General features: G+C 42.2%; 2 protein-coding genes across 2 annotated transcripts; one reads left to right on the plus strand and one right to left on the minus strand.

The window, feature by feature from the left end:
• Window positions 1–14687: 14687 nt before the first annotated feature.
• CNMD (chondromodulin) lies at window positions 14688–29423 on the plus strand (the record flags this gene model as incomplete). The annotated part of the gene is made up of 7 exons (XM_082052156.1): window positions 14688–14759; window positions 15095–15226; window positions 17658–17798; window positions 20373–20486; window positions 22978–23131; window positions 24225–24427; window positions 27303–29423. 7 exons carry the CDS (start codon window positions 14688–14690, stop codon window positions 27516–27518), a joined length of 1032 nt encoding a protein of 343 aa, XP_081908282.1. The 3' UTR covers window positions 27519–29423.
• Window positions 29424–33722: 4299 nt separating this feature from the next.
• SUGT1 (SGT1 homolog, MIS12 kinetochore complex assembly cochaperone) lies at window positions 33723–60439 on the minus strand. The gene is made up of 13 exons (XM_082059977.1): window positions 60328–60439; window positions 60185–60230; window positions 56395–56485; window positions 55641–55710; window positions 55218–55288; window positions 50481–50534; window positions 48614–48630; window positions 47550–47584; window positions 46868–46964; window positions 46076–46183; window positions 35896–35986; window positions 34900–35081; window positions 33723–34265 (listed from the first exon to the last, which is right to left on the minus strand). Exons 1-13 carry the CDS (start codon window positions 60357–60359, stop codon window positions 34164–34166), a joined length of 996 nt encoding a protein of 331 aa, XP_081916103.1. The 5' UTR covers window positions 60360–60439; the 3' UTR covers window positions 33723–34163.
• Window positions 60440–60948: the final 509 nt, after the last annotated feature.

Below are 60948 nucleotides of genomic sequence, written 5' to 3' on the forward strand. Positions count from 1 at the left end.
AGCATACAACCTGGCATGAAGGATGAATCTAGGACAAGACCAGCTGGATGCACCAGAGACTGGTGGCATAAGAAGGCAGAAAAATTGCTCCAAATCACTTCACCTGAAAGGGAAAGAGCATCTTGCCTCCGTCCTCTATCACCCACACCATCAGCAAACTGTAGTTGTCCAAATTGCCTTTGTAAAGGTTCCTGTGGTCCCTCACTCCCTTGTCACACGATGACAAAGATGTCTGGTTTGCAGCTTCCAAATTCATGGCTGCTTTGGGCCTTGGGATGGCCAGAGTCCTGCTTTATTGTACCACCCTGACATGACCTGGCTTTTCTTAGCAGTTATTTATTTTTATTTATTTAACTGCGTAAACTGATTATCCATATAACAACTTCAATCAATTATCTGTGGCAAAGAACTTCTCTGCAACTTAATTAGCAAAGTTCTTCCCTGACCTAGCAATATCTGATTGCATCATATAAGAGCTTAACTTTGAAATGGCAACATAGTTCATTAAAAATAACTAATAGCTGCAGGGTTTAAAGATGTAAATGTTCATTTTCTTAATGAGAAAAAAAAGGGCATGCAGACTCTACCTGTCTATATTCATTATACTGTGTCCACATGGGATGACTCACATTTGCAAAACTCAAGTTTAATTAACATGCTTATTTTTACAATGATATTTCTCATTATAATAAATTAAATGTTTAAACAGCCAGTGCAAACATTTTGATCCAAGACAAAAATGCTTGCACAGTGCTAGTTTAAGCATTTAATTTATTATAATCCTTTCCATAACAAATGCCTTAGAAGTTGATTTTTTCGCTGTGAAAGGCTATTAGTATTATTTCCTCTGGTAATGTTTAATCCAAGACAATCAAAAATGTAAGGCGTGAACAAAATTGGACTGGAAGCAATGATGATAAATGAGATACTGAAGGAATCTGCCTCCACTGGTAGCTGCGCTGGCACCTGCAGCTGGTGCCAGCTCTGCGGCGAAGATACACCCGGGCAGGCCAGGGTGTCACTAGGAGTTCACACACAAATTAATCAAAGTGCATCAACTAATCTAAAGTGCCTTTGGTCCCCAAGAGCATTCACCCCAACCCCATCCACCACCCTGTGCTGGTTTGACTGAAAACTACTTAATTTTCTTCATGCAGTTAGAAACCTTTCTTTTTCGTAGCTAGTCGTTGCTCAGATTTGGTTTGAGAACAAGATAACACCCCGGGACAGAGTTAATGTTTTTAATTGCTCTGGTCTGAGAGATGTGAGGCATCAAGGAAGAGGGGCATAGATAGGACAGACTTTGACTGACATCCAGACTGATCAATAAGAATATTCCATGCCATTAGCCTCATGTCGGGATCTTCCAGCTATGTTCAGGTTTTCTCAGAGCTGGGACAGAGACCTGCGCAGGGGAGTTCTGTTTGGGATTTCCTTTAGTTTGGCCTTTTGCCATCCTGCCATTTGCAGAGGCCTTTGGGCCTTTCTGTCGTTTTGTCTCTTCTCTCTCCAGGATCAGCTGCGTGGGACCAGGTGCTGCTGCTGGGAAAGGCTGTTCAGTGTGGATGGAGTTCATAAGGAATTGCACTGAGTTTCTCTAATTTTTTATTCTATTTTCCATTTTATATGTTTTAGTAGTAGTAGTATATTAGTGTTATTTTGTTAAACTGTATTTATCTCAATCCACAAGTTCCTCCCTTCCCTTTTCAATTATCTCCCCTCTTCAGTGGGAGGAGGGGGGAGTAAGCGAGCGGCTATCCTGGTCGTATTTTTCACCCGTGGTTATATTTTTCGCTCGTTCAGGCTCCGTCGTACCAAGAGTGAGGGGGGGGTTCTTTCTGAAGAGCTCCTTCCGCTCGCAATTTGCTTTCTTGTAAACCAACTCACCCGCATTTCGCGGCGGGGGAGTGGGGGTGGATGCGGTCGCTGCCCTGCTGCCGGCGGAACCCCCGCATCCCCGGCCGCTGCAGCCGGGGCTGCCGCTAGATGGAGGTGCGGGTCCGGCAGCCCTTGTGCTGCCTGCACGGCCAGGGCAGGGCCCCCACCCGGGGCTGGAGGGACTGGATTTGGGAAATATGAGCAGCAAGTGGAAGCAGCGGATCCAGGAGACTCCAGCATCCTCCACCGTGAAAGTGGAGCTGGAGAGGGTTAGGCTAAAAGCATGATGTCTTGCGAGGCAGGAACTGGAGCATCTTTCTGATGAGGAGAGACTGAGGGACCTGGGTGTGTTCAGCCTGGAGAAGAGAAGGCTGAGAGGGGATCTCATCAATAGTTATAAATATCTCAAGGGTGGGTGTCGAGAAGATGGGACCAGACTGTTTTCGGTGGTGCGCAGCGACAGGATGAGGGGCAATGGTCACAGACTGAAGCACAGGAGGTTCCATCTGAGTACAAGGAGAAACTTCTTTACTTGGAGGGTGCCAGAGCACTGGAACAGGCTGCCCAGAGAGGCTGTGGAGTCTCCTTCTCTGGAGACACTCAAAACCTGCCTGGACACATTCCTGTGTGATCTGCTCTGGTGAACCTGCTTTAGCAGGTGGGTTGGACTGGATGATCTCCAGAGGTCCCTTCCAACCCCAGCCATTCTGTGATTCTGTGATTTAGGTGCTCTCTGGTGAATGTAGCTCCTTATTTTCACAGGGTTTCCAGCATGACCTTTGGTATGGGACTAGGAGGTTCAGCCATAAAATCAGCAGCCACTTTACACCCTCTACAACAAGGTTCAGCTGCTAATTTCTGAATAGCTTCTGTCCCAATTCCTGCATGGCTGGGATCCCGGGGGCAAGCTGGGGCAGGAAGGGTGTCTTTCCCTCCTTGGTGTAAATTCACCAAAAGTGATATTATTCCCCAAAGGGATGCCCACTGAGTGGGGTCCATCAGCTCCCACACAGGACCAGGATGTGTATGTGAGGGCCTGTGTGAGGTGGGGACAGCAGGGCATGGTAGGGCAGGTCAGGGGCTCCCCAGGGTCACAGGGAGAGAGGAAGGGATGCTCAGCCAGGCTGGAAGTTGGGAGCCAGCTTTCATCCAACTTTCCTTGGGTTTGTGCTCCCAGGAGACATCTCCTCCACCTCCTCAGGGGAAACATCCACCTTTGAGCTGAAGTGTCTGCAGAAAGAAATGGTCTGGGGGGCAAATTCCTCTCCAAGTCATCTGAGAGGGGAAGCCTTGCAAGGGATAAATCCAAGGCAGGGTCATGCAAACAGGTAAAAAAATCTCATCTGTTCAAATTCCCCTGAGCAGCTAGAAAAAGACAAGGCAATGAGCACTGTGGGTCCCCAATGGAAAGCCCCCAGAATCTCCTACCACCATCTCACCCTTGTATCCCAGAAAGCTCCCACCTTGACTCAGTGGCCTGTCAAATAGCCATAGCTGGGCAGGACATTTCAGTGACCATGAAAAGTTAGTCTGTGAGTCACTCCAGCTTAGTATGTAATTCAAAAGTATATAATTTGAATTAATAAATAAAGCCATTTAGAGGATTTCATTATGCTGTGAAGAGCATTAGCAAAACACAAGTTGTCAATCAGTTTAGCCAGCTGACAAGCTAGAAACCAGATGATGGTCCAGGCTGAGCCAAATCAGCAAAGAATAAGAAAAATCTCTCCTGGATTTTCCTAGAACAAATGACTGTGACAGTGATTTTCTGAAGAAGCGGGCACTAAAACATTTATGGACAAATTCCAAAGGCTCCCCAAACCTCTGAATTAAATTTGAGGGTTGCTCACCATCTGACAAACATCCTGCGAGAAGATGCCCATCTATTTTTCGTTGCTTGCTGCCTGATGTATTGCTGCATTCACAAAAACTCAGTGGATTAATAAACTGATTCCACTGCTTAACTAATTGTGAAAAGCCAAAAAGTGATTTGAGTAGTACGATGGTCATTACAAAAATATTTACTGACTTTGGAAAATTGAGGGCACAACATTTTTTACCTCGGAGGGCAGCTTTATGTAGGCCACAAAGTGCCTTGGGTATTTCTGAGAGTCCTCAAGCTTATTCATGTATTATTTCCTCGGATATTCAGTATATTTTTCCAGCAGGCAAGAAACTGGGGCTTCTGTGTACGAGTTTCATCTGCTCAAAATGTGAAAAAATATAGATCCCCTTAGCACATTCTGCTATGGTAGAAGCAAAGTGTAAAAGAAAAATTCCAAATATGTAGATTTAAACATAAAAACACAGAACTCTTTCCCCCCTAAAAGGGATTTGAGGCAAAAAATAACTGGGCTACAGATAGGTCTAGACTTTAATTGCAGAGTTGCCTGAGAAGAATTGTTGGCCTGAGGTCATTTTAATCAGGTTGCATGTCAGCTTGCAAAATCTCCAAATTAGCTTACAGCTCCGGGAGAGAAAGATGTTTTTCTTTCCTGAAGAACGCAAACAGATTGTTGTGACATGTTCTCAGTCATCATGACAGATCAGATCCCTGCTTTGCACTGCGAGCTGGGGAAGAAGTCAGCCTCTCCTTCGGAGATTTGGGCATCTCCCAATTTGTCGGCGATGGGGATGGAGTTTATAGAAAGCCTTCTGAAAGTGAGGTTTATATGCAAAGACTCTGATAAAAGAGATTGACCTTAATTGGGAAGCAAGTTTCTTTCACATTTTTTAACAACCTCCAGGCCTTCCTAGCAGTCTGATGAAAGGGAAGTTGTGAAAAGAAACAATCTGTATTTATGCAGCAGGAACTATCATATCCTGAGCTGTGTGAGAATGACAAGAAACCAACTCATCCTTTTTTAAAAAAGGATTAATTTGCCATTTTCTTCCCAAGTTTGTAAAAAGTAAGGCTGTGGGTGGATTTCAAAGCAGGCTGAGTACTTTAGTTAGATTTACGGCAGGCTCTAAGCCTGAGTGAGACTTTGCACGTTGCCGTGGAGCTGCTGACCTGGGATGGTGTCCCTCACAGGGTGTCCTCAGCCTGTGTGGCCACTTTGGTCCCTTGGCTCTAACACATCTGGATGCTTCTTTTTTTTAAAAAAAACAGCTCCATGTTCAGTTTTTCATCTGCATCAGCAAATGACTCCAGCAGAATCACAGGGGGAAGAGGAAGCGAGGGACGGGAGCTGGGGTGCTGACTTGGTTTCACACTGATGGCCTACCAGAAGGAGAGGCAAGTGCAAATTCATGACAACGGTCTGGTAGTGGGATGCATATTACCATCTGGTGACCCCCAAAGTTCTTCATCTGAACTAGTAACTAGCAGTAATGAAGGAAAGAAATAGAGGTCTCCAAATGGCAATTGCTCTGACCTCTGGCTGCTGACTCTTTCTATTGACTAGTTTAGGCATCTTATTTAGGGAAAATGAATCTATCCATCCCAGGTAGTGGCCAAGGGCCCAGTATTGCCTGCAGCCAGGAAAGGACACAGGTAGAAGCAGGAACACCCCTGAGAACCTGGCACACCACAAACGTAGATACACACTGGCCAGAGATGGACCTGGGACTGCTTTGCCAAAGAGGAGAGGACACAGTGTGCAGGAGGTGCTCATGCATTCACCATGAAGGAGCCGTCCTGAGTAGCTGACATAAGACCCCCAGGCCTTTAAAACTGGACAGGACGAGACAGTGCAGGATATCTCTGTCAGGACAACCCCTGGCATCAGGAGAAGAGACTATTCCCCTTTCTCTTCTTTTTCCTTCTCTGATTCTGCAAGCCAAGAGAAGTCACTACTGTATGTCTCCGGGTAGAAGCTGCCAGTTTCTTTCTCCCAGAAGTCTCCCTGTTGACAGTAGAAAAATCTTTATCTTCCCTGTTGTAGGAGTTTGAGGAGGTTTTTTTTGTTCCCTGGCTCCCTGCCATCAGCCCTGGTGGGATCCAGGGCAAGGCGGCAGTGCCATGCAACCCAGATGTCAGCAAACTGTTAATCCCAAGGGACAGACCCCTGGGGTTGAGATTCCCGCTGCAACTTCTCCAATTAGAGGGCTTACCTCCTGCTTCGCCTCTGCTTTAGCCATTTTGGACCTAACATATTTTATTGTTCAGCCTCCTAGTTAAAAGGCTAGGAAGCTATGGAGGTAAGCATGCAGAGATTACTGGTTCAATAATAGAGTTGGGCACATTGGCTTTACTCGGTTTTGCTAATAAAGCTGCAAAATAAAGCTGTTGACTCTTCTTTCATCAGCATCAGCCCCATGAGGCTCTCCCACATCTCGCCTGGTGATTAGAGCGGAGAGCTGGGAACACGGGTCTGGAGTTCAGCCCTTAATGAGCCGCCCATTCAGCGCGTTTCACTCGGGGCTCTTGACCTCTTTGCACCTCAGCCAACTCAGCTGTAAAACTGGCTGAAGGGTAGACCTCGTGGAAACCAGCCACTATGCCCCAGTTGAGCCTCGAGTCCAGGTTTCATAGGTAAACAGAAAGTAAAAAATCAACAATTTGAATCTGCAGTGACCCAGCTCAGATGCCACGAGGACATCAGTGTAAACAGTGCCAGTCTCTGGGGTCCCCCGTTACAATGTCAGAGCAAATCTAAGTAGTGTCCCTATAATTTGTGCTGCAGTGGAAAAAAAAAAAAAATAAATAAATAAAATAAACACAAAAAAAAAGTGCTGCAGACACCAGCTCAGATAAGGAAACGTGGTGCCAGCTCTGGTACTTGGGTACATCAGCAGCACCGAGCAGTGCTGCAAAAACCTGGGTGGCATGTGCCCGTCCAGGTGGGGATATGGTGCCCTGGCTGGGGAGGTGCAAGATCCCTGTTACTCTCTAAATTTCTGAGTTGCAAGACAACTCACAGTCCATCCCTCTTCAGGAAGGCTCCTCATGGAGAAACCGCTATGAACCGTGCCAAGGACAGGAAAGCTCCGGTGTTCTCTCTCACACCAAGTCCAAAACATTTCCAACCAGTCGCACAGGCAGGATGGCTGCAGCCGCTGGCACCTCTGTTAGCACTCAATGCTCAATGTGGCAGAAGGAATGAAAGGAGGAGCTCATGTCTAGTACGGCGTGTTTGCTGTGTAACACCTTCTAGGCACGATGGGGGTGCAGAAGAGAAGTCCTTACTCAGCAATCTGCCCCTGCCCAACACACACGTGTCTACTCACATGAAACACAGTGTTTTCTCTCAAAGTTAAGAACAATCAAGAGCTTTCTCCCTTTTAAATGGGAGTTTGCAGGTCAGACTTGGAGGTGGCATAAAGGAGCCAGAGCTAGCACTTAATGGGAAAAAGGGAGAGGAACTGTCTCTTGGGATTTCAGCAGTGTGGGGTCAGCCTTGTACAAGCTGTTTGTCACAGCAGCCTTTGTAAAAAGGAACAAGAAACTGTTTTCAGGCATAGCAAAAGCACTTTGGATCCAGCCTATCCAGTCTTGTGGCAGGGCCATTTGCTCCCACACCTTCTCTGCATCTCCTCATGCAGTCCTCCAATGTAGAGCCATGCGGAGACGAGCCTCCTGAACCAGAAAACTCTTCCTTGGGCATCAACAAGAGTCCCAGATGTGCTTCTCCAAATATTTCAACATTATCCTGCCTTGTACCATGGAGACACACCCAGCCAACAAGAGGCTTGGAAAGGGCTGAGTTTGAGGACTGTCTTATGAACCCTTCTCTGAACCAGGTACCTACCACTTACAACTCCAGTTGCCCCTATAAAGTGCCCTTTAGTGACAAGTGACTTGCAGGTGTGAAGAAGAGGCTGACATGAGGCACCTTCTTGGACTTGGTAAGGTGCATATTTGCCTAGTGTTTCCAGTACAATGTGCTGGGATTGGTGCAGGTGGCTGGGTGTGACCCCAGACCTTCAGAGTATAATGGAGATCTCTGTTCTTGTGTAAGGATCCTTTCACTGAGGATTTTCCATCCCTTGAGGAAAATATGCTAACAGGCTTTAAATAATTAAACAAAACACATCACACGCAAGCCCAAGTTGATCTTTAAAATGCATTATCCTCAGAAGGCAAGAGAAAAGCTCAGTTCTTTATGCCTTTCTCCGGCCTCTTCACACCTTAACTAATTCATCGCATGAGGGACCACCCAGCTGAGTCTTGACCACGAAGCAAAGGCTACACCAGTCACCTCCGCCTTTAAAACCAGTATTGCCACAGCTGGGAGCCAGGTTTCTTCACCACCAACAAGCACAGGCAGTGGGGGAACAAAGCTCTTTTCATCAGGCCAAACCTGCAAGGAGGATGTCGTTCCAACAGAGCCGCTTGCTGGTCTCGGCCGGGAAGGACAGGACAGGCTTCTCTTGTGGCAATGAGATGTTCTGGGGCAGCTGCAGTCACCTCCTTGCAGGAGCAGGGAGTCATCTGTGGTCATGACAGAGGACAAGTTTGGCTTTCCATGGGCAGAGGCAAGGAAATCAGCTACCTTGAGCATCTCTTCTGGGTCACTGAGGCCGTGGATAGTGCAGACCTTCAAAGAGAAGGAGGCAGAGCAGCTGCAGCGTAGTTCTTTACACCTAGTATAATACTGCAGATCATTTATCTAACACTCTGCAGGCTAAATCTTCTTATTTCCCAAAAACTGCCCAGAGACAAGTCCTTACTGTCTCTGCCAGACCATGTAAGGACAGACAAGCAGCTTGAAGCAGCAAAGTTGCACAGTTTGTCAGCAAGGAGAAAGCCTTGCCAGCAAGGAGCAGGGGAAGTCCAAGCCCATCCTCAACCCTCCTTGATGTCCATCCAGCCCAGTGGTGGGGCTAAGCTTCATCTCTGTGCTCACAGGGCCCCATGGAGGACGAACTGGTGGATGGAGGCCACCACCCACCCCCTCTCTAATTAGTCCGGTATCACGTGGTGGCCTTTTCCATTTCCTCAGCTCTTGCCCATGCTGTGCACAGCCCAGAGCAGATGGGCTATAACATGTGGAGCCTAAATTATTTGACAGGTTCCCCTTTCAGGATTAGGGAGAACCATAGAAATGTCTGCTCATGGCACCATGGAGAAAGCCCTGGGAAATAGGTCTGTGATGGTGGGTCCCTGGGGCAGCCATGGTTGGGAGTTGGACTCAGTGATCCTTGTGGGTCCCTTCCAACTCAGGACAGTCTATGATTCTATGATTCTATGGTTGTGAGCTCCATGGCAGCCAGCTTTTCCTGGAAGCTCACCATCCCTTCTCTCACCTCACCTGGCCTCCAGGTTCACGGGCTGTCATTACTTCCTTCATCCCTCGCTCTTCCAGGCTGTCCAAGGAGAAAGGTCTCTGGCCTTTTTCATGTTGTTTCTCAAGCATCTGCTCCCCTCAGCAGTCCACACTGCATATTTATGAGGACCCCACTGCTCCAGACTTGTCAAGTCACATCTTCAGGAAAGGAGATTTGGCTCCAGCCAGGCAAAAATTATTGTTGTTAATAGAGCTTGATTTTGTAAGGAAAGCCAGGACATGAAGTTCCCAGAAATGATGATTGGTTTCTTTCTACCCTGTCTTCTGTCTCTTGGCTAAATATTTATCCAAGTGGTTCATGGCTTCAGTTGACCCATGGCACCGTCTGCTGAATTTTCCAGTGAGAACTCACCCATTTTCTCCATTGTGTCCCACCCTAAGCAGAAATCCTCAGAGGGAATGCACCTCCCACAACCTTCAGTGGGCAACAGAGGGGTCCTGGACCACCTTGATGGACATGGCGTAATCTCCGTGAACATTTCTGAGGACCAGAAATCTGAACAGAAGGGATGTAAAGCGACCAAAAAGAAGTAAACAGAGCACTACAATTTAGCAGAAGACAAGATTGCACCAGGTGGTTTGTTGGTTCTCTCACCCTCCTGGATTTAGTTTCTTAAATCTAATGTGAGGGAGGGGTTTTTGGAAGAAACTTTTTTTTTTAAGTAGGGATTTGAATTCAAAGGAAGAAGTATTATAGATTGGATCAAAAAAGCCTGATGTAAGAGGCTAAATGAAAGAACAGAGCGTAGGTGAATAAGGATTAAACTCACTGGAATCAGCAGTCTCACAAAGGTAATGAAAGCACAGAAAAAGTGTTTAAAGCATTGTCAGAAGGGTGAGTAAAATATATGTTTCAAGAGATTGCATTTGTGAAAAACATTCTGGCTTTGCAGGTAGCTTCGGGACAATCTCATTGGAAATACTCTCTAAAGTTGGGTCACAAAATTATTAGAAGAACAGTGCATAGATCGAAAAAGAGAAATATACTTTATTCATGGATGCTCTTGGATGAGTGGGAAAAAAAATAAAGCCAGGCTCGGCCTTTGCTACAAAGCAGAAAGAAACTTAGCAGATTTCTCATCAAAGTGTAAAGCCTCTGGGAAAGAAACAGATTGATGCTACTGAGTTGTTTAAGCTAATAACTATCTCGAAAGCACAAAGCTGTGGTTGGAGGTTAAGAAAGAAAGTAGCCTATGAGCAATTTACACAGAATAGCTACTAAGAGACCACATTGTTAGAGGTAGGAATGAAAGCATGTAATGACAGCTAGTTATTTTATTTTATTTCTTTAATTCAAGGAAAACAGAAGGCACAGCCACTAGCTAAATTAAGAAGAATAAGATGAAGACATATGGATAAATGGGATTCAGCTCTGGGGAAAAACAACTCAGCCTTTGGCGTCCTGGGGTGAGGAAGAGCAAACTGTGATGGGCCATATGTCTTCACCCGACCACAGGAGAGAAGAAGAAGGATTTGGGATGAGCGAGGTCCTGCACTGAGCACGTTCCAGGACATCCTTTCAAGAGGGACCAGCTCAGCTGTACCCTGCCATGGATGCAGCCCAAGCAGAGCAAACAAAGATGCCTGTCCCCTCCAGGGAGGAGCATCAAAGCAAAGGACATTGCAGGGCTTCTCTGGGAGAATCTCACAGCCCACCAGGAAAAGCAATGGTTTTGTTGTTTGAAATTTCATGTGTCACTGGTCAAAGAAGGGAGGACGGCATTGGCGTGCCATGCACGAGGCCAAGGGAGAGGGGAAGAAACATGAGCATCCCAGGGGCACCGCAACATCCAGGACCACCGCAAAGACGTGAGCTGTGGCCATGACATACGTTTCTGTTTTTTCATCCTTTGGCTTCACTGTCAGCAAGTATCCTGAGGGTTTCTCAAAATCCTCAGGCTGTTAACGGGTTAAATACCAAATCCAAGATTTTCCTTTTCTGTAGGATTTTTTTGCCCAAAGGACTTCAGTTATTTCGAAGAGACATCAAGTAAGCAGGACTTGAATCACCACTACTTACTGTGGAGTAAACCCATGGAAAAGCTGAGCAGTGAATCAGGTGCCCAGTCTCAGTAGCCCTCATGAATTTCTGTTCAGGCCATCGTGGAGTTTAAACAGCTATTTAGGACACTTAGAAAATGGAGATAAAATGCATAAAGCACCACAAGAGACTTACAGAAAGGCTCACAGCATCACCAAATCCTTCTCATTTTTAGTATTTCCATTTCTCCTTCTAAACTTTTTCTTTAAACTGAAAAATAATGAGAAAATGTGCTTCCTTGAGAAAAGCCAGTACTATCAGCTAAGCAACCTCACATTCATCGTAGCACTCCAAGTACTCTGGAATGCTTTTCAGCCCAGAGGATAATAGTATTAGACGACCAGAAAGGCTGTCCTGTAAAATGCTGTTATTATGATTTCCAGTCTCAGAAGTTGGCTTAATCCAGCTGAGCACACACATGTTATTTAGAGAGGAGCCTGAGCTCAGACACTAGTATCATGGTCATCTTCATTGCAAATGAAGAATTCAGCTGGTGAAAGGCAAGTCACGTTTTTTTTTGTCCTAAGCCCTGCAAACACTGGCTGTTGCACTTGTCTTTGCACTCCACAGTGAGCGTCTGGAGCTGCTGAATGCTGGGTTGTTTGTACAGATTTGCATCTGTCTAAAAAATCTCGTTTTCTCTCTTGTCACCTAATCAATCAAATGGCAAAAGATGTGTTCCCCGCACCCTCCAAGGAAAACAGATATATGCCCACACAAAAGGCAAAGCATGAACATAGGGGTTAACTAGAGGTGGTAAGCTGCGAATCATCTGACAGGAATGTCTTTTTTTTTTTTCCTCTTCTGTCTGCTTGAAATTTCATGCTGATCTTCTTCTGCCTGTGGAACAAAAGAAGAAGAGGCAGCGATGCTCTGAGTTGAGAAAAAGAAAAATAAAATCTGGGATTGTTCCCTGCATGAGAAAAATATGTTTGAAGGATTACTCGGGGGATTTGCACCTTGACGTGAGGAGGAGACGCTGTACAGCTTCTCTCCCAGGGTTTGAGCAAAGCAGCTCCCTCCTGAAGGTCCAGTCCCCCACCCACACCTCCCCATATGAGCAGGACCCATCTCACACCCCACCCTGCTGAGGACAGACCATAAGGATCCATTCATTGCTTGGGATGGCAGGAATCTGCCCAAGCCAAACCTGCCAGGGCCACCGCTGCCCCACCAGGAGGGCGGGCACAAGCTCTCTGATTCCATCCTTCACCTTCCCAGGGGAGATGTCGCACTTCACCACATGCTGCCCTTGCTGCTCCTGGAGTGAATGGGCCTCCATGAATACCCAGTACAGATGTATTAATTACAATTATTTATTGCACTGTGTCTTTGCTAATGCTCTACCTCAACACCATGCCCTCAGCCACCCTTTTGCCAGCTGAAATGATGCAGTTTCCCCCCACTCTTTCATTCGCATCACCGGGGAAGGAGACATGAGGCACTCAGATGGGTACCAGGATGGGGGGACAGCTGCTCCCCCCCACCTCAGTCACAGGGATGTGGCTCAAATGAGCCAAACCCCAGCGAGAAGCAGCTCTTCCTGGGTGAGAGCTCTGTCCCTGGCACGTTTTCCCATTGGAGATGAGCACAGGGGCCTTAAAATAAATCTGTCTTTTTAAAGCAGTGATGCTAAATGGGGGTTTGAGATCAAAGGCTGGGATTCTCACATTTTGCCAAGACAGACATATCCATTCATGAGATTTTGGTGTAACAAAATACTTGCTAATGAAGAGGATCATAATCTTATTATTAGCCCCAACCTACAACAGTATGTCATTCAAGACTGGGCTAGAATATGCCCTAGTTTAGGAAGTTGCACAGTAGGCTTCACTTTTGATTTAATGAGCTGTGATTGTGTTTATTTTTGGTGGTAACTATGCCCGTTAATTTTTTGTTTAAGGTCTGATTGTTAACGACAGTAATTGACAGGATGGATGAATTTGGGTTGAAGGGAAGGAAAATGGGGATTGTGTCTCTGGGTTTTGGTCCTCAAGCACGTAGACACAAGGTGTTCCGTGGGGCCTGAGTTTTCTCTGCTTTTGCATTGTTCGCATCAGCGAGGGGATTTAGAGACTTGCAAAACAGCAAAGATTTTTGCAGTTACGGCACTAGGCACAAGTGTAGGAGATCAACTGCAGGGGCCAAACCTGCCTCTTCAGGCACACAGAGCTGGGATGAGCTGCGGTGAGACAGGGTCACGGCCCGGCCTCTGCTGTCAAGGTCCCAGAAGGTTCAAGATAGGGGACATGTCAGTAGTGTGCAACAACTGGGCAAGGAGAAATAAACCTGCCTGAGAAGCAAAATGGAGAGGCAAAGATGAATGCAAAGAAAGATGCATACTTTGAAAAAAAATTGCTGTTGCAGAGCTGGTTACCATGGGCACTGCTCCAGAGTGAGATGGAGTCCCATGTGCCAAGGTCTCCCCAGTTTAACAGAACCTCTTTCTAGTGCTGTTGCCTGTCTGGAAAGCCAGAGCTGAGCCACCAAGCAAGCAGAGCAAGGCAGGGCACAACCCAAAGTCCCTCCTTCATGATCTTTTTGAAGTTAATATTTTATTTTTCACTGCTTCCAGCCTTACAAGGGATACTCTGTGACAATGACAACCCCAAAGCGGTCCAGCACTGTTTATTTTTCGGAGGGCACACATGGCCATAACCATGCACATGTAGGTACAGGCAGGATGTCCATGTGGTGCATGAAGGGCACACAGACATGGAGAAACACACGGACAGATGCACATAGCCAACTGTAGCCTTGTGTTTAAGCCTCCCATGGACAATAATAGTAAGAGCAAAGAGATGCAGCTGAACATCCATTCCAACCCAAATTCCTCTATGATCATACTGTACTTTAGATGCTAAAAAAAAAAAAATCATCTGAACATCATGAGTGACAGGAAACGTAAGAAAACCCAGGGATAACTTCACTTTAGAGGTCAAGCCATTAGGTGACTATCACATTTTTAAATTAAAACATGGAATTTCCCCCCATGATTTGCCCCCACTGAGCCTGTGCCAGGCCTGGGCTCGCTGCTCCATTTGCAGGCTGTGCCCAGCCTTGGCAGGGGGCTCAGCTGGAGCCAGCGCTGTTTGCTTGTGCCTCACATCGAGGTGTTTTGCCGAGCAGCCACCGAACAGCAGCTTGTCAGCTTCAGCGCCTGTGAATTCCTGTGGCAAGTGTAAAAAAGCAGTTTAAATTCTGTTCTATTTTAAAACCTGCTTTTTATAGCAGTTGTCACCTCTCCGCAATGGCATGCGAGGGTGGGGGGTTCTATCCCCGACACAATCCCTGACTTCCCCATCTCTAAAACTGGAGACTAACCCTCGGGAGTGAGGGGGCAGCGGGGCTGTTATGAGGGTCACAGCCTCGCGTTGCTCCGACGGCTGCTGGGCAGCTCAAAGGACTCATTGTGCGTCGGGAGGGGGGCGGTCCAGCCTTCCCCGTCGGGGCCGGGGCGGGCCGGGGCGGTGCTGCCCCCGTCGGGGCCGGGGCCGGGAGCGGAGCCCGGGGCAGCTCTCCCTTTCGCGGCAGCCATGGCAGAGGGCTCCGAGAAAGTGCCCATCGCCCGTGCTGGGCCCGAGGATGTGGAGCAGTGCCTGCCCCCCGTGAGTGCTGCCGGGCGGCACCGGGCGCGACGGGACGGGACAGGAGGGAAAGGGATGGGCCGACTGGTAGGGACGGGATGGGATGGATTGGATCGGGGCAAAACGGGTCGGGTCAAAGCGGATCAGGATGGGTCGGGAGCCAACTGGTCGAATCCGATCAGGATGGGGATGCGGTGGAACTGGGGATCAGGATGGGACGCTGCGGTCGGCACGGCCGGGACGGGGACTGGTCGGGGCCGAACGGGCGTCCCAGGGCGGGGTCCCTGGGGAGGGGGCAGAGGCTGTGCCGGCGGATGGGGCTCCGTGCCCCGCACTCAGCACCGCGCTCTCCACAGGCGTACGCGGCGGCGGCCCCCGGGCCGGGGCGGCTGCTGAAGGCGGGGGCCGCGGTGCTGATCGCCGGAGCCCTCCTGCTCCTGGCCGGGGCCATCGGAGCCTTCTACTTCTGGAAAGCCACGGAGCGGCAGGTGAGCACATCCTCACATCGAGGTGGGGGGGGGGGCAGATTGAGCTGGTGGCATGTAAGGAGGAGCACGGGCTAGAAACTGTTTTTGCGGAGTCGATAAAGAAGTCTTTAAGCAGACTTTTTTTTTTTTTTTTTCCTCCCATGCTTTAAAAACAAAACAAAACAAAACAAAAAACCCTGAAAAACAAACCTACAATCATTATCTTCGCTGCCTGCTTGGATGGAGCCTCCTGGAAGCACATTTATTAATGAACATGAAACGTATCTTTGAGAGCACAGACACTACATTGATTTCTGCTTGCAAATCCTCAGCAAACTCAAATCCCAACAAGTCTCCAGGGATTCATATCCTGGGCAAACTCCAGCTCTCAGGACAAAAAAAGCATTGAAATGTGTACATTCCTTTTTCACATCATCTGCATTCTTGGTCCAGATCCTACCTGGACCCTCAAACACGTACTGCTATATTTAACCCATTGATAGGCACCGTTATTTCACTCCAGTGGTTTGTATGGCTGTGCATACACATAGGCATTTTTGGTCAGCAGCTGTGGAGCAATTTTTAAAGTGATGCTGAGTTTTATCATCTACATTTTTCTGGGGTCCATAAAAAACCCTGTATGCAAAGAACAGAAATGAGAAGCTGAACCCAACTTCAGAACATTAGAACAAGTTTATATATTAACTTTCCTTTCTATTTATATAGGTTTTTGGTTTAAGACATTTGAAAAATGATGGTGCACTTGTGAACGTAACTTGCTCCGTGAATGCTTTTAGTATCTTTGAATTTACTTTGGAAGAAGGTTTGTAGCGCCTCCAGCCCCACACTGGTCCCTGTCAAGGAGAGCCTTGTGCAAATCCCAGCAGCCAGAGCCAAGTTCCCCCTGTGTGATGCACCCGTGCACAGAGGGATAATTCAGATAATCAGAAAGTACAAGGTTTTACACCAAAAAGACAGGACATGTTGCTGACCTCCAGGATGTGCTGTAAGAACCATCTGCTTCTCTGGACTTCTGAAAAAGGAAAGGGACACAAATGGATAGGTGGGCAGGGAGGGGGCACGGTGTGTTCAGCTCTGACAGGTGAGTGCACTGGCAGACCACAGGACAAATTTCCCCTTTTTTATTGCTCCTGTCATCTAAATTCTGCTTTGCAAAATGTGTCACATTCCAAGTTGTCATTAAGTTTCTAAGTTGATCTCCAGGTGAAGACCCTGGGAAAGCCTGGAGTTATTTTTCCCAGCTGTCTTCAAACTCAGAAAGCTACACTTGGCTTGCAAATGTTTGTGCATTCTCCCTCTGTAAAAAATTATATTTGGGGTCATTCGTCACAAAATTGAAGGCAACTTTTTAATTGTTATTATTTTAAATCTTTAATTTTTTCCACAACTGACAGGGCTAACAAAGTCCCAACTCTAGTTCAGCCTGCAGCAGGGGAGACCATGTACATTGGTCTGATTTTATGGACCACGTTCAGCAGGAGTCCTAGACAGCTGAGAATATGAGACTGAATCTGTAGAACTGAGGAACCATAAATCTTTACCACCTTAGACTTTCTTGAGCAAAGGTGAGAGAAGAAGAAATTTGTCTCTAAGCTGTCGGTGTAAATTTTCCATTAAAATGCTGTAAGGCTCTTTTAAGACCAAAAGTAAACTGCTTGTGCAGCACTTTTAGCAGAGCCGCATGAGAGAATCACAAAACCCCTCCACAGATTGTGGTCCTCCAGCAAATACAAATCACGCTGCAGCTTTCCTCATTGAAAACAGGATAAGAGCAAATACGCTGACAAGGAAAATACAAGTCTATACAACTTCACATCCAATTTAAATGAAGTTCACATCCACTGCAAGGTAGGAAGCATGTTCATACTCAAGACGAACCCATTTTCCTGTGCCTCCGCAGAACATCCTGAAAGGTAAATAGGGGTTGGCCTCCTCCAGGGTAGGATGCTCACTCCTGCTTTCCTTTGGAAATCATACCAGTAAAAGCAGCAATTCCTAAAATATGACACAGAAGAAGGTTTTGAAGTTGGAGTGAGCCTGGATGTGGACATGATGCTTTTGAAGAAAAACTGTCCGTACTAATAGATGCGTGTGTGGCCCCTGAGCTCCCCAGAGGAGGGACCTCAGGAGGTTTCTAGCCCTATTTGCTGCTGGGGGGTCAGAACAGGTTGCTCAGGGCTTCAACAAGCTTGGCCTTGAAAACCTACAAGGATGGAGAACGCACAACTGCTCTGGGCAACCTGTTCCACTGCCAGCCTGTCCCAACTGTGAAGTGTTGCAGTGGGGTGGCCTTGGTTGTTGGAGAGTTATCTAATGCCTACAGAAATAAAAGTTAGGAGCTGAATAGGGACATGAGTCAGATCGATCCATCCCCTGGTGTAGGAGGAAGGCAATAAGCAATTACTGAAGTGTGCTCTTCTATCAATTCCAGGTGTACAACGTTCACTATACTATGAGCATTAATGGAAAGGTACAAGACGGATCGATGGAAATAGATGCTGGAAACAACTTAGAGACATTCAAAACAGGAAGCGGGAGTGAAGAGGCTGTTGAAGTTCATGATTTTCAGATTGTAAGTACCTCCACCCTTGTCTTTCATGTAACACGCTCCAGTGCTGGACTTCCTAGGGATACCCTGCTCTGCCTTGACTTCTCTGGCCCAGTGGGTCTCGGGTTCCAGCCCCCAAACATCCACACAAGCATCAACGATCTCCCAGCTTGCTTTCACAGCAAGCCGGGCAGTTTCCTACAAAACCAAGTCTAGAGTAAGTGCCTTTTGGGGACCAGTCACGCCAGGTCCCTCTCCAGGAAGCAGTATGGATTAGGCTGCATCAGATTTGGCTCCACATAACACTTGGCATTTTCAAACCGTTGAACAGAGCTACAACATGTTCTGACAGGCTTGTGACACAGCCCCTGCCTGATTTCAGATGATTTTAACCGGAAAACACACCTCCCCAGAACATCACCATTTTAGGAGCACAGGATCAACACAGTAAGCCAAGTAGGCACCAAGTAGGAACCAAGGAGACACAACGCTAGACCTGGGCAGCGTGCTCTGTCCTGAGATGAAGGATGGGAGCTGCTCTCCATAGCTTGGCCTGGGTTCATCCCCAGGGGACAGGATGGAGGCACCTAGCATAGCTTATGCATCCATGCACCGAACCCAGGGTGCTGGGCCACTTGGGCTGACAGCAAACACACGCGGCTACCCCAGCAACTTGCCTGTGGCTGCTCAGCACAGAGCCTGGATTAACAGATGCTGAATCCCAGCAGAGCTCAATAGCTCAGGTGGAGTGATTCGCTGAGCTGTACCACCTCTGAGCGACGAATGATACATCCAGGTGATGTTGCAGAAACCTATTTACAGGGCCCAGATCCTGCAATTTATGTTCTCAGGTGTGAAACACTCAACTTCAGAGTTAAGCACTCTGCAAGTCAAAGCAGCATCTAAAATAAAAGCTCTGCTGCCACAAAGACTTGCCCAGGGCTTCTGGAGCAGTCACTTTCCACCTGCTGAATCTAGGAAGGCAAGGAAATTCAGCTCCTTGGCTTCTCAGCAAGTGCAAACAAATCCATGCCAGGAAACCCAGGACCCCAACTTGCATGACAGCTGCAGTTCAGCCTTCATGAAACTCTTGTTAACATCACCATAGCAACATTATTAGCAGCTGAATAAGTGCACCCACAACGAGCTCTTCTGCCATTGCTGTTTCACATCTGCACAAAAGCACCAGCCCGCTGGAGAGATGTTCGAATTCACATTTCTTCCACGTGTGCTGCTGATGAGCTACTGCCTGTCGCAGCCGGGTCAGAAATCAGCTCCCAGCACCAACCAGCTAAAGGCACCTCCCAGGGACAGTGCCCGCTCGTAATGACAGAGGGACAGGGGCAGGCTCAGCGAGAGCAAAGGGATGCTGCCAGTTGAGTTTTGAGCCAAGAAAGCACATAAAGGAGAAATAAATTGAAGAGACGTGCTTCCAACAGCCAAGGACTTACATTAGCAGCTTTGGATTCACTGGCACTGCTCGAATGATTACACGGTCAGTGAAGATTTGGATTTGGCAATATTAGGATGCTCCTACCACACTTGATGCACCACAAAGCCTCGTTCCCTTGTTCACTCATCCCTGCATAGCCATCCCCTGTCTCTCTGCTTCAGAATTAGTCATTTCGTGTTGAAGGGTGTCTGTCCAACTGTACAGGACTTGCAGGCACACAGGATGCAACTCAGGTCCCTCGGTACCATCCATCCCAAACTGCACTAGATGCCTACAGCACCCATGATGTCCGTGCCCCCTGCCATGGCAGCCAGAGGCCAGGCAGAAAACCAGTACATCTCCAATAATATTTGTATTTAGGTGGTCGAAGGAAGCTCTCAACCTGATGCAAATTTTGCCATCTACAATGAGGTATCTAAATCCATTAAAAAAGAGAGAGCTCTTTTTTAGGTATCTGAAAATCTACAGCAGAAATAGAAAAACTACAGGCAAGGTTCCCCTGCCCAAATGTTGATGCCCAAGGTGCTGGCACAGAGCTGGCAGAAATGACCCCAGACTTGCAGGAGAGCTGGAGCCATCTGGAGTTGTTGGGATACCCTTCTCTTACAATTGGACATCCATGGTTTGGGCAACTGCACTTCTCCCTCATAGGCCAGATGAAGGCAGTCCCACACACAGATTTCTGCACCAAGTTCCCTGTCACAAGCTTCCCCTTGCTGTCATCGTCATTTATGTGTTTAAATCGGACCAGGCTGCCCCCATATTTTTGTAAGTCTGTGTTGTAAGGGCACCGCACCACCAGCTAACACAATTTCAAGGGTGTCTACGTTAGGTGCTAAGTTGTGGTTCAAATCGTGTCGACTAATTCCTTAACACAGCGAATCCAAGTAGCCTGCAGCGGGTACAGAAGCACTTACATAAAACACCCCCATCTTTCAGAAATCAAGCGAAAATTTCTAGACCCATTTGACCCAAGCTGTAATGCTAAAATGATGAGGGAGGAGTGGTTTATTGCATCTGTTTTTGAATAAGATTCAAGCTTCAGACTGAAAATTTAACAGCACTTTTAACAGAGCTCGAGCGCTTTCTTGGGGGCGGTGGGGAGCTGGGGGGCTGTGCGCAACCCCCGCCTTCTGCTTTTGCAGGGCATCACTGGAATCCGTTTTGCTGAAGGAGAAAAGTGTTACATCAAAGCTCAGCCAAAAGCTCACGTCCCCGAAGTTGATGCTATGACTAAAGCGAGCCTCACATCTGAGCTGGTAAGGGGTGACTTTTTTATTTTTTAAACCCAAATCTTTATATAGAGAGGGTCTTAAAGCGGTGTTTAAATGCAAATAAAAATGACATTTAAAAAACCCTGTGGACAGTGGTGGGGTAGGATAGCTGAGGGTTCATTGACTGATTGCAAGGGGTCCCTAAAGGGAAAGAAAAGCAAAACTGGTGTCTGAGGTGTCACTGTGTCCAGGGGCTTTGTGAGAGGCTGCAGACTGGGGAGAGGGGGAAGATGTGGGCCAAAGTCCAGCAGATCCACAGGAGACCTTAGTGACAAGAGCATCTGCCTGAGATCAGGAGATTCCTATCAACGCTCTTGAGCAGAGCCATGGACTTCATCATTTAAGTCCTCTGAAGTAATCAAAAAGAGGAGAATTGTGGAAAGTATTATTGGTTAAACGGGTTTTATAAAAATGGTTTAAAAAAGTTAAGAATTTGTCTTCTTAAATGGCACCAGACTTCATTTTAGGACTTTGTGCTAACTAGATTTCATGGAATGTGCATCACAACCACCACAGAAGCTGCAATTCTCACCCAGATACCATCAAAATCTCCCCCTAGCTCACCTTTGTAAAAAAAAAAAAAAAAAAAACCCTATTGCTTTAGGTGTGCAAAGTTTCCCAGAGCTCAGATCCCCAAACCCATCGGTCCCACAGGAGCAGCTCTGGTGACCTGAGCAGGGGCTCAGCCACCAACAGGGCAGCACAGGAGATCCACATCCCTTTTCCCTGGATTTGCTCCACTCCCAAAAAAATAAAAGCAGATACAATTAGCTGGGAGAGAGGAACCACTAAGGCTGCACCCACCTGTAATGGTGCTTTGATTACTGAGCATCTACTTTCTCTAAATGCAAACAGGAAGGTAACAGTGATGTTGCAGACTCAGCTGAAGTTGGTGGGATTTCCCCCCATGATGGGGAAGAGATCTTGCCCAAATTCCAGCCAAAGCCCTAGATCTTTCCTGCCTTGCCTAAGGTCAAGGTTTCAATTTTTCATCCATTATCCTAAATAAGTCAAAAAGTTATTTCTCATTTTCTGCTTGGCCACAGTAACCCTCTTTCCTTGTCCTGTTTTCTGTGCATCTTCTCCAAAGATGCATCACCTACACAAACACTGCAATAAATTGTACGCACTGAGGCCACCAAAACAAGGAGCGGATTTAGTGCTGCCATTGGGATATTGACCTTTCTCTGTTGCTCAACTTTCCATGTTAGATGTATGATGGGGATGGCAAAGTAGTATTTACTTTTCTAGAACAAGTTCCCTCTCTAATACACATGTATTTAGGAGAAAGTATGCATATGCCATTATCTTACTATACTTATCATAACCGACACTGCCTATAAAAATGGGTGATTAAAATAAGCTTTTATAGATGCTCAAACTCTGCCTGCTTACAAGTCAGTATCATCTCAAACAGAAACAAAAGACATTTTTATTTCTGAAAACTAGATTCAGATATTTCTAATGCTGATAAAAGCTTAAGTGGGAGAAGAAAGAGCACTTCTCACTAGACAGTTTGGATAGCAAACTTAAATGACTTGAGACCTACAAAAGAAATCAATAAACACATTAAAGGAACAGTAACTCAACAGAATAAATTGATCTAGTCAGTTATATAACAAGTTTTGATGACTTTTATGGAAGCAATTTAGAATTTTAACTTTGAAATCATACTGGTTTTCACGATTCACAAGTCGGTTTTCTTTTAATATTTCACTGTTGCTATAAAATACTTACACATTTTATGTAAAATAATACTTTGAACTAACAACTTTAAAGAATCAATCACTGGCATTTTCCTACATTACTTTGAAGATATGAACCAAAAACCTGCAGGGTACACTTCAAAAAGGCAGGCTCCTTTAACTCGCACTTCCAGCTTTTGGTCAATTGAATTGCTTTCACCAAACGAGACCTTTAATCAGACGGATCACATTGACTTGAAACTGGAAGCTGGAGCAGTTCTCAAGCTATAATCTTCTCCAAAACTTCTGAATAAGGTGTTTATTTGATTTTTTTTTTTTCTCTATTGTAAATATAGTTATCTCTTGGGAGTACATCAAATGAGAACAGGGCATGATAAAAAAGATTAGAGTCTTGTTTTCAGCTGACGTATTTCATCGCTGCTCTGCTGAAGGTGTTAAATATTCAGTTGCTATCACCTGAAAAATCTGGTGGTTTGGGCTAAAAGACCTTCAACACCTAGTCCTTGTACGAGGGGCAAAAGCCGTCCAAGAGAGAGACAGGTGAAATCTAAGTCCCAGCAAAGCTGACAGCAGTTTTGCCATTCATTTCCATGGTGGCAACCTTTACTCAGGCTTTGGCTCAGTACAGTCAGTTCACGTTCACGAAATACAAGGATGCTCGGTATTAGCTGCAGCGGATGATTATACAGCTTGATGCTCAAGAATTAACAGCGAGCAGGCACATGACTGTTCACTGAGCTAGCAAAGGATTTATGCTCTTCTGTTTGCAGGAAGATGAAATCATGCCTGTGAGATTTGACGAAAACTCCCTTATCTGGGTGGCTGCAGACGAGCCCATCAAGCATAACAGTTTCCTAAGCCCCAAAATTTTAGAGCTTTGCGGGGATCTTCCAATTTTCTGGCTGCGACCGACATATCCCAAAGGTAACACTTCTTGTATTTGAAAAGTTTGCTATCCCTCTCTTCGCCTAAACAGCTTCCCCAGATCAGGTATGCCATACCAAGACTTGCACATCTGGGAAACCACACTTACCCAGATGTTTGGTGTTCTCTAACTGCCTTTCCTCAAGACAATTTACATAACCCATAAGGGTGACTTACTGTGAGACGAAGCATTGCCAGAGAGGTCAGCCTTCTACAGAAGGACAAGACAATAGCTTAAACTAGTCCCAAAATGTTTTGGCAGCTCACACCAGATAACAGGAACACCACACCTGGCCAAGAGTTAGGGAACCAGCAAGCTCCTGATCTGGGACCATAGCCTGTCATCTTTCCCACCCTGCTTCTCCAGAGGATGTCACTGGAGTGGTGGGACAAGATACTTTAGGTAGGCAACTGACAGGTGAAGTTCATGAGGTGTTGGAGGCTGTCTCAGGACTGATGTACTCCCATCACCCACAGCCAAGCTTTGCAAAGGTGTTCAGGATTCACAAGGGAGATGGCAACTTCTCCAGATAACTTCCAGGCCTGGGAGGAGAGGAGAAGGCTTGAAAACATTTACTCCTCCTTGGTCTGTTGATTCCAAACTGCCGGTATTTTCCACTCTTATTATGAGCTTTTGTATCCCACTGGACAACAAAAGAGCAGTATCAAAGCTGTCCAGAAGCTGTTTCCATCACATTCTCTCGCTGCCCTCGAGAGCAGGGCACCGGCCTGTCACAAAAGCACTTTAATAAAATGAGATGCATATGACCGGTCTTGCTAGCGCTGGCAACTGCTGCCAAGGTAACACCAGTGACCATGCGGAAAGTCAAATACAACCCCAAACTCCTCACACCCATTTTGCCTCAAGGAGAAAGCGAGGGGGTAAAAAAGGGAATCTCACAGCCCTTTGGACTGACATTTGCTGCAGTTACAGCACAGGAGGCAAGCAGCTCCCATGGCGATGTTTATCAGGTTTGCCACCACACGGTTTCATCTTTCCCTCTGCCCCCTTCCCTTTTTTAAATCACTGAAACCAGTGTGTGGATAAAACAAGGAAATATTGAAGATTATCCTCTTGTGATTATTTCATCAGCTAACCAAAGGAGAGAAATGAAGAGAAACAGACGCCAGACAGAATCGAACTTTGATGCAGAAGACTTGGAAGCTGCTGCTGAAGAAGTAAACACCAGGTCACCCACCACACAGCTGACTCAAGAACTTGATCTCCAACCTAATGAAACCAGGCCAATGGGGCAAGAAACCGATCAAACGCTTAATCCAGACAACCCATATAATGTACGTATTTGCTCTATAATCTCCTTTCTACGTATTTCTCTATAATCTCCTCTCTACGTATTTGCTCTATAATCTCCTTTCAAAGCCCAGGACTGCTGTAGGCAGGTAGTACTGGTGACAGGGGGTTTGTCTTTTTTTTTCCTCTTAATTTACACAGTCTTTGCCTGTTCAGTTTTTCTCTGGAAGAGGCTTGTAAAACACCTACTGAGTTCAAAACAAGTCTACTCCTGGTTTTCATCAACTTCTGTCTGAAACAAGCACAAGTGTTTGCAGTGGCAAGTTTATGGCAAATTGACCCCCAAGTTGCTTTTCAGGGTTCAGGTCCATAAGCAGCACTAGAGAGATCCGACAGGGACAGCACATTCTGAAAACAAACCAAAGCTCGTCTTGATCAGACAGCTGAACCCCATAACGTACTGACAACGTAAAGAGAGAGTCCAGTACCTAGAAATGTACTTTGCCCCCAAATAGAAATTAACATCAGAAGTGACTCATTAATGTGACTTCATTCATGTTTATAAATATATAAAGGGTGAGTGTCAGGAGGATGGAGCCAGGCTCTTCTCAGTGACAACCAATGATAGGACAAGGGGCAATGGGTACAAACTGGAACAGAAGAGGTTCCATTTAAATCTGAGAAGCAACTTCTTCTCAGTGAGGGTGCCAGAGCACTGGAACAGGCTGCCCAGGGAGGTTGTGGAGTCTCCTTCTCTGCAGACATTCAAAACCCACCTGGACGCCTTCCTGTGTAACCTCATCTGGGTGTTCCTGCTCCGGCAGGGGGATTGGACTGAATGATCTTTCGAGGTCCCTTCCAATCCCTGACATTCTGTGATTCTCTGATTCTGTGACTACTGTCGAGGAAAGCAGTGTCAGGTTGCAATGAGATTAAGGTTAGGCCAAATAAATCTGTTTTCTCAGCCTCTCCTCTATGATGGTAAACGGCTGTGGTCTAGCAAATGATTCACAGAGGAGAACCTGTTCATAGACGGCAACAGTGGGCGGAGGATGAGTCTCACAAAACTTGTTCTCGCTCTCTCAAGATGAAGCAGCCCCCAGAAAGCACAGAGATGCCGCCCCGCTGTGTCCCCACACCTTTGCCGCGCTGCAGCAAAAGCGGCTGCACAGTAGCACCTTCCAGTCTGCTGCACCCGCGCCAGACAATTTGCACCCACCATTTGGTGCAGCAGGAGTAAGTCATTTTAATACAACACTGTCAAAGGATAAATGCCTCCTGCTTTGGAAATAAGTCCCAGCTTTGACTTGACATTTATGCAACAGCGGGAGATCATTATACTGTGACAGCGTTCTGCCGAGTTGACATCCCTTAATTAAACTTAAATTAATCACTCCAAATAAAGTGGATCCAAATCGACTCTCTCACGAGGTCAGTAAAACAGCAGCGGCACTGGAATGTAATTTCTCACAGCTACTAAGTGACCGTGTGCATGGGGTCCAAGCTGCCATGTCCCTGCAGGGCAGTGGCAAAACAACTGCTGCAGGTCCCCTCTTCCAGCCAGAGGGACCCTGGGCCAAATGGAGAACATTCCCATCAGATATGGCCACCAGATGTTTCCTGTGCAACCTGCTCTGGTGAACCTGCTTATTGGGGGGTTGGACTAGATGATCTCCAGAGGTCCCTTCCAGCCCCAACTGCTCTGTGATCCTGTGACTTCCCTCAGCCTGCAGGGCAGGATTCACCTTTACCTGGTTGTTGCGTAGATGCCTCCATCCAAGCTTTCTTTAGAGGCAGATTCAGTCAATTCAAAGGACCGTAATTATACTGTGGGTCTTTCCTGTAGGATGAAATGACTCCTCCCTAGAACTATTTCTCTTCACCTACTGTGAGTGGAGTCTGGATGATGAGCTCAGGTGTAGAAGGTCACATTGCAGATACCCAAATTCAAGGATGATGAATCCTGTCCAAGGGAACAACATTCTCCCTGCTCTCAGGGCTGGGGGCCCAAATGACACCAAGCTGTCACTGGTGTTCTGTACAAGCCCAGACAAGAGACGGCACCGTCCTGTGCCTCACCTTTTCAGTCTGCTGCTGGTTTTCTGAATGAAAAATGCTCAGGTGAAAAAAATAAGCGTTACTTTGGCATTTGCTCTTTGCTGCTGCTTTTTTTGAAATAACACCAACAGGAGAAAAACAAATGAGTTTCAAAAAGCAGAATATCCAGGTTACTTATCTTCCCCAGAAAGGAGGAAAGGAATTTGGAAGGGTGAAGGTAAGAGCCTGCTTTTACATATTTTATGTGTGCCTTGCTTCATGTAACTCCTTACTGTCAGATACAGAACAGGCACAATTCTCACTGTCCACAATGCACCTAAGTGTGGCAAAGGGGATAAAAAAGCAGACTGAAAGATAAAAGAGAAATATTCAGAGAACTGCAGAGTAATGGAAACTGAATAGTTTCCTGGAATGGTGTAAAAAAGCATTAAAATACAAAAATTAAAACCAAACATTAAAGACACAGCATACACTTCAGACATTGTAATCTACATAAAAGATCCAGATAACTTTCTTGAAATCTTTTCCATTGCAAATATTTAAAATTTTGGAGTTTACTGCTGTTGGATCTTTTGCAAGGACTGTAGAAGAAATATAATGAAGTTAGAGCTCCCTGTTGTTTCTTTCCATTTTACACGGGTGACTGCACCAATTCCACACTTCTAAAAAAAAAAAAAGAGCAAGACAAAAGAAAGAAAAAATAAAGCAAGATGCACAGGGTCAGTTAGTGGGAGTTCTGTTAACTTCGACAGGACTGAGACTTCAGTTTTTACCTTTTGTAGGGTTAACAGGAGCATCAGTACATTCTGCACTCTCTGGGAATGAGGGCACCGGGATGACATTTAATATTTTACATTTCAGCAGCTGGAAGGTGAAGGGATGGCTTTTGACCCCATGCTGGATCACCTGGGCGTGTGCTGCATTGAATGCAGACGAAGTTACACACAGTGCCAGAGGATTTGCGAGCCTCTCCTGGGCTACTACCCCTGGCCTTACAACTACCAGGGCTGCCGTACCGCCTGCCGAATCATCATGCCCTGCAGCTGGTGGGTCGCTCGTATCATGGGCGTTGTGTGAGAAAAAGCAACCAGAGCCTTGACAAAATAAGCAGGGATGCAACGAAGACAAACTGGTAAAAGACAACAACCAAAGCCGCAGTACCAATTCTGGCCTTTAAATCAAAGCGGGTGTTACTGCACCAAAAGCAAGGTAAAGGTATTAGAAACTGTAAATAAACAAACAAACAAAAAAATCTTAAATTAAAATTCCATTAGCTTCACAAATGACAAGGGTATGGTAGCACTTACTGAATTAAAAAACTAAGCCATCCCCAAAAAAGACAATATTAAACTTTGCCCAGAAAGTGGTTTAGCAGTCCAGAAGCTTGCTCATAAATCCAAATTCAGCCTTCATAACAAAACCCTCTCTCTGAGCTAGATGTGAAAATTTACGTCCAATTAGGCAACTAGCTCAACTTGTACATCTGGGAGTACCTTTCATCCATGTAGCTTACTTAAATAAATCACAAGTTAAGTTGCTCCCCGTTGCTATTCATACCAAGTTGCCAGGTCATTATGAATGGTTATAAACCAATTACAGCATACCTTTCCCACAAAGCTGCTCCGGGGGACACGGGAAAGTGCACATTGTGCTAAATCGGAAACAAGCGGCAGGAAAAGGGGCCGCAGAATCAAAACCCTTCGCACATCCCAACATCAAAGAAGCCCCAGCATCAAGAATCTTGTATCCACGATACCGCTGTAGTGTCTAACAAGTATCTGCTACCCAGCTACTATGGCTAAAGTATTTACATGCAGTTGCAAACCAAAGAGGCTCAAGGCCCTTCAGAATCTACAACAGCCACTGTATTTATAAGTCCTTGAACCAGACACTTCTGACACAGAATTACAACCCTTTTTTATTCCACATGGAGAGCGGGCACTGATGGTAGTGCCTTTAGCTTCACTGAAGCTAACCTCCATTCCCTGCAAGAGAAAACGCTCAAGAGGAAGGAGAAAAACAGGGGGGAAAAAAACAAAAAAGGAGGGGGGGAGTTTCTAACCTCACCCTTGTTGCTTAAGCAAACTGCAATTATTTGGATTGATCCTATTAGGTATTAAATCTCTAAGGAAGGTACTAAGCTCAAACACTAAGCTGGAACGACTTAGTATTTCTAGCCTTGGAAAACAAGGATAGAGGTGCCTGAATCCATACTATACCTCTCAAACCCTACCATTGGGTTTCTGGAGCCATCTACATGGGTTTTATAAACAGAACAGTCCAATTATTGCTTGAAGTTCACTTTCTGGAGCATTCGTTTTTGTGACTAAACAGTTCTCGAGATGTTGCAAGCCTGGTAATGTTATTAACACTGCATGACACAGAGAAAAAAAGGAATTAATTTGACATAATCGTGGCTTAAAGAAAATAAAGACAACCTCATGTGGAATGCTAAACTGCGTATCTAAAAAGCAAAGTGTTAAATGAGAATGAGATGAGAATAGAATTCAGTATTTTGTTCTATTTTAGCTTTTTTTAATATAAGCTTCACCTTCCCTTAATCTGAAGAACAGACTCGCTTTGAAATATTTAAATTAAAAACTTCTTAAAGTGGGATTTCAAGGCCTGTTAAATTTGAGTTTCTGCTTTTTTAAATGAAAATGACCTTGATCATTATGTTGTTTTAGAAGTACGTCATTCATATGCTTAGAAAAGTTGGTATTCCTTTTTTTTTTTTTTTAACTGCAGATTAAACAAATACATTAAAAAATGGCAATTGCTTTCTGTGGGGTTTTTTGATGTAGAAAGAGTAAACAGTACATTTATGTACATGTTCATGAACCGTCTGGAGAGGAAAACAAGGGGATCGGCGAGAGAAAGACTAAAGACAAAGAGAAGGAAGTGAGACTGTATATGAACTAGACTGCTGCTGTCTTTCGCATCTAAGGCCATCCTGAAGCAACCCATAACCTGCTTCTCCATCTTCCCCCTCTAGTATAAAAACACCAAACTTTACAAGATGCTAAAAATGATCACATCTGTGGTTTGCACGTCTACACATTCTTAACAACGTTAACTCTTCCTAGCTTGTACCAGACTTGTGGGCAGGTTAAAGCACCACAGGCGGCACGTTCACCTTGAGAACTCTTCTGTAGGCACCGGGCCGAGAAAGCCCCAGCCATCACAAGAGAAGCAGATACGCTTACACAGCCTGGGACTAGTAAAATTGCCAGAGCTACGATATCGTCCAAGTATAACACAGAGGGCACAATTCACTCATTTCCAAAAGATACGCAGCAGAACACCTTACCCAACTCATGCCTCAAGTAAGCAAATTTTTATTTTCCTATACGTTGTATTCAAAGAAAGAAAAGAACTCTTGCTGTGGCAAGGTTGAAAAATCTTATTTAAGTGTAACATCTAATTTTGAAGGAAACGTTCTGAGGCAACGTAGTGATGACAATAAAACCAATGATCCAACGGTATGAAAAGACGCAACAATATTCCCCACAGTGCTGGCTCAGACTACAGTTCTAACTATCCACAGCAATCCTGTTCACTGTTATACAGCATTTACTAACAATCTACTATGTCCCCCACGAACGTAATGCCTTGTACACTAAAGATGTTACAAAATGTCTGGATCTGTAGGGTGTTGAAGGGGGGATGTTCCTTGAATCTGACCCTGCAGTAGCAGAAACCAGTTGAAAACCTTCCCTTGGCCAAAGTTGAGGTGGGGAGGAAAGAAAGAGGGATGAGCTTGTCACCAATCGTGTTTCCCACCACGGGTGAGTGGATGTCAGAGCACTGTAAATCTACTGTCCTTAAAACTTAATTACCCATGTGATTGTGTACTAGGAGGATGGCAGGGCAGATTAGAACAGAAAAAGGGGATAAATTCAGGCTGGTGGAAAAGAGAACAGGCCACAAAGCCACAGGGTTAAAAATCCAGTTGCAGGCAGGAGTCATCTATTTCCTGTATCTAAACCCCCTTTCTCCCCACTTAGAAGGAATGAACCCGAGTATCTCCTTTTGTCCTTTTTGATATGGAAATCATCCTCCACTTGTATCTACACTGAGGTAGTAACAATAAACTGGGAGGCATGGAAGTGGGGGGGATCTGCCTCCCATGTAACACTTCACCCCTACTGTAGCACAAATAAATTTCAAGAAAGTTTCAGTGAAGAACAGATTAATCACTTGCTCCATACAGTGCAAAAAAATAAAAGTAGAGAAGAAAAAAACTACAGTTTGCAAAGGACAGATTGCTGATTGGCACATCAGGGTGGACAGATACTCAGAAAGGGCAAGAGTTAGACTGAACCAGGAGCATCACCATCTTCTGCTTCTGAGGGGCACAACCGATCTTTCACAAGCACCACACGTATATCAAAGATGAGGAAGGCAGCCTTACACTACAAGAGACTGATGATTTCCTATGACCCCCAGAACAGTAGCAGAGAGTAATCCCATCTGTAGTATTAAACAAGAAAGCTGCTGTTCTCTCTTGCTGTCCTGTTCCTGTCTTTGCAAGTCAGAGCACCGAGGTGAAACTGCCCAGGTCTTCTACACAGTACTATCCACAGATGACCAAAAGGTTTGGAAAGAAAACATTAAGACAAGTTTGAAGACAATTAAAACATAATCCACTCTGTCCTTACAGGCGGTTCTCTGCCTCCAGCCAACTCATTGCCAGCGCTGCAACAAATTCTGCTCACCCTCTCTGGTCCAGAAGGAAATTCCCTGCATCACTGGTGCCCTTCAGAGCCTCTACTCAACCTCTGAGCTCCCTGCCATCTCTCTCTTGACCTAGGGCTTCTGGAACCATTCTGTGCCTGTGTTTTGTCAACAACAAAACATATACAGCTCACGAAGCACCTTCCCCTCACCTTTGAGGAAATTTTACCTACTGCATTAATCCAATCCCATCCCACCAGAAAAATCCCAGTTCCCTGCCCCTAGGCAACAAGAGCTGCTGTTATTGGTTCATCTGCATTCTAAATTGGAACACACATAGATTATCTGCCTGTGCTCAAAAACATGCTAGAACTATGTTTAGACCTGCAAACTTGGCTTACAGGATTGAGATGGACAGGGAGGTCTACCGCTTGATTGCTACAAGTTTTAGCCTGAAGCTAAAGCATTATATTTGCATTACATATGCCTCAAGAGTACATAAGTAGCAATGCACTTTATTTTACTTTTTGCCTTAAGCTAAGTGAATTGAATCCCAAAGCAATGAAACAGTACCCACTTAATAAAAGAATACATTGTGCTTATCTGAGGAAATGTTCCCATGGTCTTTCTGTAAGTGAAAGTAGACAGAGGAACCCCTACTGTGTTCTCTTCAGTAAGTAAGAACAACCTGATTGGCAGAAAACATCCTCAAGTTACTTTCTCGTTTCTGTTTAAGAGATTTTTATCTAGGCTTTTCCCACAGCAAGTCTTGGCTAAGCGCTGTTAAGTGCTCTGAGTGACATTTATAAAGCAAGGCTGGCCAGCAGACAAGAACCTGATTTTGTGACAAAGTGGAGCGCTCAGACCTTTGTCTTCATTCTACACTGGAAAGGAAGAAACGCTTTTAAGAGCATAAATAAAAAGCAGCAAAGCACTTACGCAGGAAAACAGAGTTAAAGTCCCTGTTCCAAATCAAGTCAACTTCAATGTTAGCACCCCATACGGATGGCAAATGCTCTGGATATTGAGCAACTAGCTACTTGGAATTCTCTGAAGGGCAAGAAATTCCCCACTGAAGCTAACAAATCTTTACTGAAATATGCCATGAGTATACCCTTTCAAAAACTCATCCAAGAAGCAGAAATTGCTCAAGTCAAGACACACACAAAAAACTTTAAGTTCAATCTGTCTTCCTTCATCGTATTCAAAGATCATGACAACACTTCGTTCCAAACGTCATCAAATTGGAGCTCTGGAAAACATGAGTCCATTTTGAAGCTAAAAGTGATTCAAAAAGAAACCACTGCCCAGCTTTGCCCTATAGGACAATGATGATGTAAGCACGTCAAGAAATTGCAGTTACATCAAGACCCTAGTCATAGTCTACATAGTCTTTATAGCTACGGCATACATACAAAAACAATCTCTTTTTAAGAAGTGTGAGACTTTAAAATCTTGGTATCTATCCACTGCACAGGTGTAGTAACAATACTAGGAAAAAAAAACACTGCACTTTCCCACCATCACTGTAAAACCTGGATACCTAGTCCTCAGGATGAACAGCATACATCCTTTCTTCCTCCTCCTTAGTTTTCTTTTACATACATTCATTACTGGAACAGCTGCAGACTTCACTTGTCCTATTAAAACACCTGTTCTAACAGCCTTTATATTTTACCAAGCTCATCCAATTCTCAGTGTAGTAAAAGAACATCTCAAATACAAGGAAAAGAGACAGCATAACAAACAATCTGGAAAAGCCTATATAATTAGGACTGCAAGGAAAAGCAGCCAACTTAAAGCAGCATCCAACGGTCAGCGAGGAATGAAGCGGCTTTCAGGGGCCTGCCAATATTTGCAATTCATGGAGTTTTCTAGAATCTTAGAATATTCAGGTGTCTCTGAATTCCCAAGACAGCAGCATGTAGATGAGGCAGGTTTACCACAACTGTTTAAGTTCATATCCCTTTCAAAGAACCACAGAGTTGGAAGGGACCTCTTGTCCAACCCCCCCCTGCTCAAGCAGGGCCACCTGGAGCCAGGTGCCCAGGACCATGTGCAGACAGCTGCTGAGCATCTATAGGCCCTTGCAGACTTGCCTCCAAGCATAGGCAGTATTTCTTACATTTCTGAGTTCTTCTTCTGTAAATACTGTTATTTAAAATTTAATAATGATGGGAGAACTGATGGAAACAATGAAGGACCCATGGGCTGTTCTCTAAAATATAAACAGTTTCCAGCATTCTGAAATAAGAGAACTTAAGGCAACTGCTAGCTATCTTTGATTTCAGGCAATTGCAATACATCTTTCTTTTTGAATACAGAACACAGAGAACCCAGTTCTCTGTAGAAATTTCCAGCCGCAACTGTCTCCCATCACACATGACTACAATTCAACCCAGCATCCAGGCGGAAGGACTCCGCAAGCAGAAATCTTGTGTGTGCATGAAGAAGAGCAATCTCTTCCTCTTCATTGAATGCCAGTTTTGCTCCTACACACACCAGCTTTTTTTAAGCAGTGTATTCACATCTTTACCTATATGCTTTAAGTGATTGCCCTCATGAAAAAACAAGATTACTAAAAATGAAATGAAGCGGCTTCCGTATAGAAAAAGTTATATTTACAGTTTTATTTAGCAGAGTTAAGGAGCAAACAATTTTAACAATTGTTGAAAAGTGTTTTTACCCAAAGTTGCCAAGATCTAATAAGTTATTGAACAGAAATATCAGGCATAAGGCAATAATACTGACCAGCCCATTAGAGATCACCCCATCCCCAAAGAGCAGAGCTGACGAAGGCGGTAGAAAATTTAGATTGCGATTGACTCAATTTCCAAAAATCAGAGATGATGAAAACAGGGTTCCATTCTTGAGTGTATCTTTAACATCTGCAGATGAAGGAACTTCTAAAGCACGCAAAATGCAAAGACAATTCCTGCTTCCAAGGGAACATTCAGTGCTTTGAATCCAAAAATGCTATGTCCAGACACAGTGGTCAGTACATGACTATGGCAACACATAGATGGTAAAAGATTAAAAACAGGATTAGAATTTTTTCCATTCCATGTCATCAGGAGGATTTACTTCTACCTTCCTTTTACCAACATCAGACCAGTTGGTGCTCAGAACTGTGCCTCCAGACTCCATCTGCAATGTGAGAGAAAGCTTGTTTAGTTTGCTAGAAGAATTCTAGTGAAAAAAGCCCACATTTCTCACAGCAGATAACAAATTCTGAAGAAAGGTGAAGAACTTAGCTTCATGTAGAAGTGAGTTACACAGGAGTTCTGTGTATCTATAGAATAAAATTTGATAACGCCATCATTCCATAATCTTCAGCCCAACAATACTTTTTATCAGTACTGGATACACTGAGATGTTACTTCATTAACAAGAACCTTTTAAAAGGTCGTCTTGCATACGGGGGTCACAACTAAAAGGAACTGGATATAAACAACTAAAAGGAATTTGATCCTTTTACTCACTGCAACTCTACAAGCTCCAGATGAGCCAAAAACTGTGCTTCCTTTGATAACACTTAAACAGAGACAGGTGACAAAGCACAAACTTCACTGAGGCACAATGACTTACAGAGTCAAATCAGTGTACAACATCACAGTTTTTAATGAGTCTTGTTATACCAGTATCTCCAACAGAACCACTGCCATTCATTACAGGCCCAAGGGTTTGGTAGCTACATGCTTCCCAGCTCACACAAAGCTTAGTAAATTGTGTCAGTATGCAAAAGTTACACATTTCTTCAAAGAAAAGAGTGAAGACTTACAAAGGATTTGTTCATGGCACGTTTCACTTCATCTGTACCATCTGAATAAATTTGCTGGAAGAGTTTATTTAAAGCTGCATCTCCTTCTAACTTCTCATTCTTCTCCTCTTCTTTGATTTCAACTACCAGTTTGTCCCAGTTCCTTGTGTAGTGAGAGGATGATGGATATAAGTGCTGGGTATCTGAAAACAGAAGTGTTAGTTAACCACGCATTTTCTCATGACTTTTAGAGCAGCAGAGAACACATAGACATGTACGTATCCAATGAATCAGAGGTGATAATGGAACATGAATCTGAAAATGCAAATGGCTTCTTCCTTAACGATATAACCACTGCAGTGACAAAAAATAAAGAAAACCAAGAAATGCTAGAGACTACATTCAGCAGCTGCAAAAGTTTACTCTTAAGTAAACACAGTTATATAATTTTGTTATCCAACACTAAAATAATGGATAACAGCAACACAAATAATTAAAGTTCAAATGAGGCAGGAGATACTGGCTGCCTAAAGCCATAGGAAAATTTGAGCTCAATTTCAAAATATATCTGAAATCAATAAATCGGGAGATTCAAATTCCCTCAAAGACAGACAGTCAATCTGTCTTGAAAAACTGCAAAAGTATTACTCTCCAAGAGAGAAGGAACACTTAAGTAAATAACAATTACTTAAGCAATAATAGAGGCATAACAGAGCACAGAACTGAAAAACATTGACCCAAACAGATAAGCCCAGAGGAATTAATGACAAGCATGTATCTTTAACAATCCACCAGCTTAATGGAAGTTATGACTAAATTTAATACCAAAATTTTAGTAATGTCCTGCACACTTTTTCTGTCAATTCTTGGTAATAAAAACAATATGATTAGGCTTTTCATTGTAAATATGTGAAGCTGTGATTTTATTAACAATTTTAAACACAGAAATATTATTAGTAACTGCAAGTAATTTAATACAACTAAACCATTAAATCCTTAATAGTTCAGAGAACAAACCTGGTGTAAATTGCTTTAACTTAGGAGAATCTCCCTGCCCCTCCAGCTTCTCCCATCTTACAGCCTCTGGCTTCTTCATTTTTATCTCAACCTACAAAACACAAGACAAGGAACAAGTTAATCCAGACGGCCAACAGTTCTGCCAAATAGGCTTGAATTAGTTGGATCCTGTAGCAGCGAGAAAATTAACTTGGTTTTACACGTGCAGTTTCTAATACAAAGCCTGTATTTTAACAAAATTTACCTACCTTACAGGATGGAGTTACGTGACTTCAAGTCACACGTGAACTAAACTCTTATGTGGTTGCATAGCTCTTCTATCAGACTTTTACCTTGTTGTTTAGTATCACTTACTTTCTTCTGCTTACTATTCACTTGATTTTTTTTTTTTTTTTTTTTTTTTGGTAAATTATGGGATCCCAGAAGTATCACTCAGTCCCAATGTCTCTACAATGCCAGGTACCAAGTTATTATCTTTCAAGCATCCCTTTCTGGCCAGTTGGCTATAATAATTAAATTGCACTTCTGAAGGAATGGCAAAATCCAACTTTATCTAGGTTTATATTTCATCCACCAAAAATATTCATGTTCGATGTGTAGTAAATAAACCAGAAAAACACCCGGGACTATGCAGATCTCCCCACTGGAGAAATTCAGAAGCTGTACTCATTTGGTTCAATGAACACACAGCGCTACGGAGAAAACTGTCTAGTATTCATTGACAAAACTGGCAATTAAAAATGGATATGGTTGCAATTATCGTAGGAGAAACAAAATTAAGTGAAGTATGTCGTGCCCTATTCAGAACTACACACAATCCCTTTAGACAACCATACTGAAATGTTTTTTTGTAATTAACCTTATCCTTTGGTTACAGGGTTACAAAGTTGCAAAACAATGCCTGCAAAACAAGGACTGTCTAATGTCTCTCCAAATGACAAATTCACTTAAGAAAATGTCACAAAGATCATATGACGCTATTAATTAACTGAAATCAGTGTTTGCTAAACTTCAGCAGTTCCTTATTTGTGAACAGCTCAGCAGAAGTGAGTTCTCAGTTCTACCTAAAGCCACTGTAACCTGGGGATCCCGGCAGACCCCAGAACAAAGGCACCTCTGTAAAAGCCAACCCTACAGATCCCAGCAGCAAAGCTCCTTGCACAGCATCATGTTGGTCTGAAATTTCTTAACTTTATTTAATTCATTCTTTAAATCAGTCACTGGTAAGCAACAGACTGAGATACCCTATAAAAATGAAATGAGCTCATTTAAGTTTCAAAGCTCACACATTTGTAACCATGCTGCATTTTAAGAATCAGAATATTCTATTATGATTGGTTTCCCCCCACATACACCCCCAGAGAAGCTACCATTTCCCTAGACAAGCTGAAATACTTATCTTCCACCACTAACTTGTACTGAGAACAACAAAACGTTTAAGACATGAGGCACGGAACGCTCTTCAAGGCAAGGGGAGAGTTTCAGTCACTTTGTAAGTCCAACACCAGTATGTACTCTCGCTCCCCATGTCTCTTGGATTTCCAATGTTTTTAGCAACTTTACAAATTAAGCATCAGGGTATCGGCTTTTAAAATAGTGAAAGTCACAGAACAAAAAATAACCAAATAAAAATAAAATATCATATTACTATATTTGCTCAACCTACCATCCCTGAAAAAGGCCTGTATTCCATAGTTTTATATTGCATTCTGAAAGGATGCAGAGCTTGCTGTTGAAAGATGCAGATGAAGCATTCAAACTGTGCCAAGAATTAGTCTCTAATAAAACTAGAGTAAACAGTAAAGCTTCCTTCACTGGACCCTTCTAAAACACTTTGGAAACACAGACCTTAAAGTTCATTTTTTGAACACCTACACTCACAAATCTAATGCTCTGTGATTAGCTTAAGGAAGCGAAAGCATTTGTGGAACTTCTTGTTTGTCTTATATGTAGATATAAGAGTGCAAGAACTAGCAGCTTGTTGTGGTTTGTTTTTTTTTTTCCCCCCAATGGATATGGATCTCATGAGTCAAACATTTAAGTTAATTAGCCATTTACAAAGGCACTAATTAGTTATAAGTGAAACATGAGTATAAATTTAAAACAACTTGTCTTTCCTCTGCTTCCTATATAATTTTTCTCAACCTGAGGAAACTGTATTATCAATTCAGTTGTACATTTAAGTAGAGGAAGCTTTATTTTTAAGATACTATATTGTGCTTTTTAGTGCATCCCCCAAACGTTCTATTAAAAAAGTATAAATGCTTCATACTGAGACTGCACAACTCTCCATCTCTCTGATTTCTCTCCTGTTTATTTCTTTCTGTGCTATCTCCTCTTACCCTCATGCTTCAGGCTTTCACAGATATCTTTCAGTATCTCAAATACAAACTATTTAATCCACATTAACTGCTAATGCAATATAATGCTTGGTATGAGCTACAAAACATGGAGTTTTTTCTGCTCAAAATAGAGTTCTCCTCAAAGAACCCTTATAAAGACCTTTGATTATTCATCACAGTACTCTGCCCACGCAGAAAAAAAGAAGAAAAAAAAAGGAAGGATCTTTACTGTTGCTACTCCAGTAATCCCCCTCTCCTTTTTTAATCTGCTAGTTCTTACACTTGCCTCTCTGAAACTGCCCCAAGTCAGCACTACATGACAAACATCCCTAAAGAAAAGGAAATGCAACAAACTAATTCCCAGTGTAAGATGAAGACTTCTTAAATCTCAACTATTTCAACCCTGCCAAGCTAGAAGTACAGACAGCTGAGGAATTGAGACAGAACGTATTTATGACATGATTAAACGTCTACCCCATCTACTTCAATTGAAGTTACTCATTAGGCAAAGTGGCAAGCAGGAGCAAAACTAGGGAAATCATTAACTTCGTACCATTATACAACCACATTTTCCAAAAATATAAAGCTATAAAATTCTGCCTGTGAAGGCGTGTGTTTCTTCAACTTGAGAGCTTTATTTGATCTAAGGAGAAACAACTTTGCGAGTCCCAACTATGTGCACAAATGGCAATAAATGCATTTTAATGAACGTTTTAAAGCAGATACTGATAGCTATCACACAGAAAAGTAACATACCAGTACGGACATTTATGTCACATCTAACAAACAAGTACCATTAGCTTTTTCCTCTCCTTTAAAAAAAAAAAAGAAATCAGTACTTGGGCAAGAGCAATACATCAACACTTCGCCAACTACTTTGATTTTACATTTATATTTCATAAAATATATGCCTGTGTGCCTTGTGCCAACTTCAGAATAAGAGACAGGAAAATTTCACTGCAAACTAAATGCTTTGCATGCCACTTAAAGACAACCTCAATTCCTCAGCCTCTCCTTGCAGCCCATGCCATGCTGACCATCTCGGCAGGTCCCGCCAGGACTTGCTCCTCTCTGTTCTTGTCTTTCTTGCATCGGGAAGCCCCAAACTGCACACAGTGCTCCAGATGTATGAAAAATTCCCACAGAGAAATAATCCACTTTCAGCTGTAATTTTAAGTTCCTTAAGGGCTCAAAGTAAGCAAAGCAAAAAGGAAAAGAAACACGGAATTTTGACAAGAGTAATTTGTGCACTACTGGTTTGGAATACTGTCTGGAGAGAAACCAGACACTCTGAGAAGGGGATTGAATGGGGGATTCATTGTTGAGAAGAAACTCCATCCACAGTGAAAGGATGCAGAGAAGTTTCTACTCATAAAAGCAATCAATTTTTAAAACCTATCAGAGATTTTTGCAGCTGTTTGCAGCTTAATCCAAGCACTAGCTATCAGAAAAGATGGCAGAGAGTTACTCTCAAAAGCTATTTTAAACTATTTCATTGGTAGTAGAAAAACACAAAATTCCTCACTTTAAAATGACTAACCATAAGAGAGCATTTAATCTAGTTTTAAGACAGAATTTGTCCCCTTAGCTACAGATAAACACAACACTAATTAGTCCTCGCTAATTTTCTAGGTAGAAGCTTACTGTCAAAAAGCCTAAACCTCTTGATGAACTGGATTTCACTGGGATAGACACTAACAGTTGAACAGAGAAACATTAAAAGGGAAAGAATTTTTACCTTCCTCCCTAAAAGAAGATTCTGGTGTACACTGACAGGTTGCAGAAGCTTTCTTCCTGACTTCTACTGTGTTTCATATTTTACAGCCCATGCTAAGGGAAAAATTCACTTACCACTGGTAAATTTGTTTCAAGCTCTGATCAGATGGATGGAAGAAATGAGAACTGGCAAAGTGTAAGCAGTAGTTCCAACACTAATTTTAAGATGCATTCAAAACCACCCTTTTCATTTCTGATGTTTTGCTATATCATGCACACAAAAACCGAGAAGTCAGGGTTTCCAATCAAATACTTAAGTTATTTACTGAACTACTGACTGCCTTGCCTGAGCTGTAAATTTTAAGTGTTGAAAGTTATTTCATAATCATCTCACATATTTTGTTACCTAAATTTAAACGTAGGTCAAAACAGCACTACATTCTAAAATGTATGAGCTATTCAAACTTACCTCTAAGATCACATGCACATACAGTTTTGGTATCCTACTTATTCAAAGATCTTTTACACATTGCTTATATTCTGAATTCCAAGATCTTTGGTCCACAACTTTAAATAAAATATACTGAGAAATTAAAATAACTCTACAGTGTTATCACAAATAAATGATAATTAAGAACTTTTTTCTCTAGTGAATATATTGCAACAGAAGAAATTTAGCATGCACCTTTCAGCTTCTTTGCCACCTATGTACTATTAAAAACTAAGTGCAAAAATGCAAATTTTCCACCTCACTGATATTACATAGCAATTACTCATGAAAATTATGAATTTTAGAGGAGCTAGTAATACAGATCATTATGGTATCCTAAAGCTGTTTGTCACTGCATCCTCAATGTAAACCATCACTTTTGCAGCAGAAGTTTTATGGGGAGTGGCTGAGGGAACTGGGGCTGTTCAGCCTGGAGAAAAGGAGGCTGAGGGGAGACCTGACCACTGTCTACAACTACCTGAAAGGAGGTTGTAGCATGGAGGGGGTTGGGTCTCTTCTCTCAGGTAACAAGCTATACGACAAGAGGAAATGGCCTCAAGTTGCACCAGGGAAGGTTTAGATTGGGTATCAGGAAAAATTAATTCATGGAAAGGGTTGTCAGACATTGGAACAGGCTGCCCAGGGAGGTGATGGAGTCACCATCCCTGGGGGTGTTTAAAAGGCATTTAGATGAGGCTCTTAGGGACACAGTTTAGTGCTGGATTATGGTTGGATTCTACGATCTTAAGGGTCTCTTTCCAACCAATATGATTCTATGATTCCATTCCAATAATTCTTATATCCATCTTCTCTCAAGACAGAGAAAAACCCTTTATGCATAGTTTTTCTTTATGCATTTATATAAACCATGGGTACTGACTTATACGCTTTCAAAATATGGTTCTCAAAGTATTAACAAGTTTAAATCTGCCCCACACCTATTTGTATTCATAAAGAAATAAAAATTAAAAATAAATAAATAAAATAAAATAAAATAAATAAAATAAAATAAAATAAATCAAACCTATTCTGAGCCAAGTAAATATGCCAATAATTGGGAAGGTTTCTTTATGATCTAGCCAGGAAATTGCTCCAACTAGCCCTGCCTAAGAGATGCAAGGAATTTTTTAAAAAAGTATTTAAGTCATATCTTAAATACCAATTTATAATTTACAGAAAACATATATATGGGAGATATGAATCTGCATGAAAGCCTCACAGAGAAAACAAGTGCACAAGAGCAGCGAAGTCTGCATTCAAGTGTGTGCAAGAAATTTAATTAAAATACTTAAAATGAAAAAGTAAGTTTTCAGGATCAGACTGCACTGGTAAGAACCAGCCTCAGTTAAAATAAATCTTTTCCTCTGTTTATCTGTTTGTGTACATTTGCCTCTGAACACAGACCCTGACAGCAGTCCAAGAGTGTATGAAATAGTTTCACTTCACTCTTAGCCTTTTACTTTACATTGAGCAACAGGCATTAGTGTGCTTTTCCAGTAAGCTGCACAGAGTATTTCATAGTTTGCAAGGCAAAATGGTGATTTGAGGAGAAGAAACATTCCATTGATGCACACTACCATATCCTCGGCATGAAGCTGCTGAGAGTGTGCTTCCACCTCAGACATCTTATTAAGTAACAGATGTCAACTGTAGAGGAGGCTGAGGATTTCTAACTCGTCCCCTGTTTGCAGCACAACTTTGATCTCTAATTAAAGGACAGTTCTGGGGTAAAGGAACCACTCTCTATTGCTTTTTTCAAATGGGTCTAAATTGCTGCAAGTCATTGCTTGCAAAAAGCCAAAACCACTGAAAACTGAAAACTCACAGCAACTGTCCCCAGACTATTTGCAGATGCAAGAGCAGAACAGAAGAAAAAAAAAAGCCCTTCAAGTTCATGAGCACACATGCTAAAAGCACATACTCATCCTCACTCTCGTCTTGTAGGTCTAAGGAGAGGAAAACCCTGAGCATCACCTGGAACACAATAGAAGAGCTAGAGAAACTGCTCATGTTACAGTAGTTTCCAACAGAACACGGCAGAATATTCCCCTGGAATCCCAAAAATACTAAAGAGGAAAAAGAAAGCAAGGCTGACTGTGCACAAAGAACTGTTTCAGCACGTTAGAAACATCCAGATTATTTGTGAATTTCTACTTTCCTGCCATATTTTCTGGACAGCATCAGATCAGCTAGTTTTATCTTAAACATATTTAGTTACGTTTTTATGCCTTTTTCCTTTTATAAGGGAGCACGATATTATGGACACTCAGCTATAGGATAATGGCACACTGGCAACTGCTGAAGAACAAACATGGTTCAGGCTTTACATTTGGGCTCCCTCTTCTGGAAAGAAGTAAAAAAAACAAGTAGCACCACTAAAGGGCACCTTCCTCCTGTTAAATGCTGAATGCAACGTGCAGTTTTCAGTGTGGCACAGGGTTTCCCCCACTTCAGCTGACACTTGGACACAGTTGAGGATGACCATCAAAATGCACAAAATCTTAGCTATTGTCTACAAAGTCAGGCTACATACGAACATCAGATGAGCTTCCATTTGTAAGGGACAAATCTCAAATGCATACAGTGCTTTTTGGAGCTGCTGTTACTTTTTGCTTGGTCACATTCCCATGGTCAGTCACCTTTGGCAGATGAGGAGTATAACCAATAACGTCAATTGATCTAGTTACACTAGTTATGATCTATCAACTATGCTGTTCATGTACAAGAAAAAAATGCGATGCATATACAGCAATTCCCTCAAGAGAAGGCCTCATTACAAGTTGTATTCAGCATTTTGTCACATGAAGCTGAGGCCTTAGATCACCAGAATTACATGCTGAACCACACTGGGTAATTCTAAGTAACACATAACTAAATGTGAACAGGAACAATAATCAACTCAAAGCTGATTCTGCAAGTAGTGATATCTATTAAATAGCAAATAAACTTTCGAATTAGTAAAAAAGTGGCTCCAAGAATGGCAGTAATACATACAGGCACTATCAAAGGCAGTCTGTTTCATTTGTAAAACTGTTGACAACTAGAGAATATACAATACTAGTATGCAAAAAGGAAGAGACGAAGATTTTAATCTCAAAACTGGACTTAACCCACACATTATAGTGTTCTTGAGTCAGCATCAAGTGTTTTACCCTCCTCTAGCACACAGCTTGAAGTCAGAAGTCTGCAGGTTATCAACACTAATTTACTTCTACTCACACAGAAACCATTCAAACAACTCCAAACATCGACCAGTGTTACCTCTGCAGCATTTGCTAGTTCTGTTCTTTTCCAAACAGACACTTTGTATCTCAGAGCTACACACAGCATGGATTTACTGAAAGGTATAATTTCTATTTTGTTGCTAGGAAAGAAACCATTCTTAAGGTATCAACTGCATTTTCCACAGCTGTTAACATTCCCTGAAAGAACCAATCCCAAAGTCTTCAAGTTCTGTCTGCTCTTTGCAGTTATTTTAGAATCTGTAATTCTGCAAATACTATTAAGGCTATTTTCTCCTCCTGAATTTATTCTTTTGCATTTGTCAAGTGACACTGAATTTCAAGCAGCATTGAGAAATCCCACTCCAGCCTCTCTTAGTTACCAAATCACGCAGGACAGTTCTACTGTCTGCCACTTGCTTCATCCTCTATTAATTAGTTTTATGAAGTTCATGGGAAACCCAAACTACTCATCACATAACCTGCCCATACATTCCACTGCTTCCTCATATAATTAGAAAGACCAGACTCTTCCTTGCCCAGCAAAGACTACACGATACTAATGATAATGTGGCTCACACATTCAAAGCGACAATGCAAAATACAGCCGTGTGAATACATGCAGTTATTCTTATCTGAAATTATCAATCCACAGGAACAGATCTGTTCCTATTGCATGGAAACAAAATTTTTGAGTGTGTAAAAAAAATAATAAAATCATATAATTGGGAAGATAATGAGAGTATGTCTTTCTTTCCAAGTCCTTACAAAAGGACTTAATGTAAATGGTACAAAATAATTTGTAAAGAGTTTGAGAAGTTCTAAGATAGTTTATTCAAAGTAATAACTGCATGTTTTCCAAAGTAAAATATTCTAAGCCTTTAAGGAAGTCTTCCCATGCATAATGTACACCTGCTTTTCAATTCTTCAGCCAGACTCCATCTGCTGGTCAGAATCAGAAGTATCTCAGGCATCACTGACTTCTGCTGCTAGAAAACCTTCTGTGTTCTTGTACCCCCTTTTGTCTCAAAAATATTCTCTCATAATTATATAAGTAGTAATATTTGGAAACAAATACAAAATACTTACAAATAGTACACTGCCTAGATATAACTGAAGGTCTCACACCACTTCATGAACCTCAGTCTAAACAAGGCTCGAGACTACCAGAGATTATTCCAGACATCAACCCACGCTAGAGATGGTAGCGTAGAAAGACAAAGTCAAGTTCATTTCAACAGTGCTCAGTGGCATCCAGATGCTTCATGAAAATAATGGTAAATGCCAAGACAAATAATAAGTATAAAGCAAGCTAGATAGGAACATGAAGCAAACACGACTTCACAGTTACTCCTCTTAACAAGGTCTGTGCCCATTCCACTCATAAATGCTAATGGACTACCAGATTTTCTACACACTTTGAGCGCTCTGCTTATCTCTCACAGTGTAAGAGCTCACACAACTCAACCACATAACCTGCCCAAGCTCCTTAGTGCAAGGAGCAGAAAAATGAAACCAAGTCTCTGTGGAAATCCTCTCATGACATCTTGAAGTCCCCCTTCCCTGAAATGATGCAAGAACTGTTATAGGTACCTTTCTGAGAAGGGAATATGTAAAATGGTACATGACAACACATAGGAATTTCCAAAAGCTCTGCAGAACCACTGCTGAAATACAAGGAAAGAAATGATAATACATTCCTGCTTCAGAGACTTAGCCTTGGCTCTATGGACAAAGCACATGTCTGTCTATGCATTATATCAACAACATATCCTATGCCAGACCACAGTCAGTTTCTTATTTTTCTATACCTGTAATACAGAAAAAATCAAATGCTTGGACAAAAGCCTTCTCTCTCATGCCATGCTGTTTTCAAGTGTCTTCAGGCAAGTACTATTTCCAGAAACAATGTGGAATACACCCTCTTGCAAAGCCAAGAACAGTCAACCATATGGCTAAGCTTTACCAGCAAGAAAAGGCCACAAAAGGGTAAAGAAATTATTTCAACACCGAAATCCTCAAAGTCTGACTTATTTCTCAGGCATACAAAGAAAACAATGCTTTATAAGGCAATACTGGCTCCTAAAAGTTTAGTAGAAAGGTGTTCATATTTTCCTAATACCCGAATTGTAAGAGTGAAGACCACAGTCTTCTTTCTACAGCTACAAATAAAAGCATCCTCAACATAACTGTCATTTGCACTACAGTAAGCACCATCACCTTACTATTTCTGATATTTGCACAAGTTTAGAAAGCCTCCCACCAGCTGAAAGGCACCTTGAAGCAAGAAAAAGCAATTCTTTATGAAAAGCAAGATATTATGACTGTTGCAGAGAGACAAGACAATAGAGCAGAAAGGTTTTCAACATCAGGAACAGTCAAAGAAATAATTTACACTTTAAAAAGCTTACCTTTGTTGAAAGCACTTTAAATGTACTTTGCTCTGGCACTATAGAATGAAGAAGAACAAGCTTTAAGTTGTAGTCTTCACCTGATGGAAGTCTCACTGATGCATTCATCTGTCAACAATTGAAAACATGTCTCTGGTCATCTTTGAGAGCAGTTTTCCATTTCCAAGTAAAGGATTGTCATCTGGCACCAAGATTAAGTGATTAAATTAACGACCCTTCACTAGGGCACTTAACGAATCAGCTGTCAGAATTTCAGACAACACCATTACATTACTGCATTACTGAACAACGGGCTTCTAAAGTACACTAGAAAATGAACAGGAGATTTCAAATCTTAGCCACCAAATACTCAAAAAGCCTACTATTATCTTGTCAGCTTGATCTGCATTATTTGGGGAAAGAACTATATGGTAAATGAAGTATCAACATATTAATAACGGAACACAAAAACATGCAAACTATGTGGCAAGTGCTCACCCAACTTTAACAATCTAAAGCTGATAGTAACAACCAAGTACCTCCAGTACTTCACGAAGTAGCAACATAGTTGCAAATGAGAACTTAACTTCAATATTCTCATTTGTACCACATATGGTATTACAATAGAGATTAGTGCATTTCCTTGAAATCTGTATTCTGCTGCGACTGACAATTTTGGTAATGCCAAACCAAGAAAAACCCACCCACCAACATTCATTCTTCGTTTTTTTATTGTGGCTGATAACGTTCACTGGTTTAATTACTACATCTTGGGGAATCTAGGGATGCGTATCAATAACCAACACAAATCACCTCTTTCTCCGAGAACTGCACGCTGACATCGTCCTTCTGCGCATTCTTGATCATTATAGTCACAATTACTTGAGATTCTGTTTGGTACCAGTCATATCTGAAAAAAAATCAACCAACCAACCAAGAGTGAAAACTGACTGCAAAGAGAGGTACAGAAGAATATCAAAAGCTGGAACAGTACATTGTATAGTTTAATGGGGGAGAGAAGACATACAAAATTATATTTCTCCCCCCTCCTCTAAGACACCAGTTGCAGAACTGACAAGTAGTTAAAGAACGAATCATTTTTAATCAAGAAGCACATAAAAATTCAGTCACTTCCTTAACCAATTCATAATATTGTTTGCCTTCTGTAAATTAAATGGCAGTTTTTAGTTCTTAAGAGCACCTCAAAAACATTACCTATACTAGGTGTGATGGGCCAATCTTTGAATTAAGCTCAGAGCATGAGAATTAAAAACAGAAGCCAGAATGCTTCCTTCATTCCCCACTCTCCCAGTGAGGCATCATGGCCCGACTCAAATTCAGTCTGAACAGACGTGATGACATGGTTTGAGAAACATTTCACTGTCATGTTCTACAGTTATGGAAAAATAATTATCTCGCTTCTCCAATCCCCAAGTCAAAGAACAGTTATATGCCAATTATTTTAATTCTCACAGTAAAGCTGAAGTCAACTTACTTGATCTTTGGTGGCAGAGGTTGCTGTTGTGAATTCTAGTTGAAGCGTATTCCATTGGAAAGAAAGTTACATCAGCGTAAGTGAAAATATACCATGAACTACTTTCCAAAGACACAAATCATTTTCAGACTGATGGCTCCCTGTTTCTTGATTTATGTATGAGCATTAGCTAACAGGTGAAGCTCTTAACTGTTCTTCTAGCCACTTATGACAGATTAAGAATTAAAAAGCTTCAAGTTACATTAAATATGTCAGTCTGTAACTCAGAATATATTGGTCAGACATTCTATAAACAGCGGTAAGTTCTGCTTTAACGCATTTTCTTCCTGGATAAGAAATACATGTGAAAGACATACAGTGGTTATGCTGCTAATCTAGAAGTCATGAAGGAAACCCAAAATAGTTCTGAGAATTTATGGTATAACTTTTAAACATAAAAACCTTTTAAGATTTGTCTTTACATACACCCACCATGTTTTCTGAACACTCTCCTCCTCTATCCTATTCTTAAAATGTAAAAAAGTGAAGTAACTATGAAAGATAAAGATGGAACAGAACACCAAATGCAAATTCTCATTTCTGTCTCGAAAAAAAAGGGGAGGGGTGTCAATTTCAACATTTCTTCTAAAGATTTCCAGTAAAAAAGGAAACTGAAAACTGAACATGTTACAGCAGGAAAAGTTCTGCACAAACTCCCTGCAAGCTATTGGAAAACAAAGTTACTTTCTAGCAGTCACAAGCCAGTCAGTATTGTCAAGATGAGCTGGTTAATTTGTAGAATTAGGACACAGACTGCAAGCAAGAAAGTTAAAATTTACTTTAACGAGTGTAAAGTAATTCCCACACGTATATGCCATTACTAAAAGTTTTCAAGGATCAGATTTCCCAGCCTTGGTCTCAAATAAAATATCATGTTTAGAAGAAAAGTTAAATCCTTCAGAATTGCATGCAACAGAAAAGATTACTTTTAAAGCCTGAAAATTCTAAGAAGCCACTGAAATCCAGAAGTACGCTCTAGCTTAACCAAGAAATCAATTGTAAACATATTCAGGAAAATATCTTACCATTTCTGTCTGTGATGCTGCAGAAAGAAAGAAAAGTTGCACTTTCAGAAAAAGACATATTGAACTTACACGATATATATTTATTTTAGCTTTCTTCAGTTACTCCAGACATTCTGCATTTATTCCAGTCTCAACAGTAAAACAGTTAAAAACATGCCAGTTCTACCTCTAATATTTTGCTTTTATGACAATCTACTTTTTAACCGAACATCAATCAGCAACTTGTGCAAAGAAACAACTGTAATATAAAGCATGTTCTGATTAACAGAAGGAACAAAGTTTCCATTAATTACAAAGTTTCCTTGCTTATCAGAGACCTATACAGACCTTTTTTAATCGAAGTAACATCATGACAAAACTTTTAAAAATCCCTTCCTGCAAGTCTGTACTAGGTTTATCATCCTTCCATAGGAACAGCACTAAGTTCTTATCAAAACTGTCTCATACTAGGCAAACACAGCTGGGGAATGAGACGGAAACCAGGCAGAGATACTCACTTATATGACCTGAATAATACAACACTTGGATCTAAACAGCAGCTCAGTATTTCCTCTTTTGAAATATTTTTTGTAACTATATTTTTTTTCCTAAAATATTTCAGACTTAACACATTTGAAAGGAAACAAGCTTTCTCTTTGCTTATTTATAATGCATACTGCTAAAAAGACACAGAGTAATAAAACAAGAATATTAAGTTGTAATTAAGAAATTAAGAGGTTTTGAGGGTTTGTTTGTTGTGGGTTTGTTTTGTGTTCTCTGTTTGGTTTTGGTTTTTGTTGTTGTTGGGTTGGTTTTCTTTTTGCATTGTGTTTTTTTGTTGGTTGGTTCTGTTTGTTTGTTTTCCCCTCTCTTCTGAATATTAGACAATTAAGATAATGGTTCAAAACAGAAAAGACGGGGATGAATACTCAAGATGAAACAGGACAACTGAGTTGAACCAAACAAAACGCTGCAGAAAGGAATTACAACATTAGAGGAAAATGTGTATTATAACCTTTTTCCTTGAGAGGGCAACAGAAGTTGTCACCCAAGATAACTCTTTGCAAAGAAGACCATGCAGGTCAATTACTTATCTGATTTATCCAAATAAAAATAAACCTGGCAAAAACATGTCACAAAGCAGAAATTTGTTCATTCCTATCCAACACAGAAGGATTGTCCTCTGCTTTTTGGTCAACAGGTTGACATGAACTTGTACTTCTACTGCCCCATTCTTTCGTGTGCACCACAAAGAGGGGGCAAGTCACAAAAGGTGAAAGAAAAAACTAAATCAGTTATTTTGTTGTATCTCATAAAAATCCACAGGCACTTTATGCACAGTGGATGAGTTCATTGCCAGGGGTGTCAGTTTGTAGGAAGGTAGGAAACTATACTCACACTCATTGACTACCACGACACCAGAGCAGCAATTAGCACCTGACTAAGGCACCCTCCGCATGGAATCAGAAGTAAAATCCCTGAATTTCCACCTTTCTTTCCAACTACATGTTCTGCAAGACTCAAAGCCTGATTTTTATGCTTTTTTTTTTTATAAAGTAAGCTGACACACTCTTCCACAGTTAAAATTAGCTAGCAGTTGTATCTGAAAGCAAGTTAAAATTAATTATGATTGTCTGAACTTTAAATAAGGACTCCACTGTCATAGCTAATTATTACATTAAAAATCCAATATTTATGTTCCTCTAAATCTGAGGTATAAAAGTGTAAGGATGTATATTCTGAGAGAAAGAAGATATGAAAAAGCGACTTTTTTAAACAAAAAATTATTTTAAGTAAGAGATAAGCTGTAAATCTTTGAAAAACGTGACACAGCTTCAAAACGCAGGGCATATCAAACCCCTTATCAAGTAAATGTGTTTTTTCTTACCGTTTAGTGTTTCTTCACATCTTTTAATCCAAATAGTAAAGGTATCATCTACATCTAGAAGAGATCAAACACAGTAACGTTTAAACTCTTCAAGTACTACATGTATTGCAAGAAGAATAATTCTTCACAACTGCCAATTGGAACAAATTAACCACAAACTCATATCAATTTACTAAAAAAATAGTATTTTTTCCTAATATGTTATCGGAACCTCAGTTATTCTGGTTAAGCTTTAAGTATTCTTATACAACTCTACTATTTAAATCTGTTACATTTAATTAACTTCAAATTAATTTGTAGGACACTAGATTTTGTCTCACTGACCCAAATACACTATTGCTTTCCAGTCTGCTTAACCCCTACATAACTGTTTGGAAAGCAGGAAGTACAGATTTATACATTTTTCCATTAATCTTAAAATTATGTTTTCAGTCAAACGCTTCTTCTCTAGAGAAATATAAAAAGAGATGGTCTTTTCTGAGGACAACCCAAAATCGCACAAGTTTTCACAAACACCAAGTATTTTCTCCTGCTGGTTTTATACGAATTTTACAAACACATCTGAAGTTTCAAGGATGTTAGGAATACACAGGTGCCAATTCCACTCTATGAATCAAAATCACAAAAATGTTTAGTAAGACACTGATATTCTAGGAAGCAAGTTCCCCAGATACAAATTTATTCACTGGAAAATAGCTCAAAAAGTAGTGGTGTAACGTCAGAGTAACCATCTTATTTCAAGAAAATTCCCAGAAAAATCTTTCACAGTCAGGTAATAGAGAAGTGGCAATGCTACTGGCAAACTACTAGGAATAGCTGAACTTTTTATCTTTTTACAACAGAATTCACACTGAGGGAGTTTAGGCAGCCAGCTATCCAGAGGGCTTGAAGAGGCTCGAAAGAAGAGCTCCCAGCAGACATGCATAAAACAACGAGTGCGACTCCACTGCAGTTACGCCAAGTATTCACCCCAACCCCTTCAAATATAAAATGTACATAAATGTTAAGGTGAGCCATAGGTCTTAAAATTGCTACCCCACTCCTCAAGCCACTTCCTCTTATCTTCTGCCATCCTCACCAGTAATCTTAAAAGTCATCTAAATTTTAAGCTATAAAACATTTATGTAACCTCTCAGTTGCTGTTAGAAAAAGATAAAACCTCAAAAAATATGGCTGTCTCGACATTACAATACAATTGGTCACTGACTGCAGTCTTTTCTATATTCCTAGCAAATCCTGGGAAGAAGACACTATTTTCAGATGGAGAGAATAGAAGTTAACTGTCAAAGGGTTCTGTTGGGTGTTCCAAGGGCTGGCTTCAACTACCTAACGTACAAATAAGGTACTCAGATGACTGACTGCACACTGTCCTCAGAAGTACACAGGGAAAGGAAGCAAGGTAAAGGACCTGAGATGCAGAAAATTAAGTTCTGATTAGATAAGGAAAATTCTTTACTAAAAGAGTGGTCAAACACTGGAGCAGACTGCCCAAAGAGGCTGTGGAAACTTCAGCCTCGGAGATACTTGGATATCAACAGGAGAAGAACCCGAGCAAACACATGCAGGTTCCAAGTTAACACTGCCTCTGGCCAGGGCATGGAATCAGATGAGCTCCAGAGCTTCCCTGCAACCTAAATTAATCTATAATTTTAAAACTTAGCACCTGTACCCTAAAAAGACTTGCAAGTTTTGCAGCCTAAAACTAAGTGTATTAATCAAAAGGGAAATTATACGCAGTAGGTTCAGGAATCTAACAAAAGAGAAACTAAGTCAAGTCTCCACTGATCCAGCCTCTGACTTTCCGGAGCAGATGAGGAATTCTCTTTTTAAGAGTGGCCTATGACGAGACTGTTACGCAACACAAACTTTCAAATAAAGGTCCAGTGTTATCTGCCCTGTTTTCCTAGAACATCCCCCTCACCTACCACTGCCTCTTCCCCGCATCTCAGCACATGTTATACTTTGAGGTAAAAGCAACTTATTTTTTTTTTGGTGCTCTATAATTGCATTATCCTCCCAAAGAACTTACCAGAAACTTTTACGAATAACTTTCTAATTCAGAAAGCCTAACTGGGCCCTCCCTTACTGAAAATCTACTAAGAATACAAGAAGAGTACCCACTAAGATGTTCCTTCAAAAAGCTGACACAACCCATCTTTACTAAATTCATTAGGTAACCACGGCAAACAAAAAAAAAAAAGAAAATTTGAGTATAATTGTGCTATATCCACATAACACACTGAAGAGTGACAAATCATGCTGCTGCTTCAATCTAAGGCAAATTAACTAACTCCAAAAACCCACATGCATCTAGTCTCAATGCCTGAGTGAAAGAAATCTTGCTTCCTAATGTTATTTTATAAAATAAAGAAACATTGCACATTCAACAATTAATCACATCAAGTTCTGTTTAGCTATCCCTGTAGGTGGGTAATGGGAAGCTTGCTGTGGTACCCTGGGCCTGTCAGTCCTACCAGTAATGAGCACAAGCGGGAAGCTCATAGTTGTCAGCGTTCCAGATTAAGATTTGGAACAGCCCTTACATCAGCAAGGAACAGAAACATTTACCGGTGTGCTTCTGCCCCCTTGCGTGGTAAAGAACCCAGCCTTGCTGGCAAAGAATTCCCCGTCACAGCGATTCTCTCGGAGGAAGCAGCAACAGCTGAAGTCTTCTCTCTTTATCACCTGCTTAGCGGTATGTGGCAAATTTTCCCTCTGTGCTTTGTTCATTTTGCACTAGCTCCGTTTAACTGGAAGTTAATTGTTTTGCCAAAACGCTTATGCTCACAGTTGTGTTCACCTGGGATCCATCACACATTCTACAGTACTGCAAAGGCAGATTCTATTACTGACATAAACTTGCCAGCATATTAGGTAATATATGGAAGACAATCAAATAAAAATCTGTATTTTTAAAAAAGCCTTCAGGAGACTTCTCATCTCACAGCAGGTCACAGAATTTTGTGATGAGACACAGGAAGCACAGCGGAAACTATTGTCAGATGAGAGAGCAATCAGGAAGGACTGGGAAGCTTCAGAAACACTTCAACTGGGTAAGCAGCAAAACAATGGTAAATTAAATTCAAACAGGTAGAAGTCAAGTGATTCAAGACTGTGCTATTATTTCAGGGATTCTGAATTAGCTCAGAGGGTCCTGGTATTGACTGACCTATCTAAAAAGAAATCTGCAGCTCTCTGAGCTGTTGTGCCATACAACATAAGTAGAATGTGAGGTTAAACAGAATGAAGAAGAAAGAAAGAGTGATGCTCTGGCCTGAGGAGATTTTGTGTATAATCTGTATTGTGAACAACTTCAACTGACAAACTAGAAAGGTGATAAAAATCCATGCACATGAAAAGCCTCAAATTGACAGTGGTTGCTTGGGATGGGGCAAGAATATGAAAAATATAGACTAATCATTCAATTAAATTCAGGAGTGATGACTTTGGAGATGTACGAAAAGCTACCTATCAAGTAAACAAAACAATACAAGTCACTGTAAGGAAACGCTTCCTTTCACAGGAAGATAATAAAAGAGAACTCGGCTAGAGTGCAAAGACACACTTGTCTTTCTAGTGTAAAAAACAGTGCAGACTACCTAGTTACCCAAACTACCAAAACTGAAAGAACTTTAGGAAATTTCTTACATTTTAACTCCTATTCCAGAGCAGCCTCAGCTGACAACTAATCATTGCTGCAGTTCCACCACATTCCCCTTCCACCACCATTACTGCTGCCCCAAAGCTGTTCTGCCGCTTCACTTCTGCTGCCTTCAGTACCTTCATCGGGCCATAGCAAGACATTAATCTGGGGGAAAATATTTCAGAAATAGTAGCTTTTTGCCAACTGGATGCACTGAAAGAAGAGGCTAAGCAAGTGCAAGAATAGGAGGAAGTGGGACTGCTTGGCAGCAAGCACGAATTAGCTTACACTCCTATGAAACTTCAGTTTTAGATCAGAGGATCAGATCGTTTACTTGTGAGAGACATCGTAATTAAATTTTTGGTAAACCTTAAGGTCCCACTGTTACAGATAAGACAACATACTAGAAAGATCTGAGACCATGGCAATGTTCAACAGATGAGTGCATTTTGCTCTGGTGCTTTTCTTACCACTTCCTTCTGCTGAATGAGGAAGAGGTTTTATTTAAAATAGAGGACAGAAGGGAAGAGACAGGAGTCACAACCATCTTGCAATTGCTTTGCTGTATGCTTCCCCATGCCTTCTATCAAAGCTTTCTGCATTAAACTACTCATTTCCCGCTTCTAGAATAAAGTCAGGTTTTAAAAAAGCTGTAATTCTCCCCAAATTATGAAGTACCTGAGTCCAGCCAGGTAGCCAACACTTTAAGAAAAAAAAAAATATAATAAATACGCTCCTGTAATTAAGTGAAATGTCATGCAAGGTAAAAATCCATTTTGTCAGTTTGAATACCAATCAAATTTCATGACCTTTCTAAAGACTAGTCTATCAAATGGTGTAAGAAGAAATTCCAGCTATGTATATGAGCCTGTTCCATTCAGAAACTTTTCTACGACACTTAATGCCACACCAGTGCCATGACCTCCATGAATCAAGAAAACACTTGACATTTTATACATTAAAAAAAAAAAAAAATCATTTACTACTTGCTGAGAACTTTGATACACATTTTAATCAGTTTTACACTAACACATTAAAAAGTTTATTCTCATTAGCAAAGGAATACTGTGCACACAAGAAGTTGTAATACTTACTGTCCAACCGCTGTCCCTCTCTGAAAGACTCTAAAGCAGATGTATAGTTTTTCATATGATATTCACCTAACCTGACAGGAACAAAGAAAAACACAAGGAAGCAGTAATTACTTTTCAGTCTAATCCACATTCTGAAGATCCCAACATCCTTAGTTCACACACTATATTGGTTATAATAACACACCTAAGAACTGAAATCAGCCAGGAGGTGTGTTTTTTAAACGGCTACAATGTTAAGATAATCGCCCCAAACTAAATTGCTTCTTATAACCACAGCTTTATTATGGATGGGTTACAAGCAGTATGGCACTGAATTAGTTCATTCACGGTATTTCAAAAAGCTTGTATACAGCCATAATCCAAATACTAGTATTGCCCTACAGATTATCACACTATTCATACAGTGCAGTATGTGATACATACCCTTTTCTAAGGAGTGCTACAGCATTATTTGGGTTGAGTTCTAGGGACTTCTTTGCATCTGCAACTGCATCTGTTGGAGGTCAGTTTAAAAGGAGAGGAACATAATATGTTATAAAAAGCAGTACTGAGCATTTTGTAAGGTGTACTATGTTATCTTTCTTCCACAAAAATCACACTTTGAATTACATCTAGCCACAACTGCTATGGATGAACCCTTCATTCAGCTGCAGAGCTCTATGTAAGATGTAGCATTAATTTCATTTAGTCAAATCCTCTGCTTAGATCTGAAGTGTGAATCTGTTTGCTTGTTTTCTACTGGAAATTAAAAATAGACCAAATCTTAAGTTATTCAGTTAATCTTTTTCCCAGGCATTATGCAGTTATCACATTGCTATCATACCATGAGAGGATTCAGTCTCTACCAAAAACATAAGGATGGAAGATGCTTACAACACAGAGCTTAAAATCTGCTTAAGAAGTCTACTTCAAAAAAAAAAACCTGCCAAGATAATACTAGGCTAAAATCAAACTGAAAGCTGGGACTGCAGAGTATGGAATTCCTTGGAAGTTTTGCAGAAACAAAACAATCAAAGAAAACTGTAAAAGTATGTTCTAACTGTAAAAGTAGCATATTGAGTTACAGGTAACACTTGCTCTTATTACTATATTTGGCTTCAGATTGAAGACATCTTCTGTAAAGAACGTATTATAATACGCTTGTAAGAGGATTCTCAGTGTTGTCTAAAGATGTTACCAGCATATTTCTGTAGAAGAATATGAGCATAAGCTCGTTGACAATAATATTCGGCATCATCTGGATTCTTTTCCAAAGCTGTTGTCAGTTCCTGTAAAGACATATATAAAAAAAAAAAAAAAAGATGAAACGGCACCTCAGAAATTCCCATAAAAATACAGTACCAAACTCTGCCAACTAAGAAACATTTCAGAAGAAAATACCCCAACTGGCACAACTGTCTACCTGTTGCTCATTTCTCACCTGCAAAGCCTAAACTTCAGAGATTGAAGTATAAGGAACCTGCCAATTATATCAAATTCCAGGAGGCTGTTTCTTACTGAAAAGGAAACAGGACTTTCGAATGCCTTAAAAATGAAGTCTAACACACAGATGAACCTCTATATTCCAAAGACCTTCCTGCAATTCTTGGCATATTTGTACACGGGTCTGCTGGGTCTGAGGAAGCACTGCGTTATGAGGAATTTGGAAGTCAATATGCAGTATGTCGAAACATTTCTGTGAGGATAACCTGCTCAAAGCATTGTAATACATGATGAAAACCACATTACATGATAATGAGTGTAAGAGATTGTTCCAAATTATGCTGAGCACAAAAGCAGGAGAACAAAATACTTACGGAGCACAGAGCTCACAGGAGATACTGTTGCACAATGGGAATAAAGTAATCCCTTGTTAGGAGAATCACCAGGTATACAGATTGAAATAATTGTATTTTGCTCTATGAGAAAAGTTTATGACTTGCACAACCAAAGACAATCACAAAGACTTGATATACACACCTGGAAAGAGCATCTCCTGTTATTTCCTTATTAGTGAAAGAAGTTCTTATCTTTGCTAGAAAACAGTAAAGTCTTCCAAAGCCACTACAGTATGTCACTACAGTACAGTAACTGTTGGCTAAGTTGACTTCTACTCAGACATCTACTCAGAATCTAACAAGCATGAATGTAGCTAAGATACAGGCTTTAAACACAGCTGCCAAAACTGTCCCACCAAGCCAAAGAAAAAGGAAGAGCAGAAGGACTTGCCTCAGTTTTAGTGTGATCAGAGTCTTGTCACAGTTGTCACATAAAATGTTTATGCCAACTAGGAGTTAAGTGGTCACAGCAGCTTCTTTCAGCAGTAGTTCTTACCAGTGTAAGATACACAAATCTCCAGCATGTAAGTCTAAAACCTTAGGGGTCTCAGAAGAAAGTGGCAGGCAGTAAACAACTGCAACTTGATCTAATTGCATCAATGCCCTCCTAAGACTTAGAGTCATTCAAAGGCAGCCATCATTATAGAAATACTATAGGTATCCACATGGGAGTGACATGAGGTAACCCACATATTAAGACTGGTTGATATTAATGCTGATAGGTGAAGTACACCTTTTGACCCCCAAAGCCAAGTGGGGTCCAACACTGAACATTACAGGCATTTCACAGGGTCACTTCTGTGACACATCACCTCTCACTCCAAACATACTTTCCTGTGATCTGTGCAGATGACAGGAACACCGATGAGAACCAGCAGGCAACGTATGAACAGATTCTCCTAGAGAACCAGCCCTCACTCCAGGAAAGTAAAAAAAAACCCAAACCCAAGCATTTTCAATAGTGTGAAACTCATCTCTTTGTTGGGTTTTTATCAGTAAGTCACCACATCTCATTCAGACACACACACACGAAATAAGTTACTCCTATAACAGCTATTTGAGAAGACAGCCAGGTAATACTCCACTAGCACCAGGAACTCCAGATTATGGACACCAGCAACAGTTACTCAGAACACGCTTACACCTTGTCCTCACACTCAACTGTGTTTTCTACATATTTTGACTCTTAAGGCCCTCATCATGCAACCAAGTTGCAAATCTATTTCATTGGGAACTCTCAGCTCCCTCCATGCTAATGTGATAAGAGTCAGCATGAATTCAAGGAGCTTTTGTCTCCACATAGTAAGGAACTTTTTCAACTTAAAATGACAAGGAAGTCATTAAGGAGTTCACAGCTTCATCATTCACACAGTAATTAAAGACAGATTATGACCTTTCAGTTGTACCAGATCCAGGTGCATAAAGTTGAAGCATGCTCTCCAGGAGTCAGAGAAATCTGAAGTCCTGAGGCCACAGTGCAGAAATACCATGCCAACTGGGCACAAGTCTAGTCAGGTGCAGGAGCATTACACAGCACCACTTATACAGTATTGTGTCCCAAGTTAGAAATAGTAAGTACATGAGCTAAAAGACCACACCTAAGATCATTCAAACACGGTAGACTACCTGGAGATCCCAGCTTCTAAGTCAGCAAAATGCTTCACTGAACTCTGGGACTTACCAGTTGAGAGATTAGCAAGTACCATCTGCCTGCTCAATTCAGTACTTTTTAAAAAGGCTACACAGGTGACATCAGTATTACTGTATCAAATATTAAATAATTACTAGATGTGTTACATATTTAATTACTGAATGTACAAAGAACTGAAATATCAACTAGAAAAACAAAGCAACTATGTTAATATGGGGGAAGGAAAAAAGCATATGCTGATACTATTCTTTAATATTTCCAAAGATCTTTTGGCGTAGTTTGTGACTTTTTTCCCCCCACAATGGCAAACTTACTTTTTTCAGCTCTTAAATTAGTTTTCCTATGCCAAACACATTTGTTTATTCCAAAATGCTTTTCAGATGTCATTTATCTTCTGAAAAACTTTTACAAGCTACCACCTAAACCTCAAAGAACTGTAAGATTTAGCTTCACCATTTTCTATAGGGAAAGATTATTTGGTATCATCTTGTGCTTCTGACACCTACTCTATTCAAGCAGAACTAACCCTTTACAGAAATACTTACCCTGTTCCTCTGAAAATAAGACACGGTTGGTATTAATTTTTGCTCCAAAAGATGCATAGTTTTTTTTCATTTGTAGCTGCCTAGACACTATTTAAATCGACTATTTTATTAACTGTATCTAGGGCTTATTTTTGGAGCAGGGCTTATATTTTGAGCAACCTGAAAAATCATGCTAGGGCTTATTTTTGGGGTATGTCTTATTTTCAGGGCAACAGGGTATCTATCTTCCAGTCTGTCTTCTCATTAGCCCTCTGTTTTAAGTAAAAATAAGCTTTGAAAGCACATTAATACACGTTAACAGGTAAGATCTTTGAATCAATGAACAGACCAGGTTGGAAAGGACCTCAAAAGATCACCTGGTCCAACCTTTTGTTGGAAAGGCCCAGATGAGATTATCTAACACCCTGTCCAGTTGCGTCTGTGCTGAGGAATCTACAATGTCCATGGGGATGACTGTTTTCACAGTAGAAAAAATTATTTCTTATGTCGAGATGAAATGAAAATCAGTTCCGCTCCAAATAAAATATAGAAAGAGGAGAACACAGGGCAGACTAAAAACTAGTAAAGATTGAATGCGTTTCTCCAGTAAGTTCGGGGCTTTCTGAACCACAAACTGTAACCGATTTCGCTACACGAACCTACAACTACCTACGTGGAAGATAAAGTTGTTTGGGTTTGTTTTGTCGCGGGGTTTTTTTTCGTTCTTCACGCCACAGGCAGCACAAGCGCTTTTTGACAGCACAGCGCTGGCGTCCCCGCAGCCAGATCCCGCACGACAGAGGTTTCCAGGGGAAACTCTCCAGTCCCCGCTCGCAGGAGGGGCGATCGCACGACGCTCCGGCCGCTGCCCTCGCCCCCACCCGCGGCAGGACACGCTGCGAGCCCCGGCTCCCTCCACCGCCACCGGAAAATTTCACCCACCGAGCGGCACGGCCCAACGCCCCCGGCCCTCACCTGCGCCGCCGCCTCCGGGTCCCGGTCAACGTCGCCGTCCGAGAACCTGCCGAGGAAACACAACGGCGTCAGGAGGCGAGGTGGGCGGGAGGGAGGGAGGGAGGGGCGCGGGGAGGCCGGGGGAAGGGGAGGAGGGTGCTGACCGCGGAGGAGCCGCTCCCGCCGCCGCCGCCATGCCGCCCGCCGCCCGCCGAGAAACTTCTGGAGACGCCAAGGCGCCCGCGCAACAAACCCCAAGGCCGCAGCCGCGCAAGGCCTGACGGGATGCGGAGGAGGAACCGGCCCCGCAAGCTCCTCCCGCGCCGCTCCGGGTGAGGCGGGGCGGCCGTGGCCACCGAGGCGAGCCGGCTGCCTCCCCTGCCACAGAGCCGGAGGAGCGGCCGCGGCAGAGGGGTTTGGAAGCCAGCACTGTGCCCTTGTGGCCAGGAAGGCCAATGGCATCCTAGGGTGTATTAGAAGGGGGGTGGTTAGCAGGTCGAGAGAGGTTCTCCTTCCCCTCTACTCTGCCCTGGTGTGACTGCACCTGGAATATTGTGCCCAGTTCTGGGCCCCTCAGTTCCAGAAGCACAGGGAACTGCTGGAGAGAGTCCAGCGCCGGGCAACGAAGATGATTAAGGGAGTGGAGCATCTCCCGTATGAGGAAAGGCTGAGGGAGCTGGGGCTCTTTATCTTGGAGAAGAGGAAACTGAGGGGTGACCTCATTAATGTTTATATAAAGGGTGAGTGTCAGGAGGATGGAGCCAGGCTCTTCTCAGTGACAACCA

Source organism: Streptopelia decaocto (assembly GCF_964273445.1).
Source record: "Streptopelia decaocto genome assembly, chromosome: 1".
Classification (NCBI taxonomy): Eukaryota; Metazoa; Chordata; class Aves; order Columbiformes; family Columbidae; genus Streptopelia; species Streptopelia decaocto.

Coding starts and splice junctions, on each gene's coding strand:
- SUGT1 (XM_082059977.1), bottom strand. CDS start 60,359: ATGGCGGCGGCGGCGGGAGCGGCTCCTCCGCG. Junction 60,231..60,327: donor GCGGGAGCGGCTCCTCCGCG/GTCAGCACCCTC, acceptor TTTCCTCGGCAG/GTTCTCGGACGGCGACGTTG. Junction 50,535..55,217: donor AGAGGGACAGCGGTTGGACA/GTAAGTATTACA, acceptor GATCTCTTCTAG/ATGTAGATGATACCTTTACT.